The sequence below is a fragment of the Panthera tigris genome, chromosome A1 (genome assembly GCF_018350195.1).
Source record: "Panthera tigris isolate Pti1 chromosome A1, P.tigris_Pti1_mat1.1, whole genome shotgun sequence".
NCBI lineage: Eukaryota > Metazoa > Chordata > Mammalia > Carnivora > Felidae > Panthera > Panthera tigris.
The window spans coordinates 197,578,649-197,650,737 of NC_056660.1; the positions used below are offsets into that span (position 1 = coordinate 197,578,649).

At 42.5% G+C, this 72,089-nt stretch overlaps 1 protein-coding gene and 1 long non-coding RNA gene across 2 annotated transcripts; one reads left to right on the forward strand and one right to left on the reverse strand.

Annotated features, from left to right (window-relative positions):
• Positions 1–11,523: 11,523 nt before the first annotated feature.
• Positions 11,524–41,161, reverse strand: SNX18 (sorting nexin 18). Its single transcript, XM_007076657.2, has 2 exons — positions 39,469–41,161; positions 11,524–14,250 (listed from the first exon to the last, which is right to left on the reverse strand). Exons 1-2 carry the CDS (start codon positions 41,087–41,089, stop codon positions 13,997–13,999), a joined length of 1,875 nt encoding a protein of 624 aa, XP_007076719.2. The 5' UTR covers positions 41,090–41,161; the 3' UTR covers positions 11,524–13,996.
• A 320-nt stretch (positions 41,162–41,481) lies between these two features.
• On the forward strand, positions 41,482–55,575 carry LOC102954142. Its single transcript, XR_444181.3, has 3 exons — positions 41,482–41,789; positions 54,507–54,700; positions 55,410–55,575. It is a non-coding gene; the product is annotated as an uncharacterized LOC102954142 (long non-coding RNA).
• The last annotated feature ends 16,514 nt before the right edge of the window (positions 55,576–72,089 follow it).

Genomic DNA, 72,089 nt, shown 5'->3' on the forward strand with positions numbered 1-72,089 from the left:
TCTTTTCATCTTTCAAAACCGAAACGCTATACCCATTAAACATCTCCCATTTCCCCCTCTCCCCAGCCCCCTCCCATTCTATTTCCTTTGTGAATTTGACTACTCTAGGTACCACATATGAGTGGAATTTGCCTTTTTGTGACCAGCTTATTTCAGATAGTTTTTTTGATCACTTGTTTTGACCTGACAAATACTGACGCTCAGACAAAAGTTTTGGCAGCTGCATGTTATATTGCAATATTGCAAGATTGTCCAACTATTTAGGCAACACGTGACTTTTCAAAAATAAAGGTGATCCATTATGAGTTAGACCATGTAAGTTGCATGGGTGGATTTTACACTAGTATGGTCAATTCCCAAATCACCTGCTACCACTTGTGCCTTATCCCTTTAACTGCTTTGTAAATTTCTGGAGGTCAGGTGGTGCCTGGCATGTATTAAGAGTATGGTAGGGGCTCCGGGGAGGCTCAGTTGGTTGAGCGACCAGCTCTTGATTTCAGCTCAGGTCATGAACTCACGGTTCGTGAGTTTGAGCCCCGCATTAGGACTCTTTGCTGACAGTGTGGAGCCTGAGATTCTCTCTCTCTCTCCCTCTCTCTCTGCCCCTCCCCCAAGTGCATGAGCATGTACTCTGTCTCTCAAAATAAATAAATATTTTAAAAAAGAGTAATAATGGACTAATAATAAATCAATGGATTCAGGTCCAGTTTTATGAACTGTTAGCAAGAAAATGTCCATCATAGAGTATTTCCTTTACTACTGATTCTGTGCCACATCTTTACTCAACAACTGATGTTACTTACAGAATCCAGAAGAGATCAACTTTTGGATCATGGGCACTTCTGTGTCCCATCAGCTTCTTAATGTCAACACATGTCAGATTTGTTTAGTTTTCAAATTCTGTAGTACTAATTGATTTTTAACAGCAGGACTCGCAAAGATTTAAAACATTAAACTATTCAGAACTGGCTAGGGTGAAAAGAAATAGGGGCTCAAATACAGTGCTAGTAGACATGTAAGCCTTTAAGAGGGCAATTCAAAACTTTTTGTAACTCCCTCCCCTCCCCTTAACTCTGCAAGTTAATTTCTAGTTAGTTTATTCCACAGAGATGGTCGTACAAATGTTCACAGATATATGACTGCGGTAAACTGAACAATGGTCCCCGAGAAATGGCTACATCCTAATCCCCAGAACCTGAGAAATTGTGAATATGTCATGTTCATGACAGGGGGTAATAAACACTGCAGGTAGAAATAAGGTTGCTAATCAGCCGACCTTAATATAAGGCGCTGCTGGACTATACCAGGTGGTCCTAGTACTTAAATGTGTATTTAAATGTGGATGAAGAAGGCAGAAGAGTCCACGTAGGAGTGATTCAATGTTCGTGTGAAAAGACTCAGCCAACATTTGCTGGTCTTTAAGACAGAAGGGAGCCAGAGGCCAGAGGGGATATAGCAGCTTTTAGAAGCTAAAAAAGGCAAGAGAAAGGATTATCCCCAAGAGCCTCCAAAGACAAAGGCAGCCCAGCTAACACCTTGATCTTAGCTCAGTGAGATCAGCTTTGGATTTCTGACCTCCAGAACTGGAAGGCTATAAATTTGTGTCGCTTTAAGTCACCAGGTTTGCGATAATTTGTTACAGCAACAATGACCAATACAATGACTATAGATCTTCCGAGTAACATCATTGTGACAAAATTTGTAAGCAACCCAAAGCCCATCAATAAAATCCAAATAAAATATTGTGTCATTACTGTGGATGCCTTTTAGCAAAGAGACAACTACTTGAGGTAACCTCTCTCCCTGGTTTTGGCAAGTGCTTGCTAATCAGTTTAAAATAAAAGAGAGGGGAAATAGAGCAAAGAATTCAGTTAATAAATGGCCCTGCTTGTAAATGCACAGCAAATATAACACAACACTGAGATGATAGTACCTTTGGGTCACGCAGTCTTATCTCATCCTTACAATAAATCTATAAATATGCCAAGCACTGTGCTAACCATGGGAAAGTACAGAGAAAAGAAGCTGACTGAGTAGAGAAGGGGGAGAAGCAGGCAAGAGAATTCTATTAAATGCAAGAAATGCCAAGGCAGAGGAAAGTATGGGCACCTCGGGAGCACAGGGAGGCGTACCTAACTAAGTCAGGGTGGTAGGTGGGACAGGGAGAGCTGCCAGGAGGAGGAAATGCCTGAACCCAGTCCCATTGGACTGGGAGCGGGAGTCAGCCAGACAAAGAAGACTTGGAAGGCCTTACTGGCAGTGGAAACAGCTTACAAAAGGCTAGCTGGCATGATGTCCCGTGTGGTGTGTGGGTGGGGTGGCACAGGAGAAAACCAGTAAACTCGAAAACGCTACACAAAGACGTTTACAGAATTAGCTGTTTTGCATTCTCTGAACCTCAGTTTCCACGACTTCATAATGGAATCATAAAACCTTCCTTGCAGGAAAGGATTCAGGGATCTGCCCAGAGTCTTGGGGCCAGAATAGGAAGAGCTGGCTCGTGGGGGTCCCTGCCCCACACTCTTTCCTCCAGGCCACGGCTGCTCCCAGGACAAGTCCCTCTGCCCAGGCAGGCTGGAACCATTTCCGGTTCTCTAAAGCCTCAATGGATAAAAAAATGAAAGCCATTTTGTGGTATATTTTAATCATTTATATTTAACAGATCACTGCTCTTAACACATACAAAATACAATGAAATAAAATTGTGTTATTCAAATGGATGACAGACTAAAATTATACTAATTCATAGTTCATTGCAGGCCATGTGTTCTGGTAATGGAACATTTAAATTTATATAATGAATGTTTTCTTCTTTCAATCCCTTCACTGATTGTCTCTGACTCTCCATAAAACCTCATTTAGAGAGAATCTTTGAGCGCCTTGGAGAATGAGAAGCCTAAGCAGCCTGCCAGTGCTAGGCCCTGTTTATACTGCCTTTAGGAAAGAAAGTAAAATTGTGCATCAGAATTAATGGCGGGGGGGGGGGGGGGGGGGGGAAGGGTGCAAGATAGGGGGTGGCAGAGTGGAGGGCTTTTAAAATATACTAAAGCCTGTGCCCCACTCTCTAGATTCTGATTCAGTTGGTTTAGAGTGTGGCCCAGACACCTTTAATAGTTTTGGAAGTTCCCCAGGTGATGCTCATGTGAAGCCAGGGCGGAAAAATACCATAGCTGAATGTAGGTGAGACTGACAAAGGAATCCTTTAAAGTTTTATCAACTCATTTGCGGGTATTTGTTAAGAGATAAACAATGGGAAAAAAATAGATGAGCAAAAGGAAGTTTCAATAAAAAGTCTCATGGAGGACAGACAATGGTACAGGCAGAGGAACCCTGGCCAGCAGGCAGAACACAAGGCACAATGGAGGCCCAACCACAAAGAGCAATAGACCAGATGTTTGCACATTAAGAGAGTGAGAAGGAATCCAGAAGAACTGGGAAGTCTGTTAAAGTTTGCCCATTCAGTCTGCAGATGTCATGTGGCAGCATCGTGACCAGGTTGTGATGAGGTCCCCGGGGTGGATAGAGAGGCAACCACTGGGCCCTCAACCCCTGTGTTGGAGGTACCAGCGCTGGGCAGAAGGAGCCACTATGGCAACCAGGCAGACATAACTGCACTGAGAAAAGAAAAGATCCTCAGACCCTGACCAGGATGGCCAATCTACAGCTGAAATATGGGTAATGTGGCCCTAGAACCGTAGAAGTCAATTTTCTGTGTCAGACTTTTCTAGTCAGGCTACCATACCTCGGAGGCAGTGATGAGGTGGCCCCTAAGAACTTAAGAGTATTCTTAGAGCCGAGTTATAAAATTAATATTTAATAATCGGAAGAATCACTCTAAGGAGAACAAATGGCTCTTAAATCAGACCAAGATAGATCATTAAACTATAAAGTAGGAAGTTTTCCACCAAAAGGGCAGTCATCAGCCATGGAGGCACAGAAAACAAAAGAAGACACTGTTCTTAGGCTTGCTAAGTTCTACACTGGGCACACGGTTCCCTGGTCAAGGCACTCAATTCGACTGTCCTCAGTCTCCACTGCTTCCACTTTAGTGTGGGCCCCCATCATGTCTGGATTATCATGAAGTCTCCTAACTGGTCTTCCTGTTTCTGCTTTAGCTGCCTCCATAGATCATCCAAAGTGACCCTGTCACACATGAGGTAAATCATGGTTTTTTTCTGCTAAAACCCCCCAGGAGCTCCCCATCTCAGAAAAGAAGCCAGAGTCCTCACAACAGCCTCCATGTATAACCTTCTATGACCTGGATCCTCCCCACCTCTGGGATTCATCTCTTCCTGCTCAGCCCTGTACCCACCACCACCTCTCCCCTCTACCCCCATTCCACAGTACCTCCCTGATGGGCTTCTAACATGCCAGTTATGCTCTCCTGCCTCAGGTCCTTTGCACTTGCTGCTGGTGTTCCAGAATGTTCTTCCCCTAGGTATCCACATGGCTCAACTCTCGAGTCCTTCTGGTCTTTACCTCAGGTTAGAAGCCTATCCTGGCCACTTAAAATAATAAATTCTCCCACTGCTCACTACCCACACCTCCCCTCCCCACTTTATTTTTTCCCATGTCACTTATCACCACCTATATATTACATATTTCACTACTTTGATTATTATTGGATTTCCTTTACTGGAATGTAAATACATGAAGGCAGGGATCTGGGTTGGTTTTGTTCACTGCTGTATTCCTAGTGTCTAGACCAATGCCTGGAAATTAGGAATTCAATCGATATTTGTTGACAAATGAACAAGTTAATCGAGCCAAGTGTCTGGGGTATCTCTGCTGTGCCGGTGGCTTCATCAAGCTTTTGAAGCAAAACGACTCAAACGTGAGTTGATGTTGGGTAACTACCTTTTCCACAGCAACCTCTCGATGCTTTCCCATAAGGTAAGGCAGGAGAAAATATGCTGGTCAGAAGACATGGGGTCTGGTCCCACTCAAGGGTTCTGCACTGAAGGAGTAAGAGAACCAGCATGAAATTTATTAGTTTTTCGTCTCACTCAGGGCTTCAGGCTCCACAAACAGCTTTGATGGTGGTGAATCCCCGGTCTCGACCTGTAAGATGCCCCAGCCATCTGCTCAGAGGCCAGCTTTCCTCATGATTCGTGGGGCTCAGCTTGCGCTTTTCTTTCAACTCGCCCAGTTGTGTTGAGGGAGAGCAATCAGCAGTAACCTGGCATACAGGGATTTGACACTCAAAACAACAGTCCTTCACAACTGGCTGGGTAGGGCGTGATGTGCGGTCACGTGCCACGTCGCCGAGGCGCGGATTTGAGTCCGGCAGGCTGGGGCACCGAAGCAGGCCCACAGCTGAACAAAGCCGGCACTGTGGCCCGGCTGTTGTCTCCTCCTGTGGCCGACTCCTCTGGCCGCTGGAAGTGTAACAGAGGTCTGTCTGTGGAAAACTGCCCTCATGAGCAGCCCACCGCCGGTGCTGATGGTGCAAACGCGGAGGGCTAGCATTTTGGCATTTCGTTTCCTTCTTAAGATGTGGTCGGTGTCATTCAAAAACCTGGTGAGTCAAGAAGATCGTCTGTTCTCCAGACCATAGTTTTTCGGTCTTCTCGGCCTGTGCCTAGCACCTCCCAGGAAGGAGGAAGTCAGGAACAGGGCTTGTCTTCAAGGGGACTACCACACCGCCTCCTTGGTGCTCCAGCACGTCACCCTGTATTCTCAAGTAGGTTGTACAGTGGTTGATAACACACGTCGCGGAGTCAGGTGCCCCTGGAGTCAGGAGGCCCGGGTCCAAATCCCAGCTGTGCCCCTCTCTGGCTGTGTGACCATTCTGTAATGTCTATAAGCCTGTCTCCTTGTGGGTAAAGTGGTTTTGCAAGAGAGTTCCCTAGATCAAATAATGCAGGTAATGGCAGGTAACAGAACCAAACCTGGCACATGATGAACACTTAATGTCTAAGCGGTAGGAAGAAGAAGTAGATCTCAGCCCAGGACCTATGCGTACTTAGCTGCTACGTGCCAGCACCAAAGTGACAGGGGTGTAGACAGGGGATCAGACACTGGGGTTGGAACACGGTGGAAGGCTTCGCAGGACAGGGGGTGAGATGAGGGGCTCTGATCTCGAAAAGAACAGCCCGCCCCACGGACAACAACAGACTATGGTTTCCCAGACTATCTCTCCCTGTACAGTCTACACGTTCTCCTGAACAGCACACATCCTAACGCTGCGGCATTTCAACAGGGAATAACACAATGAAGACTGACTTGGCCGTAACTGTGGGTCCACTGCCCGTACAAGACTGATCCTTCTATGCTTGTACAATTTGCTTCCAGGTCTGCAGGCGTTTACAACTTTTTTTTTTTTTTTTTTTTGCTAATGCCTCTGTCAATTTTAAAATTTATCTTTAGTTATTTATAATCCAATTTTTATTTTTTAAATGGAAAATACATTCATTCAAATTCAAAAGATAACGAAGGTATACAAGAAAAATCTTCTGCCTACCTTTGTCCCCCAAACCATCTAGTTCCCAGATCTCAAAGCAAACAACATTACCTTGTTACCAACTGTTTCCATCTACTGACAGAAACAATCTATGAGTACATAAACAAATATATTTATTTTCTCTTTAAGTTTATTTATTTGAGAGAGAAAGAGTGCATGCAGGGGAGGGGCAGAGAGAGAGGGAACGAGGGAATCCCAAGCAGGCTCCATACCATCAGCACAGAGCCGGGCTCAAACTCACAAACTGTGAGATCATGACCTGAGCCCAAATCAAGAGTCGGACACAACCAACTGAGCCATCCAGGAGCCCCTATTTTCTCTTTTACTCAAGGTATAGCCTATAAAATATTGTTCTGCTTTTTTTTCTTGAAAAAATTCCATATTGGTATATAAAGAGCCTTCTTGTCTTTTTTTTTTAAACAACTGACACCTACAGCTTTTAATTCTTCAGATAACTATGCAATTTATCATGAAATCACCTGTCAGCATGAGTACCTAAAAGGCCAAATTTCCTTTTTCGTGGATCTCAGAATAGGAGCCATTAAAAAGCAACATTTTTCAAGAAAGCCCTATTTCTGGGATTACAGGTTTCACTCTCCCTGTAAATACTTTGGTTCAGATGAAGAACATAAGCCCGTGGACTTGTCAGCGTCCCCCAGGTGCAGCTGGGGGAAGATGTGGCTGGCCCCTGCTAACTCCAGTTGGCTCACAAAGCAGTTCACAAAGGGACCAGGTGATAAAGAATGATCAAAACTAGACTCGGGATGCCAACATATTACACTGAAACACCATCGGTTTTAGGCTGAATCTAATTTGCTACATCCTAACCTGTTCTCCTTTTTTTTTTTTTTTTCAAGATTTTTCTCCCCAAGGGAACCATTCTGAATCAAAAACAAAAATTGTATTTTCTAAAACTGCTAGGTTGAACAAAAGCAGAACCAAGTGGCCTGATCAAACTGGGTCTAGGCCAGTATTTTATTTGATTCAGGGCATGGTTACTTCAACAGCCACCCAGAGGCATTAAATTCAACTTCCCAGACTGAATGCATTGACCATCATTTAGAAATGTCTGTCAGGGGCATGAGGTCAGGGCTGAGATACTAAACACTGAGCATGCTGCCCTCAGAGTCCTAGGCGTAAAGTTCTTATTTTTAAGGTGTGAAAGCAGCAGGCGTCAGTATAATCGCGATTCATCTGGTGAACAAAAACAGAATTCTGAGCTGTCCCCGGCAGATATTTCTGGTAAGAGCTACAGGACAACTTTCTAAACCTACTGGTAGTTAGCTCTTTGGGACCAAGTGGACAGCGGTATTGAAAAGAGGTTCCCTCTGGAGAGCTGAGCTCCTCACCACCCTAACAGGAGGAATTTGAGGAGTCTGGAAATTGGTGAAGTAGGCTTCTAGGCGGAATATGCCAGGACGCTGTACGAGGGTTCTGGGAGCAGGAACCCGGAGAGGGGTCTGGACCTGGGGCCGGGCTGCATGGGGCAGAGCGAGCCAAAGCAGGTAGAAGGTGGAAGAGCTGTGCCGAAGGCAGGATCTCCTACCTGAGAGCCACGTGTGGATTCCTCAGTTCTCCACAGCAGAGCTGATATGGCTAATGGCTAAAATTCTAACGGCTAAAATCCATCTTACCCCTTCTCACATCCTCACGGAGGATCTTTATTGTTCTTACACTTGGCATGCCTTGGGCTCAGGGATTTTTATTTGTCACTCAATTCTCACAAGATTTCTGTGAAGGGGATACTATATCCCACTGCAGATAGAAAACGGTCACAGAGAGATTAAGTGACTAGCTCAAGGTCACACAGTGTCTGGGAACGTGGCTATCGTCATTAAGTACCTACTTGTAGAATTTTTGTCACTTCCCATGTTTGTTATTTAAAAAGGGAGTACTGAGAAGTGGTTGAGGACTTCACATACTTGTTAATCTGATACTCTCAATAATTTGATAAAGTCTAAGTAGGCCTATCCTACCCTTGAGGAAACTGAGGCTCAGAGGCGAGTTGGGTAAGCTGAGGTCTTTCAGAGTGGAGAAGCTAGGCTGTGACCCCTGGCATCGCCTCTCTTACTGTAATGCTGGGTCAACTTCCCCACTATGCTTGCAGATAAGTCCACTGACTCAGCAGTTATGAAGCCCTAAGAGACGTTTCCTGGAGCAACTGAAAAGTTAAACCTCTATTCAAATAAGGTCTGATGCATCGGGGCCCTCAAAGTTAGAGAGCATTTCCAGATAGGCTTATGGGGCTCACAGAAACAGAACACCATGTTTTCTAAGTCCTTTTGAAGGGAGCTTCACAATTGGAGCTCGGGACAATTGGCCTCGTCCTAGGCAGACTTCTGGCACAAATTCACCCGAGGAAGTTAAACTGTTCTCAACCCACGTAGGCCCCTATAGCAGTTTTGGAAGCTCCATCTCTGCCACAGGCATGATGGGATTGAGACATTCTGGGAATAAAGCCAAGCGGGGAACTTGTGATCCCTAGAAAGGCTGTAGACATGACCCAATCCCAGATTCACTGCCTCCCCCTCCCCCCCCCCCCCCCCCCCCCCCAAGCTCAGACGCCTGGGACAGAGGTAGATACTTGGCTGGTTTCTCCAGGTTTCCTGCTCCTAGGTCCCTAGCATAGCATCCTTCTGTACTCTGCCCAGAAGTCTATTCCATCACTTCCCAGGCCTTCCTGCATGCAGCATTCTGCTGCTGCTACTTGTGACCAAGCGGAACTTGCCACAGCTAACTGTGACCCTGACCAACTGGAACTAAACATTTGACATTAGTTCCTATGGTTCTGCCAAGGCCATTTTTATGGCAACTGAAACCTGTTTATGTTTGCACAGAGGTGGAGTTAGAGAGAGGGGAAACCATTGGGTTTTGGTTCCTTTTCTTCTCTCCCTTAATATCACTAGGGAAACATTAATACCTTGCCTGCTTCCCCCATTGAGACAGAGCAGAGCGGCGCATCGACAGCCAGGGACGCAGTGACAGGACCACAGACTCTCATCTTTCCCAACAGAAATGACTGCAAAAAGGAGACTTTCTAAGCCTCCCTTTGCGCCTTCGAGCCCGGGACACAAAGAGCAGAATCCCTGTCAGTCCAGCAGTGGGTGGGGACCTGGGAAAGTGTTGGGGTTCCTGAAAAGCAGGGAAATGGCATCCAATGTAATCCAGTTTAAATTAGCATTGGCTTAAGCCAGATCCCCATCTGACTCTCGGCTCCATCACTCAGTTGATGTAATCTTGGGCAAAAGATACGAGGTATCTCTGATCCTTTTCATTAATCTATGAACAGGAGATGGAATCTCCAGGTTTATTGTGAGGACTACCAGATGAAGTCCATATTGAGAGGTCCCAACCATTTCCTTTCTTCCCTCACACACACTTGCAGAGAACCCATCCCACCACCAATCCCACAGGTGATTTGTCCAGCTTGGGTCAGGTGTCCCCCACTGGCCTAAGGAACCCAAATAGATGTCTGGGCCATTTTAGACATACTGGAAGATACTGAGAAAGCCAAGCCACGGGAAGGGAAAAAAAGAATAAAACAGACTCATAAAGAAAAGAAGTTGACAGATTACAAACCCCGCATAGAATGCAAGCTTAGTTCCAGAGGGGACTTTGGCCTCATGTGGGATTCACCAGGTCCCTGTACTCATCCATGATCCTTTATATCTTGAATTAGGATGGTTTGAGCTGGCCTCTTTCTGGAAACCAACACAACAGACCCCAGGAGAGACTGTGTGAATTACTTTACTCACGCACTTATTAGGTATGTGTCAGACTCACAGTCACTATTATTTCAAAATGATTCACTCACCGTTTACTGCTATGTGCTTAATAGTTACATAAGATACTAACAGAAGCAGACCCAGTGGGACGACAGGGATGGCTTATGGTTTTAAACTAGTCAAACTAGCTAGTTTCACAAACATTTTCTATGACGGGCACAGATGGAAGCTTAAGACCATGAACACACTCTTCTATTTTTCTGTGTAAGTCTTTCACATTAAGTAAACGCCTCCTTAACTACTGGAGAAAAGATAATTATAATATTCCACTGAAGCTGAGAAATAAAGCAAACTTTGTTTATTTCATTAAAAGATAAGGACTGATCTGTACTAATCATAACATTTTGAAGGAAAAAAAATGTTCGACACTTTTAGTCTATAAATAACTAATACCCTAATTTTTACTTCTTCTGTTAGCCAAAGAGAAGGCTGCAAATGAGAAAACTGGATAATGCTTATTGATTTAAAAGTACCAGACATGGTAATTTGTTTCTGAGGAACTGAAGACCTAAGTGGAAAAAAAAAAAATGCCTATAGCAACGAGCTTGGTAAAGAATGACATTTAAAGGTTGACACATAAATTTTACATGCTTGACTTGACAGACTACATTTTTCAAGTCCTTAATTATGAGAACAGCAGCAAAACTTAAGACAATTAAAAACCAGCACTGACGAATCTGCTGTGTTGTTACAAATACACGTAGGACATCTGTGTCAGTGAAGCCCAAAAAACGAATCTATTCTCAATGACAGGAAAACCTCAGATTGCGAGTAACTCATTCTGCGAGTGTTTCACAAGACAAGCAAACATTCCTAATAAACTTTAACTTGATAAACGAGTGATGTCTTGCAATATGAGTAGTCCGTGATGCTGAACAACACATGCTCACCACTGAGTCAATGGTTCTTGAAATTTGCTTTGATATACAAGTGCTTTGGATTACAAGCATATTTCTGGAATGAATCCTGCTCGTAAACCAAGGTTTAACTGTACTGCTCTATTTAAGCCAAAGGGCATGGACTCTTGTTTCACTTTCAAACGTGTTCCCTCGTTCTGGGTTTACACTGTACCTTTAGGTACAACAGACTGGGCGAATAATGGGGGTTGTATATAATGCACGGCTGCAAAACCAGTCTCACTGGATGACAATTACAGCACATCAACAAGTCCGTCTGTGTTTAGAATAGCAAAACCAGCTCAGGCGGACACCCTCATGTCATAAATACATCACGTATCAAAATTATAAATTATAGAAATAAAGACAAATAATGGCATGAAGGGCATGATAGTTTATTTTTTAAAAAATTGTACCACACTGATCATAATGACCAGCATACACATTATGATGGCTTTTCTCTTGGGTATTAACATTGCAGTATTTTTGTATACTGAAATGTTTCAATAGGACCAAGAACGTTAGAGAAATAAAGATCTTAGATGAAAATGAACACTAATAACTCTGATGTCCTACCCCACAGAATTCATTTAAACCCCTTATAAATCAGTGGCATTATAATGTTATGTAGTTATGAAGAACAAAAGTTCTCTTCTAAGCAGGCAGCATGAACTTATACCTCCTTGTACTTTGATTTTTAGTTTTTATAATTTAAGCTATGTCCACCCTGGCTAAAGCACAATCATAACAAGACACCTCAGATAATTTCCATGCTACCACTGCACATCTTTAGTGATTTTACTTAAAAAAAAAAAAAAAAAAAAAAAAAAAAATCAAACCACCATCAAAATAAAGAGGCAAATAAAACTGATTTTCAAATAATTTGAAAAGCATAGTGCTTATCTGTCCGATACAGACTCAAATTTAAATTAAATGCTATAATTATAATCTCCAAACTTCTGCAATAAAATTAACATAGATATATGGGTTTTTTTTTTATAGAACTATATTTTGCAATCAACAAGATAAAGTTAACTTTTTAGAGAACGATATATTTGGTTACAATTCCACAATTCCACGTATCTGTAATAGAAACAAAGCCACATGATGTTAAATCTGGCTCTAAGTTACCTAAGGTATAAAAATTTGATCAAAATTACAACACTCTGATCTTAAAAATTCAACCCATATGAGATTTTTTTTTTAGAATAAGTGTGCTTTGAGTAATTATTTCAATAACCGTTTCTTTTTTGAGTGTCTGAAAACTGACCCTGTCTTTTTTAATCAGTGTGACTCACCAATATTTCAAATTGACCTCTTTACTTCTGTGTTACCATTTCAATATCCAGGGATTTGTGAGGCAGCATAAGTTTGACTTCATAAAAACAGTAGATACTTTGACCTTTCAGTGACACTTTTTCAATCTGTAAACTCAAGAATCACATTATTTATAGCTCAGCAACTATAAAAACATGGAGATTTTGGCATTTGAAGCCAGAATCTCTTTGTGCTTTTTAAATTAAGCTGCTTTTGAATCTTTTTGGTATTTATCAGCCATTCATATTTCCCTTATAATAATAGAAGAATATATTTAAAATAATTTTTAAGGTTAAATGTCCTGGGGGCTTACAATATGAAAAAAAAAAAAACAATTTTTTTTTTCCTTCAGCATTTGGAATAGTAGTAATTATTTCTGGTCCCTCCTTAGATCAACCAACGCTACTTTCAATCACGTATAACACTGAATTTTACAGACATCCCTGAAAAGTTTTTGATTAAGTAAACGAGTGAATCACAGTGGAGTCTCAATCAGTTAACAGTGTAGATCATTAAAAAAAATAATAACACACACACACACACACTGAATATTAAAATCTTCAAGATAAAAAAAAAAAAAAAGAAAGAAAAAGAAAAGAAAACCCTCTTAAGAATTAAACCAGGTATGTGTCATCACTGATTCTGTGCTTGTGTCCCCAACTGATTAGACTCCTCCTTCTCTGTGTTATAAGACATGTTGGTTTCGATCTCCACGCCAAGTTTCTAGGACACTTGCGTGAAGAGGCTATGCTACTACAGCATCTAAGGAACAGAGTGGCACCATTTTATTCCCTAATAGACTTCATATTCCAAGATGAGCATCAGGTCTCCCTCGGTTGCCCTCACCAGCGTGTGTCGGGAGACAAAACTTGCCAGGCAAACTGATGACAGCTGACCGCCCACCCCGCCCCCAGCGCCAATATGAGGTTACCAACAGGTTTGTCATTGTATGCACTGGCCTTTCACTCTTTCAATCAAGAAAAGTTGTGGTTACTTACCAAAAAAAAAAAAAAAAAAAAAAAAAAAAAAAAAAAAGGGAGGGGGTGGAGAAATGAAAAACCAAGAGTTTAAAGGCACAAAGTCGCATAGCTGCTCTAGTTGGAGTTTGTAAACAGAGAATAGGTTGAATTTAGGTAATCCCAATCTATGAGAGTAAAAAGGCATCCGCAGCAGGCTTGTATCCAGCCAGCTTCTTTGAGACCCTTCATGGGTTTTGAGGTCTACAAAGTATGCACTAAAATACCCATACTTCAAAAAGCAATAAGGCAAATAGTATAATCATTATTCCAAAAGTTACAATGGTAGTGTAGGCATACATAGTATAATTTAGTTACAATGTGTGGTACTGTTTCTATTATATAACCATATTAACTGTTTCTTTCCTACGTAATTATATATTCAGCAGAGCTTCAGTTGAACACAAAACCATCCTTGTACCACCACTGATAGTTGGCAATAGCTCTTTGATAGCAGTTTTTATTCTGCTGTAGAAATATCCTTGAACTGAAAAAAGTCCACAACCCAATGTCCAGTCATTAAACACTATCATATTTGTGAAGAGCTTCTTCCAACTTCTGTGTCACTTTTTGGAAAAATATTATTTGCTGTTGTAAGAAATGCTGCATCTGTGATTTAAAGTCTCTTACTCGAATTTGATGGAAGTGGTGAATTTCAGCCAAAGTGGCAAAAGAAATAGTGTTACAGCGATCTTGAATGCCATCAGCCTTTTGGACCTCCATCTTCCCTTCTTCCACGTGTCGCCTACTCTCCTTTACTTTGGTAAGAGCTCCTGTAGTTAAAAAAAAAAAAAAAAATTTAATTAAATATATATATATACACACACATACACATATCCTAACAACATAGCTACATAGCAAACAGACTCCTGCATTATAAATACTCGCCTACACTATTTCAAGCCTTTTGGAACTTAAAGGGATGAGTGTTATTACTTATTAAAAACAAAGGAACCCGATAGGGTTACTGAAAACACCACCGTTGCTGCAATTTCACTTCTCAAAACTAGCACCTGCCATTGACCAAGTACCTATAACAGGTTTCATCTCTTCCAGGGAGAGATACTATACGGAACAGATAATAAACTGCAAGTAATGGTCTCTAAAAATACAAACCAAGAAACTGCGATTTTCATTTAAGAGAAAGGGTGTGACACCATTGCACACAAATATATTAAGAAAGCTATCTATAAACACAATGCCCCACAGAAGATGCAAATCTGCTTCCTCAGAAAGTCTCACTGAAGAGATACCGTATAAGACCCTAGAACCACACTCTGAAACTTGTTAGTGCCAACTTGGGTTGTATTTTAGAAATTATTCATGTCATGAAGGGGACTTGGAAATGCGGACAGTGTACAACTGGAGGCCACCCTCACTGGGGCTGGCCAAACCTGTGTCTCATTGGCAATGAGGGGGCCATTCGGTGTTCTATCAGGAGACCCACACCTGGAGCATAAGGCCTGTGAAGTAAGAATTTGCCACCTTTTCTTCAGGACTGTAAGGACCAATGAGTTTTGAGTCTGCCCTAATGATGATCTGGGAATGAAGCCAGAGGTGTCATAGCCTCTTGTCAAGAAATGTCACCAGAGGAGCACCTGGGTGGCTCAGTCAGTTGAGCATCCGACTTTGGCTCAGGTCATGATCTCACCGTTAGTGAGTTCAAGCCCCGTACTGGGCTCTGTGCTGACAGCTCAGAGCCTGGAGCCTGCTTCAGATTCTGTGTCTCCCTCTCTCTCTGTCCCTCTGCCACTTGTGCTCTCTCTCTCTCTCAAAAATAAACATTAAAAAAATTAAAATTAAAAAAAAAAAAAAAAAAAAAAAAAAGGAAATGTCACCAGAGTATGTACAAGGGAGAAGGAAGGGGACGATCACTCTGGCAGGTGCCACGTGAAGACACAAAAAGCCAAGGATATTTAGGGGTAGGAAACAAAGGACTTTCATGGGTTCTTGGGAAAGAATGATGATCAAGTTCAAATCATTTGCTCATGGCCACCTCAGGAATTCAGCCTTCCTGGCTCCATCTAGCACTTATTCTACTAAACCATGACGAAGGATGAGAGAGAAACCTCTAGCACACCTGGCTGGGCAGTCTTCACCATGATGACACCAAGGGGACAAAAGAAGGGAGCCTGTTTAGGAGGAGGTGGGAAAGCTGAGGAATTCCGTTTCAGAAATATTCAGTTTTCGCTAAGGATGAAATACACAAGGGGAAGAGCCCTGTTTCTAAACTTCTTCAAATCTCCTAAATAATACAGAGTTAAACCTAGCATTACATAAAACCCTTGGAAGGTAAATAGTGTGTTTGTTTTGGGGGGAATTTTTTGACACAGCTCAAAGACCTGAGAAATTAAAACCCACCAACAAGTGTCACACATACATATGCAGGTATGTGTATACATTTTCATTTATTTATTTTACACAAGGTCTTTAAGTGAAAAGCAGTAGAGACCCCACTTAACCCCATGGCAGAGACGAGGGGTCTCCTCTGTAGAGAGAAGTCATGGGCATTAACACGGCTTCAATTCCACCTGACCAATTCCACCAGGAAGCCGTCCCTTTAAAGTGTGGCACTTTTCACTCTTCTGCCGTTGCCCCCTGGCAGGGGAGCAAAGCCATAAAATCCGCCTGCTTGTCATTTATATCAAAGAGAAAGACCTCCTCCCCATAAAAGAGAAAGAAATCATTTTTCATAGCAAATTTATCTTTCTTGTATGTGTCCATCTCTCACAAGTTACATACAAAAACTGAAGTTGAAAAGACCAGTAAAGCATAATGAGACAGAATTAAAGGAAACATTTTTTAACAAGACGACTGAGAATATGAAATTATAAAATGCATGTTTAAAATGGCAAAGAGAGAGAGAGAGAAAAAACAGGAAGTTAAGAGAAAAGTCTCAGGTAATTTGACTATTTTATGATGATTCCACTCGCAGGTGCCCAAGCCCACTGGGCACACACCAAGGACATGCAGCATCCTACCCTGTGCCTCTGTGACATGTCTGTGCACATGCTGCCACACTGGTAATATACTCCAAGGATCACTCGTTCTAGTCATCAGAGCCTGTAGAGTACAGCCCTGCATACGGGGGCTCCGAAGCCTGGCCCAGAGCTGGGTGAATGTCCAACTCTAAATGACAACCATATTCTTAGAAACTACCCCCATGATACGGCACTGCACATCATGCATCTCTAAAAACCAACTTAAAAGGGAATGAGTCTCAGGTGTTTGCAATTTATCACACGGGCATACATTTTCAAAATTCCTGGACCCAACAGCAAGTATTAAATCTTGCTGAGGCCTAAGGACCTTTTGCCATTTAACACCTTTAAGTGTTTTAAGTGTACATCCTGAAAGAGCCAACGGGAATTTAAGACTCATTTTTCTCCCAATTATCAGTTTAGTAAGTCACACAAATGTTCCTACCTTCAAGTCCCAAAAGGCTCAGCCCTGGGGCAAGGATTTGATTTAACAAATGTTTATGAAGGACCTGATGTCTACAGAGCACATTGCTAAAACAGAGAGATTCAAACATTTCAGCATCAAGTCCCTGCCCTCCCTCCCTTCCTTCTCAAGGAAGCCACCTGGCAAAGCCCACGGAGGACAGGCACACAACCAGGACATGAAGTGAAACAGGACCACAAAGTATGTAATTCTGCGTGGGAGTTAAATATGTCTTTCTCAAGATAACATGTGAAATCGTGTCACGAGGGAAAATGCTCAGAGGGCCTACTACATGCCAGGCACTGTGCTGAGGACAAGGTTGGGCATGGGAAGTTGGCAGGAAAACAGGTATATAAAAACAATAAATAGTAGCTTCCCAAACCAGTAAATAATATATGCTAAGCATTATTCTAAAATTTGTATGGAACCACAAAAGACTCCAAATAGCCAAAGCAATCTTGAAAAAGAAGAACAAAGCTGGATATATCACAATCCCAGATTTCAAGACATACTAAAGCTGTAGTAATCAAAAGAGTCTGGTACTGGCATAAAAATATTCACATAGGTCAAAAGAACAGAATAGAGTCCAGAAATAAACTCACATTTTTATGGCTAATTAATCTATCACAAAGGAGGCAAGAATTTACAATGGAAAAAAGACAATAGTGTTGGGAAAACTAGACACCAAAACAATGAAACTGGACCACTTTCTTATAGCATAAACAAAAATAAACTCAAAATGGATTAAAGACCTAAATGTGAGACATGAAACCATAAAATTCCTAGGGAAAAAAAAAAACACAGGCAGTAATTTCTTTGACATCTGTCGAAAAATTTTCTAGATATGTCTTCTCTAGCAAGGGAAACAAAAGCAAAATTAAACTGTGACTATACCAAAATAAAAAGTTTTTGCACAGCAAAGGAAACCATCAACACAAAAAAACAACCTCCTGAATGAGATAAAATACTTGCAAATGATATATCTGATAAGGGGTTAATATCCAAAATATATAAAGAACTTCTACAACTCAACACCAAAAAATTAAATAATCCAATTAAAAATGGGCAGAGGACCTAAACATTTTCCCAAAGAAGACATGTAGATGTCCAACAGACACATGAAAAGATGCTCAACATCACTAATCATCAGGGGAAATGCAAATTAAAATCACAATGAAATATCACTTTATCTGTCAGAATGGCTAAAACCAAAAACACAAGAAAAAACAAGTATTGGGAAGGATGTGATGAAAAGGGAACCCTTTTCTTGGTAGGAATGCAAGGTAGGAACCTTGGTGGAATGCAAATTGGTGTAGCTACTGTTGAAAATAGTATGGAGGCCCCTCAAAAAATTAAAAATAGAATTACCATATGAGCCAGTAATTCTACTACTGGGTATTTGCCCAAAGAAAATGAATACACTAATTTGAAAAGATATATGCACCCTTATGTTTACTGCAGTATTATTTACAATGGCCAAGATATGGAAGCAACCCAAGTGCCCTCAAGAGAAGAATGGATTAAAAAGATGTCTGTCTCTCTCTCTCTCTCTCTCTCTCTCTCTCTCTCTCTCACACACACACACACACACACACACAGAGGAATATTACTCAGCCATAAAAAAAATGAAATCTTGCCATCTGCAATAATATGGATGAAGAAGGTATAATGCTAAGTGAAATAAGTCAGAGAGACACAAATACCGTATGCCTTCACTCATACATGGAATTTAAGAAACAAAACAAAGGGAAAAAAGAGACAAACAAAACAGCCTCTCAAATACAAAGAACAAACTGATGGTTACCAGAGGGGAGGTGGATGGTGAGGATGGTGGAACAGGTGAAGGGGATCAAGAGTACACTTATCTTGATGAGCACTCAGTAATTGTAGTGATGAGCACTACAGAATTCTGAATCTCTACGTTGTACACCTGACACTAATGTAACACTGTATATTAATTTTATTTGTATAAAAAATATATATAGGGCATCTGAGTGGCTCAACTGGTTGAGCAACTATTAATTTCGGCTCAGGTCATAATCTCAGGTCTCGGGATCGAGCTCCCTGTGGGGCTCTGCACTGAGCATGAAGCCTGCTTGGGATTCTCTCTCTCTCTCCCTCTGCCCCTCTTCCCCTAGGCACTTCTCATATACTATCACTAACCCTACTGCAATTTTACAACAGACATTACTCTTATTTTCACAAGGAAACTGAAGAAGCTACTCCACCTCTTTGAGCATCAAATTTGCCAGGTAACCAGGTAAGATATGGAGATGGGATGTGAATGCACGATTGACTTCAAAGTAAACACTATTTAGAAATATTTAGAAAAGAAATTAAAGCCTGAATGGGCAAAAAAGCCAGGTGGACCTAGGTGAGCAGGGTGCTGGGGGATAAAAGCTGGGCAGGTGAGGATCAGGTATTTCTCCTTCTTCTCTCCACCCACTCCCCATCCCCCCACCCGTGGCTGAGGTTCCTGCACCATAAGCCACCTCCCTTATGAAGTCCCTGGCTTCTGTTTTGATATACAATTCAGAAGGCCTTGTGAATATGTAAAAGAACCATATAGGTTTTGAAAATTTCCTTCTGGAATCTTATTTAACCACATTCAATTCACTAATTGTGCCTGTAAAGCAATTTAATATTTATAAGATGTCTGATCTTCTTGTCTTGGTAACAACACTTAGGTGCCACAAAACATTGAAAAAGCAGCACATATTTCATGATTTTGAAAAATCTAAGCCCAAATATACATGGGCGGGGGTGGGGGGGAAGGCATCTCTTTCTCTCTCTTGTTCTCACTATCTGCCTAGATCGTATAGAAAGATTACATAAATTAAGAACTACAACCAAAAATAGTAACATACAATCCCTTTAAGGATATATAGGTTTTGCTTCTTTGCTCTGATGTAGTTAGTCATCCCAGAAAAAAATATTTATTTGGCAAACTAGGAAAGACAGAACAAATCATTGAGGAGAGTAAGTACCCAAAGGCCAATTCCACTTGGAATTCTGGTTTAACCCACTTAATGCAATTCAAATCCATTAGCATAATGTATCAGGATTACAGCAGCAAGATGACAGGAGATATAAGTGACTTTTTTTAAAAAAGAGACATAGTTCCTGTTTTAGGGAGCTCAAATTATTTTTTAAGGTGACTTATGTGCCTAAAACAATGAAGGACCTATACAAAATGGCATATATTAACTTCACAGAAGTACAAACAGGAACTGGTTTGTACACTCACTATACATAGTGAGTGCCATGTATAAGCAAGGAAGATTAGTCTCCACAAAATTGTACCATAAATTTACAGCAAATTTATTTTAAAAAATATTTTTAATGTTTATTTATTTTTGAGAGAGAGCGAGCACAAGCTGGGGAGGGGCAGAGAGAGAGAGAGAGAGAGGGAGGGAGGGAGGGAGGGAGGGAGACACAGAATCCAAAGCAGCTCCAAGTTCTGAGCCTTCAGCACAGAGCCCAACAGACACGGGGCTTGAACTCACTGAGCAGCGGGATCATGACCTAAGCCCAAGTCGGCCACTTAACTCACTGACCAGGCGCCTCTAGAACAAATTTTAAAACAACCTCTTTTAATTGAAATGTAGCTGACTTACTCCCAGATCTGCCTTCAGAAGAAAGAAGATTAACAGTAAAACAGGTTGACAGCAATATACTTTTTAAAAAATCATTAAGAGTTCCTGAATATATCCTGAGTTGAAGTGACAGCAGCCTAGTTCCTCCTCTGAGTATATAGCAGCTGGCTGTTAAAGTTCAGGATGAAAACAACATCCTAAACCAATTTTAAAAATAATAATAAAGTTACCTTTTGTAAAATATTTTGCAAAGTTTAAAAAATATATTATTTCTTTTAAGAAGAAAACCATTTTGGTCTTAAATATTCATCTCACAACCCTCCAGCTAGTTTTTCCATAGACATTTAACACACAGGAAGGGTTTAGTGTGATTTCTTTCTTACAAGAAAGATAAAGTCAAATTACTCAGTAAGCTAATTGTATAAGTTAACTGACGAGTTTATTGCCTGAGAATAAACAGGAGAAAAAAAAAAAGTAACATCTTAAACAGCTCAAGCTGTCCATGTGAACAAATTGCAAGGGTGTTTAAATTCTTGGGGACTGACAAACAGAACTGCTTTCTGAAGACCCCAGAAGCTTCCCTCTACCCTATCTCTACCCACTGTGCTTGTAAACCCTGGGTCCTGTCAAGATGAACACAGGAACATATTTTTCCAATAGAACTGATATTACAAATACTGGTTGGAGGTGAATGAAATAGTATTAATAGAACTAGAATTTGGGTTTTGTCATAAGTAGTTATGTTTCCACAGTTGATTTGACAATTCTCAAACTGGGAATTATCTGTACGTATTTCTACACTTCACATATTTTCATATTGAGAATTTTAAATATCACAAGAAAGGCAGAGATAGACAAATTTTGAATCAGGTGTAGCCCCTAAGGAGTGAAAGTTTGGAGAGAAAAAAATATCGGGACAGAGTTAGATCAGTACACACTTGCTACTTTTAGGATCGCTTTAAAAATTGGTTTGTCGCTGCTTAAGGAGCAAAAGCAGAGGTTCGCTGTAACCAGCTGCGAGCTGTAACGAGGCATTACTGCATCATGTAAGCATCCTCTCAGCTGTACTGGTTTTTACCAAACCCAAGAGGAGCGTAAATAAAAGCCAAAAGCGTTGCCCAGAATCTAAAGAACAAAGCGAACACACATTTTTATCATAGAATAAATATAAAAACAGGCAAAGGTTTTCAAAATCTCTACCTTTTAAGTGGCTGATTTAGGAGGAATCTGCCTCCTGCCAGCCCCCTCCCTCATAAACATCACACCGCCACACTGCTTTCAAAACAGAAAAAGGAAATGAAAGAATACAGCAGAGACATTACACAATAAAGTGTACAAAGTGGTCACTGCTGGATTAAACAGGAGACCTGGTAATATTCATGGTCAGGACAACAGTTTTAAAACAAAAGAAAATTTAAATAGGAGTGATCAGAGGGAAACACATTTTAAACTGGGGAATATAAGTACATCATTATGAAATTGTTTCTTGGGCTAATAGACATAGGTAGTTGCGTCTGGAATATGCTATGAACTGAGTAAGATTTTATTATGAAAAGAGAACATAGGCAAGTATTAAATTCTGAGATTAAATAAGAAGGGGCTGACCATACGGAGCAATGTGAGTACATTCTTCCCAGAAAATAGCCAGTAGAACGGTAACATAGAAGGAAATAAACTTGTGAGAAGGTAACACATGAAACAGTGTATGTTCTTCAAACGTATTTTTAGGATAGGAAAAAGTTATTACTGAAAGCAAGGCAACATATTTCAACCATTCCCCATTACTATGCTCCCAAATAGGCAAGGGTAAGCCAGCTGTGCTCCAGGACAGGGGCTGGGTCTAACACAGTTGTTTCTCTACCTCAGGGAGTGCTGTGGAAGGAGGCAGAAAGGAAAGCAGAGAAGCCTCCTCCCCAAAAGGCTTACAGGTTAAGAATGAACTTTCAATTGAGCACTCAATTATTAAATTAGCTGGGTGAAGTATTAGAATTTCTCCACAAAACGGAAAGTTCACTGAGGAACCAATAACCCTAAGACTTGATTGCAAAAGGGGGAGCAGGAACCCTGAGGACTTCCTTCTCCTCACTCCACCCCTGACAAGATACCCACTGGAGAAGTCAGTAGGGCTGAGTCTGAGGTGACAAGGGCAGAGCCGGTCCCCAGAGTTTGTGAGTGTGTGTGTGTGTGTGTGTGGGGGGGGGGGGGGGGGGGGGGGAGGCTGGCTTTGTTTTTATTGTTGTTGTTGAAGAGCTGAAAGGACCTTAGAAGAGTCTTTGGTACAATTTCTCTCAGTCTTACCAGTAAGTGGCTAAGTGGTTTGTCCAAAGTACCACAGCTAGCTCATGACAAAGAATCCCCAACCCCTACCTGCCAGCCAGTCCTGCCACTTTGCATTTAACATTCCCTGCAGGGCCTCTGCTGCACTCCAGTGAAGAGGGTCCCTCCCTTTCCACACTGGGAGTGATAAAAGGAAAACTAAACCAGTATTTTTTCACTTTGCTTCGGGACCTGTTATTAACAAAATCTCCTGGACTTCTTTGGCTTGTTATCTGCCTCTGCACATGCAAAATTCCCAACAGATTCATGCTTATACTTACTGCAATTGCCCAGGCTCAAAGAGAGGCACTCTGCCCCCTTCCCCATCGCCAAAGTTCTGCAGAACTCAGGTCCTAAATTCAATCCCACCCCTCTCTGACCATTTTCTTTGAATCTTACCAGTCTGAGCCATCTTGCACAGTTTTAAGGCACGCTCAGGCTGGAAAGAGCGAAGCATGAAATAACTACATCCTGGTTCATAATCCATATGTACTCAATTTCCAAGGGATTACATTATGCATGTTTCTAAAGAATACAAAATAATTACAACTAAAGAACTTAATCATATGACAGGGCTCATTAATATTATAACTCTAAAGGACTCCAACTCAAACAAATTTCATTTTATAGATTAATTATGATCCAGGAAGTCAGCACTATTTTCAAAAGCATCATATTATTTACATAGCATTAAATTATTTCCATCAGCAAAAACTGCTTAAGGAGCATTTCTGTGTCATTTTGGTGTTTGTAAGAGAGCAGTGAAGGTCTGGTGTCATCCAGCCAATGAGCACGAATCAAGGGCCCACTGCAGGCTGAACTAAGCCACCAGCAAATGTAGTCAGTCATAGTACACTACACTGTATTATTTCCTTCTGATTTCCAGAGAGACATCACTTTCCCGGCAACTTCTGACCCAGCAAAGTGAGATGGGCGTGTGGGGTGGGGAGCCTCTCAAACACTTTCCTGCTTCAGGCATTTTAACCTGGGAGAGCCCTCAACTCAGTGGTAGAAGTTGTGTGGCCTCCTTTCAGCTTCCCTCTCTGTGTCCCTCTCTTCCACCTCCTGGGCCCTTCGGAGCTTGCTGGCTGCCCCAGCTGCCCCCCACCTCCAGCTGGGGCCAGTGTCAGCACCTGAACTTTGCCTTCCTTTCCTCAACCAAATCTCTTACACTCAGTATGTTTTGTCCCTCCTAAGACCAATTATACAAAAGGCCTAGTCACTAAGCAACAGGGATCCAAAGGCTACATTTTCTCCCTTTTAAAAAAACAAGAGGAGGAGGAAAAAAGAAGCCAGGACTTTATTTAATTTTGAAATCATGAATGTGGCAAAAACATTAACTAGATTTTCTGTCTTCCCAGGGCCTTGCCCCAGAAAACCAAAGCCACGGTGTGGGGGACAGAACAGGAGGCGGGCTGAAAGGCAACACAGCAAAGTAGAAGTTGCCCAAGACTGGACTAGGCCTGTTTTTCTTCATTCCCTCCAACACATAAAACTTTGAAAGAAAATGCTAATTTGGTCAACGTGGCCAATTTGCTCTTATTCTCTCATCACTGGTCCCCACACCCTCTCATCCCTGCTAACTCCCCATTAGCTTCTGCCCCACCCCCTTCCTTCCTCCCTTTCGGTCTCCACCCACCCACTGGTTGATTACTCTCTCCCCTTTCTGCTCCAATATTTACTTTTTGGTATTTTTTTTTAATAAAACATCTCAAAAAATAAAGGCCAATATGCACTTAACAGAGAGAGGCAGAATGGCTGTCCATCCAGGCAAAATAGTCTGTGAATCATACCACTGTGCAAATCTGTGCTCTGCACTTTGCATATTGCATATCTCTTTTCCTTCTATTTAACCCCGAAAGAAAAGCAATTATCACTCCCATTTTCAGAGGTGGAAAGTGAAATTCAGGAAAAGTAAATAACTTTACTGAAAGTATCGGGCTGCATGTGACCTGGGTCTGCCCAGCTTCTCAACTCAAGTAGTTAGTTCCCAACTGAGACTGTCCCACCCATGACCTCAAAGACCCTCAGAGGAGCCCCAACCCAATGCACAAGAGTAGCTCAGCGACAGGCCCCTCAGAAGCCACATCTCAGGGATAAGCAACCCACGAACCATCTCTGGGTTCTCAAAACTCGATTCCTGAGTCAAATCATCCCCAGTGGGCTCCTGGTTTAGAGGACAATAATAACCTCCAGGGGGTGCCAATAGTAACACTGAACTTAAGTCAGTGAAAGCAATTTTTTGAAGGGACTAAAGATCCCTACAGCTGAGAACTATCAAAATCCAAAGGTAAAATTAATATAAAATTCACTTTCAATTCATAAATATAATAAATGGCAAAGAGAACTTTTCAGTAATTTTAAAAATGAGGCTTCGAAGAGAGTCAGACACAAGGGTAATGAACTGCAAAAAGAAAAAAAAAAAAAAACCTGGCTGCCAGATGATGTAAAAATCAATCATTTAAAGAATCTAGGCCTCTGAGTTTGGTCTGGTCCTGAGACAGTTTGTTCTAGGGAAAAGCCTTGTGCCATGCCGACGAAGAGGCCCCTTCAGCTCAGCTCCATGCAGCAGTCAGCAAACGTGGGAGGGCAGGAATATGGCAGGAGCAATGGGAGCACTCACTTGAGTGTACCTTACATCCGAGGACTGCTACTAAGCACATACCCCTGCCGTGCACCCTGCTCCAAAACTGAAGAGGGGAACCACACGATTATACCTCTTGTGGCTTACTTGACAGGACAGATGGCTCTTTGCGAGAAAATTTTATATAAAGCTTCTTGTGTTTCAGCTTATATAGAATATCAAATATGTGACAAAGTTACCAGGGTTGTAGATTCAAGAGAATTCTGTAAACATGGTATGTTTTTACTTCAGAAGAGTCTGCATACAACAGTGAAAATGCTGACTTGCCTCTAGCCATGCAAATATAAATAAAGACTTTAAAATGTGAGAATAGGAAAAGAAAAGCATGTATCGTTTCTTTTTTTTTAAAGATTTTATACCCATAGAATCCTCACAGATAGAAAGGGCAGGCTTGATAATTATGAGCATACAATAAAACTTTTTAAAACAACCGATTTTGTAAAACAAAATCCATATGATGGTTTAAATTCAGAGAACACAATCGATGCCTACGGGCTGCAGCTCATAATCCCTAATTTCCTAATTCTTTTGTTACCTGATACACATACATGGATGTATAAATAGGGCAGCATTAGGTATGTTTGCAAGCTGCCAGCACTTTGGGTTTAGATGGCCTTTGACCTATGATAAAACATACCTGAACCAGGGAGAGTGAACTCTGGAAACTACCTTTAATAGTTGTGTTTTTTTTCTAGGAAGATAAAGGGAGACATAAGCTAAAATATCTAAGAGAAGCTCCTAAACAGACAAGCTGCTCTGCACAGGGCAGAACGGCGGTGAAATGGCATCAGCTCTTTACAGACACTGAGGAAGCGTGAGCCCCAAACCCAAAGCCAGGTCCTCGACCCGATGAGTGCCTCTGAGAGTGCCACAGTTAACACTGTACTTGGAAGGGTAATTCTAAAGAACTGATTTCTTGCTTTCAAGTATTCTTCCCAAATAACGTCTCATTTTTAACTTTAGAATTCTAACTGTAAGCCACAGTGTTACAAACTGCCACTTAGCTATGGTGGCACTAACTGGTGAGGTCCTTAGTGCCATCCACTGTGGCCACTATGACTGTGTGAAATGGGGTCACTTATGTCAAGGGGTTTTAAGGTGGAGCCAGGAAGCCATTAAGGAGAAGGGCCTTCTGCACGTCCTCCCGCCCTCACTGGGTGGAGCCATGAACTTGCGAACTGGGCCAAAGGGCCTGCGTTCCAAGGACTCAGCCCAAACACCTGTGGCATGCTCCAGTGAGGCTCTGCTGGGTGACAGCCTTAGCAACCAATTATATTCAACCCAGATTTAGTTTTCTGCCACCAACACCAATAGAAATTCTTTGTAAGCCACATTTATAAGCATTCCTTTTTGATTTAAAAACCCTTGATTTTGTTCTCTGGGAGGCACTGTTTGGGTTGCTGCCCAAATCTGTGTTCATGGAACTGTAATTCTGGGACCCCAAACAAATACTTTTGTTTTTATTTCAGCTCAGCCTCTTTCTTCAGCTGACATCTAGCAGTTCACATCGCTTTATGATCACTGAGCTTTGGGGACCAATTCCTAAATCAGCTGTTTCAAACTTAAAAACACCTCTGACCCTGGAGTTTTCCTGCTTCCTCATGCTGGCAGGGATCAGGTTTCCAGGGGTGACAAGTCTTCACTTGGTCTGTATCTGGGCTCCCTTGAACTAGACCATAAATAACCATCTGAAGACAAAACAAAGCACTCAGAAATACATCATTTTTAAAAAGACCTGAAACACAAGTCATAAAATATGAAAACTTACAGAGGACCCATGCTGACACCCATGTATTTAAAGATATCTCACTGCAGACAACAGGTAGCTTTTGTGATTTTCACAAATGTCAATATACCTAAATACAATAAAGGCCCAGAAAATAGGATTTAAGACTCCCTTCAGCCCTGTTCCTTCTCTTTCCTTGTAATCCTGCTCATCTTCTTCATCTGCCTATTTCTCTTCCTGGCATCACTCCTGTCTGTCACCAAACTTAAAACGTGGAAGGTAAGAGTACATTCCTCAGGAAAGCCACTCCTCACCAAGTCTGGCCACTCTACTTGGCAGGTATCTCAAACTCACCTGCTACTTTCCAAAACCACCCGCATGCCTGGTCTGCCTCGACTACTCCAACAGCCCTCTCTCATCTCCGCACTCAGCCAACAGGAGGATCTTCCGGACGGCCTGGCCTGGGGCCAGGCTGCACAGCGGTGAGGGACACTTCTAAGAGCTAACAGTTAAATTTTGTGGCTCATCTCCTGTCTGCAAAATGGGGATAATGAGGGTATTTACCTCAAGATCTCCTATGAGGTTTATATGGATACAACGGACATAAACATGAAGCATAATGCCTGGCACATGGTAAGCCCTCAAAATATGTTTTCTTTTTCTTTTTCTTTTTTTAATTTTTTATCATGATTCAGACTTCATTTTTCAGTTTCAAACCTTTAGTGGCCGTTGCCTGTCTACAGAATACAAAATGTTCTAGCAGGCATGCTAGTTACTGCAGCATAAAGAACACTAGTTTTCAATCAAGGCAAAAAATGAACTCAAATTCTGGCTCTGCTATTAGCTGTGCAATCCTGAAATTCACTTAACTTTCCGGAGCCTTAGTTTTCAAAGGTCTCACATGGGGATAACACCCCTTTGGGGAAGATAATAGCTGTACTGGGTTGAACAGTATCCCATCACCACCACCCAAATGCACATCCACCTACGGCCTGTGACCTTACCTGGAAATCGCCTTTGCACATATAATTAGTTTAGGTGAGGTCATCCTGGATTAGGGTAGGCCCTAAATCCAGTGTGACTAGTGTCCTTAAAAGGAGAGGAGACAAAGAGACAGGCACACAGGGAGAACATCAGGTAAAGACGGAGTCGTGGAAACTGGAGTGGTGGGTACAAAGGCCAAAGAACAGCAACGATGGCGTAGGATTTCCCCCAGAGCCTTTACAGGGCACGTGGCCATGCCAACACCTTCGTTTGGAAGGTTGTCTTTTTAGCCATGTTACAGCAGCCCTAGGAATCTAATACAATAGCTAGTAATTCACGCATAGAAGTATTTGGCATGCAAAATGATGACTCCATGTTATACACGAGGAAACTGCAACCAGTTACACAGTGAAGCTGGTGGGAACTCAACTCCACCTGTTTGCAGGATGCACGCAGTCAGACCCGCTCCTACATGGAATTAGACACAGTGTATGTAAACTGCCCAGAATACTGCTACTCCCACAGTAAGTACTCAAAAGATGGTAGCAACTACTATTACTACTCATACCCCAGCTCCCTAACCTGCCTGACCTCCCAGTTAAGGGTAAACAAACATTTTCCTTAAGGGTCAGATAGTAAATATTTGAAGTTTTGTATGTTAAGGCAAAACCGAGGCTTTTATACCCATTAAAAATGGAATCATTTAGAAATGTAAACACCACCCTTAGCTGAAGTGCTGTAAACAGGGTACATGGGTAGGTGTGCCCACAGGCTGTAGTGCAGACCCCTGCTCCAAGTATCTCTGTTGGTAGCTCCAGTCCCTTGTCTGCAGGTCATTTTATACCCCTCCCTGTCCCTTACCCTCACTCCTGCAGGCACACAGCCCCTTCTCTCTCCTCCTCCCCAACCCCACACACACGGCCCCAGTTGAGGATTTCATCATGTTTTGCCTAAATCACTAAGAGCCTCCCATCTCACCTCACCCACATGCCACCCTTTACACCTGTCACTAGGACCTGTCCATCTAAAGTGCAGGCCTGAGCGTGTCAATACCCTATTTGATCTTTCCATGACTCTCCCCTCTATCCCCTCCAGCATGAGCTGTAAACCGAGTGGCACATTAAAATCCCACGGGGAGCTCTTTAAAGAACACCACCACTGTCTAGGCCACAGGTCCCTAACATTCTGATTCATTAGATCCAGGGTGGGGCAGCTGTAATCACTCAGGGCAGAATCTGAGAGGCAGCCAGGATCTAGTCCCTGATTTTTGTACATGATTGATTCCCTCTGCCCAGAATGCCTTCCTGCCTCTGACTGCTAGGCAAACTTCCAATTTATTTTCAAAAAACTTCTTACAGTGAGACTGGAAAAAGCCACCCCTGAACTCTATCCTCTCCCCATAGTTGATTACACCATCCTCTGTCCTATTTCACACCATGGCACATGCCCACGACTGCACATGCGTCATACTGTATGGTGACAGCTACTCAACCTGTCAGCTGGCCTCACTGACCTGAGCACTGGGCATGCAGCGTATCAGCTATTATATGCTTATCCTAAAGCATGTCCAAGATCAAGAATGAACTTTCTGACTATTTTCCTCTGCAAGTCCAAATATGACCATCTACTGAAGCGTACGGGTGGCTCAGTCAGTTAACTTTCTGACTCTTTTTGATTTCCACTTAGGTCATTATCTCATGGTCATGAGATCAAGCCTCAAGTTGGGCTCTGTGCTGACAGCGTGGAGCCTGCTTGGGATTCTCTCTCTCCGCCCCTCCCCCACTCGCATGTGTTCTCTCTCAAAAATAAACAAACGTTAAAAAAATATATACCACCTTGATGGGCACTGAGGAGGGCCCTTGTTGGGATGAGCACTGGGTGTTGTATGTAAGCAATGAACCATGGTAATCTACCCCCAAAACCAAGAGCATACTTTACACACTGTATGTTAGCCAATTTGACAATAAATTATATTTTAAAAATACATGTATATATATTATATACATACATATATATATCCCACCATCTTTCAGAGGACGAAACCAAATGCTACCCACCTAAGCTCCTAACACAGTTGACAATGATTCATCCTCGGGACTCCTGTGCACTCTTACGATAGGCACTAAGTTAAGTCGACCTCCTGTCTCCCAGTTCTCTGCACACACATCCTATTTCCATTAGGGAACTGCACCTTCCATGAGGGCAGGCACCTACTGCTCAACATCTAAGTTCAGTGCTTTGTGAATCCAAGTCATTCAACGAGATGAATGTATGCTCTAGATCTTGTGCTTGGAACTATGCAAAAAAGGGACCCCGATAAATGTGTTAAAATGAAAGCTTACCAAAGAGGAAAAAATGTATACATATAAGTTTAAACATCAAGAATCAATACAAAGTGAAATCATGAGGTACATAATATTAATTTTTCTGGCACATAAAATAAAGCATTTTAAAACTTCCTCTCTTCTCAATAAGTTTAGGAAAGTTACTTCATAGATACTAAAGTTGAAGACTTTTTGTCTTCTTCATTTATTTATTTTTCAGAGAGAGAGAGAGAGAAAAAGAGTGAGCATGTGGGAGGGGCTGAGAGAGAGGGAGAGAGAATCCCAAGCAGGCTCTGCACTGACACAGAGCTCGATCTCAGGACTGTGAGTTCATGACCTGAGCCAAAATCGAGTTGGATGCCCAACCGACTGAGCACCTCAGGCACCCTGGGTGCCTACTTTTTTAATTAAACAAGCATTTAATAAGCACTTATTATTATGCATGTAAAAAATAGTGGAGCTACATACTAGAGGAACATAAAAACATGACCCCAACACACTACCCCACAACTAAGTAATGTATAGTCTTTGGCATACCAGTTAGCATTCTCCCAGCCACGCCTACTCAGAAAGGACTGGGCTCCAAGTAGGAAACTCCAAGGAGGAAACTAGATTTAAGGCTTGCCTGTCCATGCATGTATTGGAGTGGGGAGATGTCAACAGAATGTAGGAGCCCATCAACCTAAAAGGGTTAAATTCTAGTCCTGATTCCCATCCTCACCCCTGTTCCACTCATAGCCTTCTTCATTTCAGTGGCTGGAAACTCCATTCTATTGTTGGTCAGACCAAAAACTGCAGTTACCCTTGATGATTCCTTTAGCTCTCACATGCCCCTTCTGATCCCTTAGGAAAACCTGTTGGTTCTAATTTCAAATTATATCCAACGTGGTATATATCTCCTCGCCATCTCCATTGTCTGCACCCTGGTCCCCACGTCCATTGTCTCTCACCTGGATTACTGGAGTGGTTTCCTACTGGCTCTCTGCTCCTACCTTTGACACCCTACCTTCTCTCCATTCTACTGTCAACCAGCAACTGGAATAAGTCTGTTAACAGGTCCAGGTGGATGTCATTCCTTGGCTCAGAGTCCTGCAATGGCTCCTATCTCACTAGGGCTTTTACTCCAAGCCCTGACAATGACGTACAAAGCCCTAGTAATTGAACGTTGCAAGACTTCATTTCCTACCCAGATCCTCTTAGCTCCATCACCTGGCCTCCTACTGCCTGATGGCACATACCCACCCTAACACCTCTGCTCTAGATGTACCCTTTGCTCTAGCTGTACCCTTTGCCTGAAAGGCTCTCCCCCCAGATACCTGTTTGGCTAACTCCCTCACCTCCTCCAGGCTTCCATTTAAACCTCACCTTCTCTTGGGATGAGCACTGGGTGTTGTATGGAAACCAATCTGACAACAAATTTCATATTTTAAATAAATAAATAAATAAAAGCAAAAAAATAAAAAATAAAAAAAATAAACCTCACCTTCTCAGTGAGGCCTACTTTGATCATCCTTCTTCATTCATTCATCCTTTTTCATTTATACTTCATTCTGCCCCCCCATGCATACTCGCTCTGCTCCACTTTTATGTTTTCCCCTACCACACACATTATAATGTACTTACTGTGCTGGTTTTTCACTGTGTCTCCACCCTGCCAGAATTAGAATGTAAGCTCCAAAAGGGTGGTGATCTTTGTTTTGGCCAATGAGGCAATTCTAGCATCTTTAATAGTGCCTGACCTATGATGGGCACTTGCACATTTGTTGAATAAAATCAGGTTTATCTCTGAGAGGATACTCTGAATAAATCTAAGATCTTGGCTCCCCTCCCTAACTGCTATCTCGCTACCTGGCAAATAACACATAAAATTTCCTTGTCAGGAGAGGAAAGTCCAATCACAGTGACAGATAAAAAAATTCTACGGAAAGGAGTAGAAATGACAAATGAACTAACACTCATTCACGCTAAAGTTTAATCAAGCCACAAATACAAGACCAACAATACAAGATTGTTTCCACTTTTGGAGAGGAGATAGTATTTTGAACTCAAAGTGAAGTACATTTTACAGCAGGAAAAACCCACCACAATTTCTCTCTCTGGTGGCCCTACTAATTCCATCCCTTGTTCTCCAGCTGTCCATGACACCTCAGCCTCCAAACACCTGGGAGCTCTCGCCAGCAGGTAGACCAGGTATTTATCACTTTCACATTCCCAGCACCTGGTAGGCTAAGCCCTCTCAATCTATGCTTGTTGATCTGAACTAGAAGTGCACAAATTTTCTTTCACATCAGCTGATAAAGAATTTTCATGCTCGCAGGTTACAAAGTAACATAAGCAGATAGAATGCTATTGAAACTCGTCTGAAACAATGCCTACATGTTCATCATATATTTTCTAAATATCTTCTTTTCAGTGTACGGATGTTACTTTTTTTTTAAGTCAATTAAGCAACACCTAGGAGATCATGAATCTCATACTGACAGATGAGGGAACAGAAGCTCAGAAACGTCAAAGTGATCTGTGCAAGGACACAAGTAATTTAGAAGAAGGGAGTGGCTACTGACAGGAAACGATTTACACAAACTCTTTAAAGTGAACCACAAACCACTGACTCCAAGTAACACTGGCCTTCATTTCTGTTACCATTTCTTCTAGGGTGCAATGCAGGACAGCCATGTTAAAATGCAATACTTAACTGCTATACCAATGACTTTTTATAGTTTTTATACTTTTGCCTGCAATTCTGGGGGCAGGAGGCTACCAGAGGGAAGAGAAGATTACTGGAACTATCTTTTAAAGAAGAGTGTTTCCCATTTGAAAAGTCCTTTCTATTTTTCAAATTAAGCATTTAGTAATAACTACTGAGAACCATAACATTTCATCCTTATGACCTTAGGAGGGAGCGTTCCCAGTTTACCAATGAGAAAACTGAGACATAGAGGTAAAAATCATTGTCCAAAGCTCCCCTCACATCCACACGCTAGCCCCCCAGATTCCATACTGGCCCACAGTGAGGAGACTCCGAACATGGGCTCTTGCCTTGACATGGGCACCCTTTGTTTGTGGGGCTAAGCTCCCCTGACAGACTCGGGCCAGCCCCGTCTCTTCTGCATTGCCTTGGAGGGCTCTGGGTAACCCAGCACATTACCTCTCTGCCACCAGTCAAAGAACGCAGTGAGGATCTAAGTCTCATCTGTCCTTCCTGCAGATGTGACTCTAGTCTGTGCTCTATAAATAGTGACAAATGGTACAGGTCCTTGGAGTACAGTCTCTCTAAACAAGAGCTAAGCATTACTGTGCCATTTTATTTGTGACAATCATTTAGTTGGTGGTATCACAAAGTTTCAGAAATAGATGGCAAATTAAATCTAACTTGGTATTAAACTTTGGTTTTAAAATGCTTTGGGACAATATGGCAGGAAATTTTTATTCAGCCTGAAGAAAAAGATCATCATTTAAAAGAAGTGTCATGTTCATAAGGGAATTGACACCTTCTCCCAGAACTTCTTCCTAGTTTGGGTTCTGATCTTCATGTTTGGAAACCCTAAGATGACCAGACAGGAAACTGTGCGGATGACATTTCCTAATTAAGAGGGAAGTCCAACGAACTCCAAGAGTTATCCGAGGAACATGAGTGGGAGTGCAAGTTCCTGCCTCTTTTTGATTCTGCCGTCATCAGCCTTAACAGACTGGGATTCCCCAGTGTAATTTCAAGGATTCATGCCTCAAAAAGAAGTCTGAGAAACCAATGACAGGGTGATCTGAGCAGTATCCCTATCTAGCTTCATGACCAAGACCATCTGTGGCCAGTCACGTTGTCATTTTAACCAAAGAACTCAGGCATCTATTTCAAAAGCCCCAAAGGTAACCAACCTCATTTTTATTAAGAAAATACAGACAGGGACAAAGGTTATGGCTAGAACTGAAGTCTCCTTAAAAAAATAGCTGGAGGTGTAAGTAGGGGAGAGGAGAAATGGGTTCAATTAAGAAGACGGGGCTAAAACAAAACAAAACAAAACAAAATGAATGACCTCAATTTCCAGCCCAGAAGTTTCAAAACAAGGATGCATTTGTAAACAGCCCGCTTATTAGACCTTTTCTCTATATTCCTGGCACCACCCTCTCAGTTCTATTTTTAGCCACAGGAGAATGGGGAGCAGACAGGGAAGGGCTAACTGTGGCCCAGCCTTACCTTGGGTGCCCTGCCAGGACTCTAGCTATCTTTAATTAATGTCTGAGGGACATAAGACGGACCCTACGCGTGGTGAAAGGAAGCACAATGGTGAAACTCTACCCCACAAGACTGATAAGGCCCACTACTGGTGTACCATTCCTGAGGTCCTGGGGCTATTTTTTGTTGAAAAGAAGGCGCCATCTGGAACATTTACAGAGAGCAATGTGGACCCTGCATATTTAATTTGAGAGTACAGAAAACAGGACTGCCTGCCTGTTTGTTACCTAGCTCAGCCACCCTGCTTCGCAGACTCACACGACATTTTACCAACAAATCACTTTTACGTGACATATCTTTTCTCAGGAATCAAGAAATTTCTCTTCAAGTGCTTCCCTCCCAGTACCTAGTCCATATTCATAAATAAAGATGAAGCCCACACTTTTCACCACACTTTCCCTTTCACAGTATTCCCCAGGAGATAAGCCTAAAGCTTTTAAAACCACAGCAACTCACTGCCATCCAGAGAAAGCTTTATTAAACATTAGGGATTAATCATATCTTTGGAAACAGAACAGAATAAGCTAAGAAACTGACAGTGAAGAGACTCTCTGTACCACCCAACTCACCAACATCAGCATTATAAAAGCATACTATGGCAGGGAGGATAAAGAGAAGATAAAATGCTACCATTTCAAAAAAAGAAAATCAGACCACAGGGTTACAAAGCTGGGCAGTGACAGACATGTGACTAGCCAGGAATCAATGAGCGGCCTATGAACAAAGAATTTAAGGGACTCCTGTTAAGACAGAGCAAAATATGAGCAACATTCAAACATATTCTGAATTCCCATCTACTGTACTTCAGACTACAGCAAACTGCCTTCTTCCTATGCTTGACTCCATTAACCAAAATTGTCTGTTTACCTAAGACTCCGTTAGTTGATGAAAAAACATTAGAATTCTAGAATTCTCTTTTAGCTAAAGAAACCATATGGCTTTCTTCGCTTTTGCAGGAAGTGCTTACACTAAAACCATTATTAAGTTTAAGCAATGGTTTCAGTACTAAGTATAGTCAGAAAAATGCCAGTCCACCACATTTAAGAGTATCTGAGTTTTCCACCCTCGTTCTGGAGCTGGTTCCTCCCTAGTCTCAGACGTCCACTCTGATACCAGTTATATTTTCTGAATGGGAGATGAAGGCAGGATGCAGAGCAGATGAACATCCTCACACCACAGAAATATTACTCACTGACTGAGTGCCTGGGAAGTTCCGTAGAGAGGGGTCTAGCAGGGCCTGCTTCCCCTCCCAGTTTTTATTACTTAACATGGAAAGGACGGGATGCCAAGTAAAAAGAAAACTATCTGAAGAGTATGTGCAAAGATCATCAGCTTACTGGAGAAATTTAAAAGGACTGGCAGTTAAACCACGGCCCACTGTTTAGCACAACACTGTCTAATAGAACCTTCAGCAGTGATGAAAATGGCCTGTTCTGTATCTGTTGTCTAATGTGCAGGCCACTAGCTACAAAGCACATGAACCAGAGCTAGTGTGATTAAGGAACTGAATTATACTATTTTATTTTATTTTCATTAAATTTAAATAGCCATATGTGGCTCACAGACCCAGCATCGAATACCACAGGTTTGGAACACTGGAAAAGCTGACCACAGCAGTCTCCCGGATAAGAAAAAAGCTCAGAGGAGACTAATGTTCCTGTCCTTTCCCCCCAGGAATTAAGGGGGAAAAAAACTTAACTCCCCTTCTTAACTGTGTTAGTAATTAAAAAAGCACTTTCTAATCATTTCTGTCTCATCTGAATGTGGACCTAATATGATTAGAACGTGTAAAATGTAGAAGAACTGAAACTGCTTTTCTCTTCCTGTAAACAATGAGGGCTTAAGTGTTGAAATAATTATTTTGAATTTTTAAGGTTCTCCCTAGGTTGAACTATGAACTTAGAACCACATACTTAAAACAAAAGACTATTTAAACTGCTTAAAGATTTTTATCATTTTTTTTCTTCTTTTGGTTCTCCTCTCAAAAGTTACAGTAAAATCTTTGATGTGATTATACTCTGAGACCTTAGAGGGGGAAAAAAGAAAACCAACCTGTAAACAAAGTCCCCAAGTGCTCAGACTAAAAAAGACTCATTCCAACAGCAACTGTGTAGTTAAGGGGGGGGGGGGGGGGGCGCGGTGGAGGAGAGGGTTGAGCTGCTTTTTACAGCCACAAGTTCTGAACATCCAGAACATGTTCAAAAAGCTTTAACATGACTTACGAAATTTGTCTCATCTGTATTCCTAAAAATTGCCAACACTAGCATCCTTGATACACAAGCATCCTTGATACACAAGCATCCTTGATAAAAACTGGTCGTAAGCAAATGCTTTTTAGCCTCCTGCATCGCACACTATAGCTTTAAATAGCAGTACATTCTAAAGACCTGCCACCTAGGGACACACATTCCCTGTACGTTACACACGAAGGCTACAGCAGAAACAAACTATACTTACTAATATTAACTGATTTTCTTTCTGAACTTCCTAAGGATTATGTTTAGTGCCCTTGAATCTGTTTAGACAACATAAAATGGTACTGGTTTTAATGAAAAAAGTTTCTCAAATCCCCAGAAATAGATTACAGTTTTAATTCTAGGATTTGAAAAAAGTAAACTATAGTTTGATAAACTACAAAAACTACTGCTGTAAACTCATAATAGACCTCAGAACAAATACCATACCTTTTCTAATAGTTTCAACAGCAGGGCGTTTGACAAGGCTGTGTGTGGTCTGAAGGACAGTAAAGCCAGTGAATGCCACCCTGTAGCAGCCAGTCACCTGCGTCCGCCTGCAGATGACTGTACCTGCCTCCACCCTTTCAACTATTTACCAACAATTTGCATAAACTCACAAAATATGTAAAAAGGCAGCATGGGTCCAGGTTGATATAACACAATGGTATTTAAATATAAGGTCTTGCACGAAAGGCTCAAAGAGTCAGTCCCACCAGCACCAGCCAGAAAGTCAAGGATTCACAGCAATTTACACACAAAAAAAGGCATAAGGAATATAGATGCAGGTCCAATATGGTTGTTCAAATAGCTACCTCAATCTTAGATTGCATTTACAAAATGTAAATTGCCAAGAAAGCTACTATTCTCTACCAAAATCAGTACTGCAGATGTTTCAGAATACTGCATTTTAGCAGGACCAAGGACAAATTCAAGGATTTGGAAGGATCCCCTCCTTGGTGGGTGAGAAGACTAGTCACACACTTGGAAGGCGGCGGAGGGAAGAACAGCACAGGGAAGGGAAGGAAGCAAGACTTCTGTCTCCAAAAGTGTAAAGGGCCAATATGTTGAGGAATAGAACAACTTTCTGTGGGTCTAGGGAACACAAAGACAAACAAGAGAGGCAAATTTTAGTTCAATGTAAGGAAGAATATGTCAAAGATCAGGGCTGTTCATAATTGGACTGGTGCACCTGGAAAGGCGGTAAGCACCTCCTTACTGAAGGCCAGACCTCACGACCCAAGGAGGTTTCCAACATCACAGGAAGTCAGATTAGGTAACTCCCTCCCCGCCACAAATGCCACACTGAACAGAAGATATTTACCCGCAAGACCACCTCCCTAACTCCCAACACCTCCCCATTTTCTCCAAGCTTGACGGTTCTAATTTATTTGCTAAGAAAATAATCTGCAAAGGTTAGTGCTTTAACAAAAATTAGGGACACTAACAACTAACAATAATGAAACAAGCTCTGAGAGTTGGGCAGCTAACTCACTGGGAAACCAGGAACACCGCCCTCAGACGTGATACTCAGATGCTGTGCATTCTTTGTAGTTTCCCTACATCGTTTTCCTAGATGATACTCTTTTACCTTCAGTCGGTTAATAGACTCTGAATTCAAAATGACTGAGTTTAAAGAGATTTTCGTAAAACTTCCTGAAATTAGGGGCACCTGGGTGGCTCAGTAGGTTAAATGTCCGACTTTGCCTCAGGTCATGATCTCATGGTTTCATGGGTTCGAGCCCCACATCGGGCTCTGTGTTGACAGCTCAGAGCCTGGAGCCTGCTTCGGATTCTGTGTCTCTGGCTCTGGGCTCTCTGTGCCCCTCCCCCACTCACACTCTGGCTCTCAACAATGACTAAATGTTAGAGAGAAAAAACTTCCTGAAATTAGAGTGAGGCTTTTTTTTAAACCTCATTCTACAAAGGTTGCAAGAAGCCTAGGCAAGACATTCTTAAACTGCCCCAGCTAGAACCCTCAGAGAATTGATTATAATTCCTCCGCCAAACTAGGGATTGAGAGGTGTGGAAGGAAGATACGGGGCTTACTTTATTTGCAGATATCCGTTCTTCCCCCATTATCTCCATGCTTCCTGAAACCCATCACTAAGTAAGTGACCCTGCAGTGTTCAAATGGATGCCTAACATGGTTTGGGTCCTCTTCTAATTCTACCCTAGGTACAAGATTACAGATCCCAGAAGCTCATTACCCAACCATTCAACTCGAAAATGATAGCACTGTCATAAAAAGTACTCTCAGAACTTTCTCTGAAGAGTACCCACTCCCTGTCTGGAATTTCTTTAAGGAGGCAGCTACCTGCCCACAATCCATCATACACTCAGAAAAACAGGCCAGCTGTCCACATCTCTTCTTGATTCCCAACCCATAGAACACCAGTCTGAAACAGAGACTGGTGTTTCTGTCCAAATCAGAGGCCCTTTCAGCCTCAACAACACATTCCAGACCATCTGCTCTAACGGCCAGGCTTTACCTTTCTGAACGTGGATGATGTCGGGGAAGTTGGCCAGGTGCCCCTGATACAGCGCTAACAGGTCCATGACGGGGTCCAGGTCCTGCCTGGGCTGCTCGGCAAAGAGCTCGCCGATGGCGTCGTAGGCATCTCCGGTGAAGGCGATGGCCTGGTTCAGGCCGGCGGAGAAGGCCTGCTGGTCCAGCTCAAAGGCCTGGCTGAGGCCGCGGAAGGACTGGCCCACCTTCTGATACTCCTTCTTGAAGCCCGTCACCTGCTTGCGGGCGAACTCGTTGGCCGTGTGGTTGAGCTGCAGCGCGCTGTCGTCCATCTTCTTGGTGAAGCACTTGAAGCCATCAATCTTGCTCTCCACCTCCTGCAGGTCGAGGGCGGCGGCGGGGGGCGTGCTCAGGGTCAGGAAGAAGTTGGCGCCCACCATCTCATCCTTCTCGGCCTTCCTCTTGCCCTGTTTCCAGGCCTTCTCATCCGTGCTGCTGGGGCACGTCAGGAAGTGCTGGAAGACGTCGCACTGCGCCAGCACCGGGTGGCTGGCCATGTGGTTCATCCACCAGATCAGGCCCTTCCTGCGCTTGGAGATGAAGTCCTCCTCAAAGCGGCCCGTGGCCTGCTTCTCAGGCAGGTGGGGCACCGAGATGACAGGGAACTTCTCCGCCAGACGCGCGTACAGCCAGTCGAAGTGCTTGTAGCGCCGGTGCACCGGCACCTGCGTGTGCGTGGGCACCAGCTTGTAGGAGATGTAGCTCTTCATGCCCTTGAACTTGGTCTGTTTGGTGGGGTCGTCGATGGTGCACTGGAAGGGGTAAGGGTTCTCCTGCCACTCTGGGCCGTAGGGCCCCAGCACCACGCACAGCTTGTCCCCGTCCTTCACGAAGCCCGATGCTTCGCCCAGCACGAAGGCCTCACCGCCCGACTTGACGAACGTGGAAAAGCGGTTGAGGTTGCGGCTTACAGTAGCCGAGCTCTTGGCCCCCGACGGGTGGTGCTGCGGAGGTGCCGGGCCGCCGCGGGAGCCCAGCGACAGGTCGGAGCGCGTAGACAGGCGGTAGCGGCCGGCCGCGCCGCCCGCGGACGACGAGCCGTCGAGGTCCGGGTACGCGCCGCTGCCCAGCGCGCCGGGCTCGTCGGCCACCGTGGAGCTGTCGTCCCACTCGTCGTCCCAGTCATCGTCGCTGCCCTGGCTGGCCTGGTAGCCGCCGCCGTAGAGCTGCTGAGGCGACGGCTGCAGGGCGCCCCCGCCGTACGGAAAGCCCGCAGCCGGCGGCTGGAAGGTGCTCGGCGGTGGCGCCTGCTGCGGTTGCAGCAGCGGCTGGAAGGCGTCGGGCGGCGGCTTGAAGGAGGCGGGCGGCGCGGCGGGCAGGGGCTCGAAGCCGCCGGGCGGCACGTTGGCGTAGCGAGCTGGAGCTCCCGGACCCCCGTCGCCCGCCGGGCCGGGCTCAGGGGCGCGGATCACCTGCACGTACGAGGCCGGGAAGAGGCCACGGTCGCCGCGGCTGTTGACCCCCTCGAGCCAGCCCTCGATGTCCTGTTCGCTGCACAGGCTCAGCACCTCGTGTTCCCGCAGCGAGATCTCGCCTGGGTTCTCCGACCTAAAGTCATACAGCGCCCGGGCGCGCAGCGCCATGGTCCCGGCGTCCCGGCGGGCGGCCGCCGACTCCCGGCGCCACGAGCCCGGGGCCGGCCGAAGGGACCCGCGGTGTCGCCCGCGCCCCGGCGCGCGAAGTGGAGGCCAAAAGATAGCGCGCAGCTCCGCGCCCCGGCCCGCCGGTCGCGCCCTCCGCGTCGCTCGGCTCGCAGCGCCGACTGCCGCGCTGGGCCGCCGCCGCCGCCGCCGGCCGGGGGCGGGGCCCGCGGCCTCCCACGTCCCCAGCTGCGCTAATCCACGGCCGAGAGCCGCGCGCCAGGCGAGAGCAAGCGATAGCCGAGCCGCCGCGCCTGCCGGCGGAGCCCACTCGGCGGCCGCCACTGCCCCCTTCAGGCGGGCCCTGAGTCGTGAGGCGCAGGGCGAAGATTTCCACTCAGAAAGAAGTGAATTGTCTGAGATGTTTAGGCTCTTAGGTAAAAAAAAAAAAAAAAACAAAAAAAAAAACCGTATCCTAGAAAGTAAATTAATATTTGCGTTCCTGACGAACGTTCCCACTCTGAGCGCTCAGTGAATGCTTCTAGAATAACTGAACCACACATCTAATAAAGGAGTTTCAGTGAATATTAGCGACGGCACTAAGAGGAAAACAAGATGCCTGTGCCGGGGGCTGTCCGCTCCCTTTCGTCTTCCACTCGCTGGAACCTTCTGGCAAGAAGGGGAGAAGAATGACAAGAGCAAAGTAAGGAAGGTGTTGTGCCTGACAAATGAAGAGGCTAAGGGTGGTGTGGGAAGAGAGGCATCAGGGCGGGAGAGTTTCCGGTAAAATACGTCTGCAGGGAGAGCTGGCATTTTGCATATGTCCCTTCTGCTCCCTGAGCCTCACGTAGTGCGGGGAATGAGAGTTTACACTTCCGAGTCAGGCTACTGGGTTCGAATTCGCTTTCTGACACTACCTAGTTTATGACCTTGAGCAAGTCACTCACTGAACCTCCCTCCCTCCTAAGTTGTTGTGGGGATTCGATAATCATGTAATCCCTACTTTACAGATGGGGAACATGAAACAGAGGGATTAATATATGGCGAGTACTATACATGGGGAGCACAGTCAGGTGTTTGTTGCTGCTGTTGCTAATGTTAACTGCTGTTTGGGAAAGCAAAAGCCCCGTTCTCCTTCATAAAGAGAATGGGGTCCTAAAACCACAATCCCAGGGCATAGCACCAGAAAGGACCCTCATGTTCACACCCCTACTCCTAATCTGAGATCAGCGACCATCTGTGTCCATTCATCTCTGTCTCACTGTATTTATATTATCTTTAAGATACGTAGATTCAAAAAAGAAAACTCACTTCCCGAGATACTAATCAGCTCCCATCTCCGAAGTTGCCTTGTTTCACATCTTCTTTTCCTTCAGTGTATAATTTGCCCCAAGTTTTTTCTTCTCATAGTCCCCTTTTATTAAGTCTAGCCTAATGATTCCTTTAAAGACACCTCTAACTGGGATTCAGCATTCATATGTCATTAATTTCAGCCTGTCCTCTGACCCTTTTCAAGCAAATCTGGGAAACGGGCCAGAAGAGTTTACAAGTATTGTGAGGAAGGGCTGTGGTATTCTAAGCATCTTGCGCAAAACCACCAACCCAGTATACCAGAAGTACTCCCACAGTGTTTATCCCTAATGCAAAAACCTTTATTCAATTCTGTAAGCAAATTCTGAATTACGACATTTTTAGTTGAAAACTCTGAGTTAGGATCCTTCTTGCAGTAAGCAAGAGAGGTCATTGAATTTCATCGTCAACAATGTATGTGGTCAGAAACATGAAGTCGACATTTACGGAACATCTACAATACAATTGATTTTGTTAACTGTGAGAAGCTAACCTACCATATTTAGGATAAGTATGTGTAATTTCACCCTTACCATTCATCTGGTAGTTACTTTTTTAGGTTAAAGCGTTCGCTAAAGTAACACGAAACTTGCAATGCTTCAGGTTTTGAGACAGAGAGACTAAAAATCTATGTCAGGTGTGAAAATTCCAGGACTTCGAGGTGATGGCTTTTAAAGACTGGTTGGGCTGCTCCTTAGAAACAGTAGTTGAGGAACTACTGGATGTCAGAGGTTGTTTGCAGTTCCAGAACAAACAAGCATTCCGTTGGCAGGAGTCCGATGGGAGGCCAGGCATCAGGCTTGGTGAAGGAGAGAAACGGGCTATCCATGGTGCCTGGCTCTGTGGCTCCTGGGTGACAGGAAAAGTTCCTTAGGGTCTTGGATATTTAGAAAATGTGCTCAAGTGTTAGAAAATTATAACTCTGCACTCAGGGAAGTAGATACAGCAACACATTTTTAAAAGAGTTCTCTGGAAAATGGAGACTATTCATAATTTAGTTGACACAATCATTTTTATAACCATCAACTGTTTCTATTTCCTTATGCGTTTGTAGAAACACATCATTCCGGGACACTAAATAGGTCCACACGACCGTATCTTCACACTTCTTCCTTTGGCCTGTGAGGCCTTATGTGGTGGCCTGGCCCTTGCTTCTCTTTCCATTCCTCTCTTCAACTAGAGTGAAACCACAGTGGTTTCTTTGCTATTTCTGGAACAAGCCAAGCACATTTGTGCCTCAGATTTATTTCTTTAGAGCAGTTTTAGGTTCATAGCAAAATTGAGCAGAAGGCACAAGAGATTTTCCATATAGCCCCTCCTCACTGTCAACATCGCCAATCAGAGAGGTGCATTGGTTTCCATCGATAAACCCACACTACCACACCTTTATCCCTCAAAGCCCATAGTTTACATTAGGATTCACTCTCGGTGTTGTATATTTTATGGGCTTGGACAAATGTATAATGACATGTATCTACATCTATGATTGTAGTAGCGTACAGAGTAGTTTCACTGCCCTAAAAATCCTCTGTGCTCTGCCTGTTCATCTCTGCTTCCCTCCTAACCCCTGGCAAACACTGATCCTTTTAATGTCTCCATGGTTTTGCCTTTTCCAGGGTGTTATATAGTTGGAATCATACAGTATGCAGCCTTTGTAGATGGGCTTCTTTCACTTGGTAATATGCATTTAAGCCTCCTCCATGTATTTTCCTAGCTTGATAGCTCATTTATTCTTAGCCCTAATAATATTCCATTGTCTGTATGTATCACAGTTTATTTATTATTTGTCTAACTGAACAATATCTTGGTTGTTCCTAGAATGGGGCAATTATGAATAAGCTGTTATAAACACTCCAGTGCAGGTTTTTGTGTGGATATAAGTTTTAAACTCCTTTGGGTAAATGTCAAGGAATACAATTACTGGATTGCACGGTAAGAGTATGTTTAGTTTTGTAAGGAACTGCCAACTTCCAAAGTGACTGTACCATTTTGCATCATCACCAGCAATGGATCAGAATGCCTTGTCAGCATTCGGTATTGTCAGTGTTCTGGATTTTGGCTATTCTGATAAGCGGGTAGTGGCACCTCATTTTAATTTGCATTTCCCTGATGACATATGATATAGGACATCTTATTTGCCATCCGTATATCTTTTTTATGATTAATTTTTTTAATTTTAGATAGAGTGTGTGTGTGTGAATGGGGGAGGGGAGCAGAGGGAGAGAGAGAGAGAGAGAGAGAGAGAGAGAGAGAGAGAATCTTAAACAGGTTCCACGTTCAGCACGGAACCAGATGCGGGGCTTGATCTCCCTACCATGAGATCACGACCTGAGCTAAAATCAAGAGTCAGTCACTAAACTGACTGAGCCACCCAGGTGTCCCTGTATGTCTTCCTCAGTGAGGTAGTCTGTTAAGATTTTTGGCCCATTTTTAAATTGAGTTGTTTGCTTCCTTATTATTGACTTTTAAGAATATTTTGTACATTTTGGAAAAAAAAGAAATTGTGTACATTTTGGAAAATAATCCTTTATCAGATGTCTTTTGTAAATATTGCTGTCAGTCTGTGACTTGTCTTCTCATTCTCTTGATGTTGTCTTTTACAAAGCAGAAGTTTTTAATTTTAATGTAGTCCAGCTTATCAATTATTTATTTCATGGATAGTGCTTTGGAATTATAACTAAAAAGTCATTGCCATACCCAACATCATTTAGGTTTTCTTGTTATCTTCTAGGAGTTTTATAGTTTTGCATTTCATATTGAAGTCTCTGATCCATTTTGAGTTAATTTTTGTGGAAGGTATAAGGTCTGTGTCTAGACTGATTGATTTTTGCATGCAGATGCCCAGCTGCTCCAGCACCATTTGTCAAAAAGACTATCTGTGCCTCTTTGTGTTGCCTTTCCTCCTTTGTCAAAGATCAGTTGACTATATTTGTGTGAATCTATTTCTGGGCTCTATATTCTGTCCCATTGATCCCTCTCTTTTTCCACCGGTACCACACTGTCTTGATTACTTCAGCGTTAGAGTTAAGACTTACAGGTGCCTGGGTGGCTCAGTCGGTTAAGCGTCCGGCTCTTGGTTTTGGCTCAGATCATGATCTCACATTTTGGAAGTTCAAGCCCCATATCAGGCTCCGAGCTGACAGTGTGGAGACTGCTTGGGATTCTCTCTCTCCCTCTCTTTCTGTCCCTCCCCTGCTCACTCTCTGTCTGTCTCAGAATGAATAAATTTTTTAAAAATTATAGAGTAAAACTTAAAATTGAGTAGTGTCAGCCCTCTTTGTTCTTCTACTTCAGTATTGTCTTGGCCATTCTGAGTCTCTTGCCTCTCCAGGTAAACTTTATAATCAGTTTGTTGATAGCTACAAAATAATGCTGGGATTTTGATTGGGATCACATTGAATCTACAGATCAAGTTGGAAGGAGCTGACATCTTGAATCTTCCTATCCAAATACTTGGAATATCTCTCCTTTTACTTAGTGCTTTGATTTCTTTCGTCAGAGTTTTGGTTTCTCCTCATATAGATCTTTCACATATTTTGTCAGATTTATACCGAAGTGTTTCATTTTCAGAGGGTGCTAAGGTGAGTGGTATTGTGCTTTTAATTCCACTTGTTCATTGCTAGTATGTGTAGGAAAACAATTGGCTTCTGTATATTAACTGTGCATCCTGCAACCTTGCTGTAATCACTTTTGAGCTCTAGGGGTGGGAGGAGGGTTTAGTTGATTCTCTTGGGGATTTCTACATAGCCAATCATGTCATCTGCACACAAAGAGAGTTTTATTTCTTCCCAATGTGTATGCCTTTTATTTCTTGGTTTTCTTTATTGCATTAGCTAGGACTTCCAATATAATGTCGAAAAGCATTGATTCCATTTCCTCTGCTTTCTTACATATCAGTTAAACTTCTTTTTTAGTAGTTGGCCTAGAGTTTGCAATACGCATTACAAGTATCCAAGTCTGCTTTCAGTTAACACTATACTGCTTCACAGGTAGTGTGAGTACCCTCTGATGACAAAATAATACAAATTCTTCTGGCCCCTTGTCGCATTGATATCATTTATTTTATGTATAAAATATGTATAAGCACACATAAGTGTGTGTGTGTATATATATACATATATACATATTTATTTATATCATTTATTTTATGTATGTATAAGCACACATAAGTGTGTGTGTATATATATACATACACACACACACACACATATATACACACTCATAAACATACATAGTTGAATAAAGCACTGCTGTTACTATTTTGAGCAGTTATTTGTTAGATCAATTAAGAAAAATAGGAGATTTTATTTTACCTTTACTTATTCCTTCTCCAGTGTTCTCCCTTTCTTTAAGTAGATCTGAGTTTCTAATCTATTAACCATTTTCCCTCTCCCTGAAGGACTCCTAACATTTCTTGCAAAGCAAATCTACTGGCAACAAATTCTTTCCATTTTTATTTGTCTAAGAAAGTCTTAATTTCTCATGGCACAGAATTCTAAATTGGTAGCTCTTTTTCTCAACACTTTACATATTTGACTCCACTCTCCTCTTCCTTGCATCGTTTCTGAGGAGAAGTGAGATATAGTTCTGATTTTTGCTCCTCTATAGGTAAGATATTTTTTCCTTTGATTTCTTTTAGGATTTTTTTCTTACTCTTTCATTTTCTGTAGTTTAAAATTATGTGCCTAGGCGTAGGGTTTTGTTTGTTTGTTTTTTTTTTTGGTATTTGTCTTGTCTGGTGTTCTTTGAACTTCCTGGATATATAGTTTGGTATCTGACATTAATTTGAAGAAATTCTCATTTGTTGTTTTAAATAATTCTTCTGTTTTCTTCTTTCTACTCTCCTGTTATTCCTATTACATGTATGTTACATTTTTTGTAGTTGTCCCAAAGTTCTTGGATATTCTATGCTGGTTATCTTTTTTTAGCCTTTTTTTTTTTTCCGTATACTTTTCAGTTTTGGAGGTTTCTATTGATATATCCTCAATCTCAGAGATTCTTTCCTCAGTCATGTCCATCTACTACAAGCCCATCGAAACATGCTTCATTTCTGTTACAGTGATCTCTAGCATTTCTTTTTGGGTCTTAGAATTTCCACCTCTCTGTTTACATTCCATTTATTCTTGCATGTTGTCTACTTTATTCATTAGAGCCCTTAGCATATTAATCACAGTTGCTTTAAATTCCTGATCTGGTAATTCCAACATCCCTGGCATATATGAATCTGGTTGTGATACTTGCTCTCTCTTCCAACTGTGTCTTTGGGGTTGGTTGGTTTGTTTGTTTTGTTGTTGTTTGTTTGACTTTATTTTTTGGCCTTTTAGTATGCCTTGTAATATTTTCCTCATAGCCAGGCATATTTTGCTAGGTAAGAGGAATTTTGGAAATAGGCCTTTTATTATGTGTGGTAAGGTACAGTGGGCAGGGAAGCATTTTATGGTGATTGTTGGGCCTTTAGTGAGCCTCTGCCTCTGGCCTGTGAACTTCACGTGTACTTTTCAGGGCTTTTTTTTTTTCTTTCCTCTTCCATTAAGTGGGACAGGGTGGTTAGAGTGTGCTGGAGTTGGAGATTTCCTTTCCTCTAGATCAGTTAGGCCCTACTAAAATCCCAGCAGGTTAGGCTCAGGTTAAATAGTTTCTCCTGAGGTCGCACCTTGTTAGAAGAACACAATGCTCTAGCATGTTTAAAAATGGTTTCTTTTCCCCTTCCCCTGCCAAAAGCAGTAGAGGATTTTTCTCCAGTATTCACTGTGAGGACCTGGTAGAGATCCAGGAGGTAAAACTCACAAAAATGTGGGGTCTCTCTAATGGCTGGGTCTCCCCGGAGTTTTTAACTCTGAGTTGTCCGCACGGGTCCTCCAGCAATTCATCAATTACAATTCAGATGTTCCCACCCCAACACTGTTTCCTACAGAGGCTTCTGCTCTGCCAAGGTGTGATTCTCTATATTCATCTGTTGGTCTCTCCAATATGGATGTAGTGGTTTGTGCTGCAACTTCATTTCTCTTATGAATCTAAGAATATTTGATTTTTTTCAGTTTGTTCATCTTTTTACTCCTCCTGAGAATGGAGTAACAACTTCTAAGCTTCTTACATGTCAGACCAGACACCAGAACTTGCCTCAGGTTTTGTACTTGATGTTTTTTGTTTGTTTGCTTGCTTTTTTTGTCTGGAATCTTCTTCCCCCTGAGATCCACCACGCTGCATTTTCACTTTATTCAGAATCAGTGTAGCTCCTCTATCCCTCCTTTCTTCTTCTGCCTTGGAGAACCCAGAAGTAAGGTGGAGACGGCCTAGGTCCCTGAGTCACCGACACCAATCAGACTTTATGAGAAGAGAAACCTTTGTTGGTTCAGCCACTGAGATTGCATGATTTGTTTATTGATGCAGCTGGCTTTAATTATCCTAACTAATACTTGCTCTCTCCCTTCCACCCCCCCACCATCATTCAGTGCTTCTTTTCTGTGTAGCACTTACTACCTACCATAAACACATCTATATAGTAATTGTCTCCCTTGTTGGAATGCAAACATTTTCAGAGCAGGAAGTTTGTCCCAGGCACTGACAATACGGCAATGAATAAAACAGACATGGTAGGCAATTAACAAATACTTCTTCAGTGACCTTCCTCCCTGGAGGTCAGCTCTTCTCAGTAACTCTTCATGTATCTGGGTCTGTTTGCCTCTGCCCCTCTGTGTCCAGCTATAAGGAAATGCTTCTAAGGCAATTAAATGACACTTCTCGTTACATTAGCAATCTTAAAGCTAACTCAACAATCCAGAACAATACTCCAGATTTTCTGAAATTGCTGGGAATTTCACCATTGGTTGATTTATGTTTGCATTTGGCTATTTGTATAGTATTACAAATTGCACTGTATTTATATTTACTTGAAAGTTTTTTGTATAATATACCAAGCATTATACAAATATATACATAGGATTTCATAAGAACTTTCACCTCTTAAAATCTTATTTCCTGCTGTATTTTCACTGCAACTCTTCCATGGACAGATCAGGTATTATCATCTCTAGTGTCACAGGGCAGGACCACAGGGCAGGAAATCCAACTGCAGAGGGAGCTCAGCTGAGATCACGTGGCTGGGAAGCAGGCCAGTGACTACTTAGCTGTCCTGAGAACTTTCATTGTCTGAGTCATAGGTCTGCCCCCTGCTGGCTCTGTAAAACTGTTATTATTAAAGAGTATTGGCTGCTTGCTGGAAGCTTTGTAGCTGAGAATTAATAGAAGGCCTGGATTCAAAGAAAGCGCCATGTCTGATAGGAAGGCTACTTACTGTACTTCTGTGTCTACTTGGTTTCACAAGGATTAAAACTCTTTGAGGACAGGGATTTTGTCTTCTTTGTGTAGTACTGTATGCCCAGCATAGTAAATCAAATAAATGTTAGGGGCACCTGGGTGGCTCAGTTGGTTAAGGGTCTGACTCTTGATTTTCACTCAGGTCACGATCTTATGGTCCATGAGATCTATCCCGGAGTTGGGTCCTGTGCTGGCAGCACAGAGCCTGGTTGGGATTCTCTCTCTCTCCCTTGCTCTCTACCCCTCCTCCACTCAGGCTCATGCCCTCTCTCTCTCTCCCTCTCTCTCCCAAAGTAAACATTAAAAAATGTTTTAAATCCAATAAATATTTGTCAACTGAATGAATAAATGAGTGAACAAATGAAACTTTCTCAACCTTAGTTTCTTAGTCTGAAAAATGGGAGTAAAAAAAATCACTTCATGTGATCTTAACTGGATTTAATGAAATAAGTCCATATTATGTTCATAAGTTCACACAATGCTCATGGTATAAAATTAATTTTAATATAATTTAAAGTATTGTCTAATGATTAAAATTAATTTATTAAATGGTGTGATTCATTGTTGAGGTGAGTTGGACATATTTTCACATTTGGATTTTATGATGTTCATTTATGTAGTGATATGTATAGCTGAGACTGTACCCCAAGTCTCTAAAAATTTATCTACTACTATTAAAGAAATCCCTCATTTTTCAATACTGGACCTCTTTCACAGAGCTCATTCCTACTCCAAAATCAGACTAAGGACCTGATCCAATATTCATTACTTGACAGCCCTCTTTATAAATTGTCCTCTTTCCTCAAATATGTTTCCTAGATTAACTCAGCTAGTGGCTAATGAGCATGTTCTTGTAGATCTTTTCTGTCCCCCTTTTGAATTGTGGCCTGTTTTTCTTCCCATCATCAATATATATGCAGTGTCATAGTTTGTAAGTCTGCTTTTCTTAATGTTTTATACCAGGAGTCACAAATTGCCAAGCCACTGCCTGAATATGCCCCACTGTTTAGTTTAAAATGTGGGGGACTTCTCACTCATTAAAAAATAGGGATTTCTGGCTCCTTTTGGAGAAAAAAGTCAGAAGATCTGGCTACACTGGGCCAGTACTTCTGCATAGCAGCTATAGCTTATCCCCTTTCGACATGGCTGTTATTGCTAATTCATCACAGTCCCCACTCTCTTTGCTGTCTCATACCCAGGACTGTCTCCCATCTCAGCCCCTATACACCTAGAAGAGTTTGTCCCTCACACATTTTCCAGAGTGAGAATGATCACCCCAGTGGCATCACCATGGATAATTCAGATCTCTGTCTGCCATAGCCCTCTTGTAAGCTCCATACTCATTTCCAAATATGTTCTGAACATTTCCTACAGAATATCTGCCAGTCTGTTCTTCCTTCTTTGCTAGCTTCCTTCCATCAAGCAAATAGGCACCAGGGTATAAAGAAGATCCTGCTTTATCCCTCATGGATCTGGTTGGTGAAATTGGCGCTCATGGAGACTACATGCTGTGTGCTATGATTAGGGTATATACAGGAAATTATGGAACTTAGCAGACCAGGGAGGTGGGGTAGTAGTCAGGGAAGGCTTTCTGAAGCAAATGGAAACTAATTTGATTAACTGAAGCTGAAGTGGGATGGGAGAAAGGTAGAGGATGACATTTTTTCCCAGGAGGGTTGACAGAAACCAGACACATAAGAGCCCATTCTGCCTCATTCATTTACTGTACCAATATTTGAGTGCTATGTGTGAGCCACTCACTGTGTTAGTGGTAACCAAGACTGAAATGGTCGCATGGAACTTAGACTTGAGAGGAGTCAGAAACCAAGTAGATGGAGGGCCATTGGCTGAGATGAGACATCCATGAGAGCCAGGGAAGATGAGAGCAGTTTTGGATGTTGAGTTTGAAGTGCCTGTGCCCTGATGGAAATGTCCTAGGCAGTTGCACAAAAGTCTGGAACCCAGAGAAAGATTGAGGCAGACATGGAGTTAGAAGTTAGTCCATAGGTGGTAATTGAGGGGCTGTGAAATAGAAAATTACCAGAGTGAAAGAGCATAGACATGAGATACGAACAATGAGCTGACAACAGATAGCCTCCCTCAGTCATTCCTTTTCCTCTGCAAGCCTGAGAAGGAAGGATCACATAGGTAAAAAGGAATGTAGGAAGGCGATGTATTAGAAAATAAGAGAAAAGCATTTCAAGGAAGAGAGGGAAAAAGTCATATCAGAAAAAAAAATGAAGACCATCCATTTGGATTTCACCAAAGAGATCATTCATCAGACTCCTAGTGTCCCAGCCCTGCTGGCTGACCCCAGATGTGCTGCCTCTTGTGTTTTTCCCTCTAATATTGTTAGCGTGCAGAGATGCTCCCACAGAGGAAACTTCAGTTGCCCCTGACTGCTACCGTTCCTTCATCTTCCACCTGTACCCTGAATTTAGCCCCCCTTCATCCATTCTACTACCACCCAAGTTTCAGCTGCATTTCTTACTGTAATGGATTGTTGCAAACGTCCTCTGAAATGCTCTGGTATTACTATTCACTTTAGCCATACTAGCTTTCCCATCATTTCCTCAACAGGCTACATGTGCATCGAGATTTGGGCCTTTCACATAGGCTCTTTCCTCTGCCTGGAGTACCCACTTTTCTTCCTGTTTGGGCAAAACTAGTCATCCTTCAAACTCCTGTTCCTCTTCTCCCAAGAAGCTTCTCCTGGCAGAATAACTTATCCCTTCCCTTGAGTTCACAGAGCATTCTGTTCATACCTGTTTTGTGGCATCTGTACCAGTGTGTTACTTATTCATTACCAATCTGTCCATCTGCCCCATTTACATGAGTTTCAGGGTGAGCACTCCAAGAGTTTGAGGTGGTGGTTTTCACAGACTGGCATTATCCTGGGTTCATAACTATTTCCCTGTGGCTGTCCTAATGGCAGGAATACAGGAGATACTCAAATATTTCATGTTGGAAGTAATAAGATGTGTAGTAGCTGTAGGAAATATAAACATGAACAGTAGCCAACTTTAGGAGAAGAATTGAAGGATGTGTTTCCAGATAAACATGGTAATTTTTAGTTCCTAGATGTGGCAGTGGAAAGAATCTGCTGGGGTTTTTTTCCTTTAGTTAAAAAAAAAAAAAGTCATTTGTAAAGTTAAAATGTAGGAGATTAGGAAGAGGGGCGGGAAGGGAAGCATTCTGTTACTCCAGGGAAAGAACCTAGTGCTCTGAGAGAACCCTTACTTCCCTTATTGCTGATAATGCTGGCTCTCTCTGCAGCCTCTCTCTGTGCCTGTCTTTCTCTGATTAATTCTAATGAGACCTTTATCTCATTAACATATCAGAACTCCATTCATTCACCATGCCTGGAGGTCAGAGATTACAGCAGAATCTAAAATTCAAAGAAGTGGGGGCACCTGGGTGGCTCCATCAGTTAAGCCTCCAACGTAGGCTCCGGTCATGATCTCAAGGTTCTCAAGCCCCGCGTTGGGCTCTGTGCCGAAAGCTTTCAGAGCCTGGAGCCTGTTTCTGATTCTGTGTTTCCCTCACTCTCTGCCCCTCCCCTTCCCTCTCTCTCAAAAATGAATAAAAATATTTTAAAAATAAGTCATTAAAAATAAAATAAAATTCAAAGAAGTAAATCAACAAGCAAACCTAAAAGAATAACAAAAAAAACCTAAGTGAAATTTTACTAAATACTGATTTTCACAATATAGTGACAACTCCTCAAAGACACCTATCAAAACATACTAGTGTCTAAGACAGGGAGTGACTTGGAAGAGAAACAATATGTACATAATAGAACATTTATCACACTAAGAACTTAATCAACATAGCAATTTAGGAGAGTATTGCTAATTACAAATTAGATTTCTGTAAGGATAATCTAGCAATCTAATCTACATGGGCTGGGTAGAAAGCAGACCTATTATTTAAACATGAGAGAGGGGTACCTGGGTGACTCAGTGGGTTAGGTGTCCAATTCTTTTTTTTTTTTTAATTTTTTAATGTTTATTTATTTTTGAGAGAGAGAGAATATGGGAGAGGAGCAGAGAGAGAGGGTGGCACAGAATCTGAAGCAGGCTCCAGGCTCTGAGCTGTCAGAACAGAGCCCAATGCGGGGCTCAAACCCACGAACCGTGAGACCATGACCCGAGCCGAAGGTGGATGCCCAACCGACTAAGCCACCCAGGTACCCCAGATGTCCAACTCTTAATTTCCTATCAGGTCATGATCTAACTGTTCGGTTCGTGAGCTCAAGACCTGTGTGGGGCTCTGAGCTGACAGCATGGAGCCTGCTTGGGATTCTCTCTCTCCCTCTCTCCCTCTACCCCCACCCCACTTGTACACACTCTCTCAAAAATAAATAAACATTAAAAAAGTAAACATAAGAGATCGATGCTTTAATATGAGCTATAGATAACATTTTAAGTAAGAAGTCATCAATTCAAATGCCTGCATGGGACAGGCAAGTCATGTAAACAGGCCTAGTGGAGGGGTCCGGAGGGGTCCAGAGGGGTGGGGAGTCAGGGGCCTGTAGTGACCTGAGGAGAGTGCACCTCATCTAAAGAGGACAAAGACTGGGCCCCTGCCCCTTGGTGACATGCCAGAATACAGGCCCTATATTACCATATGGCTTGATTTTTCTAAGAAACAACTAATCTTCATTTGTATGTAAAAATGTCCTGATTTTTAAAATATTGTGTGAGTCAAATGACATGTGTCTGAAGGCAACATTTGCACTATTGGCTTCCAGTTTGCAACACTGATTTTGAAAGTCCAAGTTACTTCTTATCTGCCTTAATCCTTGCTGGAGAAAACAACTGAGCCCTGAGAAGTGATGCTGCGTTGCATGAACTGTATTTCTCCTGGAAATGCTTTAAGATCTTCAAGGAGGTCAGACCACAGCACAACGGACATCTGGAGGAGAAATGCCCATTTCCATTCAAGGTAGTATAATTGATTTTCCCCAGAGAAGCTTTGGACCAGCTCCTCCTTTGGAGAAAAACTCTGCTCCCTTAAAATGACAAATGTCATTTAAATGTCCCCTGTCATAATAAGAGAAGGCAGGCTGCTTAGCACTAAAGATTTTCCCCATCCCATTCTATGCATATTGACCCAGCTGAGAGAACATGTTTATAAAAATCGGTGGGGGGGGGGGAGGGTGTAGCAGAATGGATCAGATGGCTTTTCAGTGGCAGAGACAATATTGACATCAACAAATTTGCTTAAAGATCTATAGAGCCACTAAATGCCATTATGTCTAACCTGACTCAGAACTACACCTAGAGAAGAATTTTAAAAGGAAAAAGCATATATTAGATTCATTTAATCTAGGGTACTACACACGTACACTTACTTCAAAGATACTGGTTTTATAGCGGATAAATAAAAAAAAAATAAGATTCAGGTAAATAAAATATTTTAAGTGAACAAGGACAGTTTTCTTTTTAGGAAATCTTGTGAGTGAATTCTATAGGAAAGAGTCCTTTTAATATATGAAATAGGATATGTAGAGGGTCTTTATAAATTTATATTCATATATAAATTTATACAAATTCTATAAATTCATGTTTCTATATTAAATATCTGGAGATGAGTCTGGTGGCTAAATCAGACATGCAGAAAAATTGCCAACCTGAAATATTTTTTTAAACAGCATTGTTATCCTGGGAAGCACATAAGAGGCTTAAGCTTCATGCCTTGATGCAACGAGGCAGGACGGGTTGGGAGCCGGCAGAAGACATAACACCGTGTCATTTCTGTGTCTAGAAGGAAAGGATATTTGCACTGCCAGGTGGACTATTAAAGCTGAACTCTCAGGAGCAAGAGACTAGCCCCAGTGAGCTAGTCAGGCTTTCCTGTACCCCAGCGGACTCTCAGGGGACCCAGCTTCAATGGTAAGCCAAACTCCTACTGGGAGGAAAAGGGGGGCACAGACCTGCCTAACTAAACTGCAGTTTTTCTTTGTAGAGGAATCCAAAGAATTCCTGTTTGTGCATTGCCTGTTTGTGCTGTTTATTGAAATCTGGGCTTCTATAAATTTTAAGCCAAGGGGATCAGCGAATTGAAGTGTGGTCTGGATCTGAAGTTTTTTAAGTGTCTTGGAGGAGCTGCTTGCTGGGGGGAGCACTGAGAAGGGCAACTCAGGCACAGCATTTGTCCTTCATTCAACCCTCAACTGGTTCTAATGAGAACCTATGATAGAAAAGAATCTCCATCTCTGGCTCCGACTGGTCTATAAATACTTTTCTGGTCTTCATGGAGGGGCAAGGTATAGGGAGAGAAGAAAGTTGCAATAATACCAACCTTAGCGGTTAGTATGACTTGACTGAAAATTTTCAGGATATTTCTGTTGATTTTTTTCCCTGTGTTCAGAGAGTCTTAAGAACTGGCCACGCTTAGTTCACCAACAATTTAACAAATATTTCTTGATCACTTAAATGTGCCTGTACCAGAGATAAAAATATTAATAAATCATAGAAGCCTATGGGGATGGGGACAAGGAGAGTTGATGTGGAGAGAAATAGACACAAACAGATCATTTGATCATTTCAGTACAGTGTGTTAGTCAAATGCACATATGTGTAGATATATATGCAAGTGCATATGTTAATCTAGACAAATATATATGTGTATACTTATATGTGTGTGTGTGTGTGTGTGTGTATACATATAAAATACCAGGTGCTGATTTTATGTAAGTCACTGTGTTAGTTATATTACAAACATTATCATACTTAATATTCACTCAGAAAGGTTGTTTTGAGAATTGTCATTCCCAAATTATAAAGGAGGAGAATGATTTTCCCAAGGTCAAAAAGCTGGTAAGTGCAGGTCGGCCTGGTGCCAAGTCTCGGTTTCTGGCCACCACTCTGGGCTTCCTCTCATCTGAAGGAGACAGAAGAGTAGAGGTGATGGCTGAGGTTTTGTTTTTTCTTTTGTTTTTGTTGTATGTCTTTTGCATAGGTATCAAATTCATAGGACTCAAAACTGAACAACATAGAGTATACAGTATGTCTTGCTCCCATACCGACTCTCCCATAGTCTCTACTCCCAACCCTCTTCACTATCCCTATCCAAAAACAAAAACTTTTGTAGTACCTTGCTGTTATTCAAGAGTTCCCTTACACAAACATGTTTATCCCTCCTCCTTCATTACACAGATAGGCACACTATACACATTGCTCTGCCCCTTGTTTTTTAAATTTAATGATGTATCTTAGAACTACTTCCGTGTCAGAGTTTAGTATCCTCATTCTTTCTTACAGCACCATAACATCACATTATATGGATGTACTGTAATTTATTGAAATGTCCCATTCCCCATTTGATAGACGTTCCTGGGTACAATCTTGACCATGCTACCTTATGGAACTGTCGTACTGCTGGTAGTAATTTTTCTGTTGTTTCTTTTGGGTTTTCCTGGATGACAATATCCTTTCCAATATTATACTTCTGATTTCCTTTTCTTGTATCATGTCCTTGTCTATTACAAGACCTGAGTTTTTAAAGGAAAAGGGCTTAGTCAAAGAGAGGATTAGTATTTGAGGCAGAGAAAGCATCAGAAGCACAAAGATATAAAACACCATGGTGGGTGCTGAGAAATACAGGAAATCAGGAATGTTTTATGTAAAATAATACAAGGTGAGGTGTAGGAGGAGTGAAGGGGAACACCTGCTATAAGGAAACCGTGCTGTATGAGGATGGGAGGCGTTTGCAATGAGGGACATGAAAGGATCAGTCAATATAAGACAGATCCATTGAAAGTGGCAAGCCTGAGGGAACTATTGAATGATTCCACGTGAAACATGATTAAGGTAAACAATGTCTGCAGGGAGAGAAAAGGGTGAAGAGAATAATACTTAGTAGATAAAACTGGCAAGCCTTGGTGACACCGAGGCATGAAGATGGAGAATCTGGATGGATAGACAGTGTCTATAAGTGAAATAAAGAGAGCAGAGGGATAAGGAGAAATTTGACTTTCAAAATGGCAATCTTGAAGTGTAACTCACTAAACAAACGGGAGGTACTATGGTATCCCACCTTTACTACCTGAGTGGCCTGATGGGTGTGTTGGTCTCTTGACAAGTGGTAAACTTTGGACCTAAACACAGATTTGTTAATGCTAAAATCAGCAATCATTCCACTGTGTGTGCTGCTTTCTAAATAAGCAGAGCATATGAAAGAACATAATTGAAAACAAGCACAACTGATTAAAATGAGGAGAAAAGCTTCAGGAGAGAATAGTAGAGTAAGTGAGCTAGATAGACAGACTGGGACCACATAGCAGAATCCAAACAGTTGGGGCTTTGACCCAGTCTGGGTGACCCAAATTTAGAGAATACGACAGAAAATAATAGTTTTTTTTAGATTATGCACATTTTAGGTAATCCCCCTCCACCAGCTCTGTCGGAAAGGTAATCTACCGTGAGCCCTGGACATCCCTGCACATACTTGCTTGGTATGTCAAGAAACCAAGGCCTTAAGGCCCTGGCCACACTTTATCTAGGCCATTTGTCAGGATGTGTTTGCAGAGAGCAACCTTGAGGCATGAGGTAAGGTCTCCCTCTGGGACAAAGGGGAGGCTGTTTACTGCTGGCTATAAAACAATGGGTTACCCAAGCTCAGTGTCCTCTGCTGTAATGAAGTTCACTGCATGTGCAGGTGGCCATCTGGGCCCTGCTGGATTGCCCCTGTGGGATTTGGTGGAGGTGGGGAACAAGAGGAACCAATGCAAATGTGCTGGTGGTGATGCTGTTTGCTGTGCCCTGAGTATTAAAGTCTTTTCTCTCTGAAGTATAAGTAGATGTCTTCTGCCAGCATTCATGAAACAGTAACAGGCTAATTTATTAGCTTAGAAATAAGATGAAGTCATATCCTAGATCCTGAACATCTCTGCCCCTGACACTGTTGAGTCATGGTATTCAGTTTGCCCTTATCAGCTTCTGGGAGACCCGTTAGCAGCCAAGAGATAGATATATCAAGAAAAACAAGGCCAGGGAGCCCACTGGTCCAGGCCCTTTTGTGCCCGAGTGGGGCCCCCCTGAAGCCTTCTCTTCATCCTCATTGTTTCTTCATGATATGAGAGAACATCATAGTTTATGACACTGTCGTTATGAATTTTGTTTTTGTAAGCTGAGAGAGTAAGGCTAGACTGTTCAGGGCCTTTCTAAAAGCTCACCACTGAATTTCCACTCAACCATTTTTTTTTTAACATTTATTCATTTTTGAGAGACAGAGACAGAGCATGAGTGGGGGAGGGACAAAGAGTGAGGGAGACACAGAATCTGAAGCAAGCTCCAGGCTCTGAGCTGTCAGCACAGAGCCCGATGTGGGACTCGAACCCATGGACTGCGAGATCATGACCTGAGCTGAAGTCGGACACTTAAACCAACTGAGCCACACAGGTGTCCCTTTTTTTAATGTTTGTTTATTTTTGAGAGAGACAGAGTGCAAGCAGAGGAGGGGCAGAAGGGCGGGGGGGAGACGCAGAATCTGAAGCAGGCTCCAGACTCTGAGCTGTCAGCACAGAGCCCAACGCAGGGCTTGAACTCACACACCGAACCATGAGATCATGACTTGAGGCAAAGTCAGACGCTTAACCGACTGAGCCACCCAGGTGCCCCTCCATTCAACCATTTCTATACTCCTGTCTCTCCAGTTTACTGACTGTGCTCCCCACCCTGACCTTTTGCCATGCCACCGGCATCAATCAGTAGCCCAGAATCACCATTACTGATAGGAGCAGAGAGAGATCTGAGAGAGGAAATACAGAATCAACTCAGGAATTCATAGCAATCCGTTAATTGCTCTCTCATTATTTTTATAACACTTTCTCCATGGTAAGTAATCCTTTGCTTTAGCCTGAGACCCAAAAGGCCTCCCACAGCCATAGGAGAAAGTGTAAATCAGAAATAAACCAGCTCATACAAGGCTTGGCTTATCATCATCTGGTGGTTCACAAAACCTCAAGGCTTGAACTTAAGTTATGATGATCCCAGATACCCAGCACCGCTCAGAAGCAAACATTTCTGAGGATGATTCATAGAAGTCTCAGCTTCAAAATATTTCTATAAACTATTTTCAAGTACAACCCCAACATTCAATGATAGCCAGAAATATGAGGAGACAAGACCATGAATAAGAACAAACAGAAGCACTAGACAACAGTAGACAAGGAATCTATGGGTTGGAATCATTAGACACAGCCTGTATGATGATGATTTCCATATCCTCGCAATAGATTTCCATGCTTGGCTGATGTAATCTGGAATGGCACATAAACTTTCCCCTAATCAGTCACTTGTTCTCTCCCCTCCAGTCATTCCCATCTTCTCCTAAAACTTCCCCCTTTCGTTCTACCCTTTCCAGAAGCTTCTCTGTCTCTTTTCCCTCAGACATCTTCTCTTCTGCTTTCTAAGGTACTCAGATTCCCCTGTGTTGGTTAATTATGCAGGCTCTGGAGAAACCCTGCCTGAATTCAAATCCTGGCTCTATAGTTTCTCTAGGGTAAGTTGCTTAACCTTTAAGCCTCCTTTCCATATCTGTCATGTGCACCTACCTCAGACGGTTGTTATTAGGATTAAAGTAATTAATACAGGCAAAGTGTTTATAATGGTACATGGCATTGGACAGTGCTCAGTAACTACTAGCTATGAAACCCACAAACCACTAAGCTTTAGTGTTAGGGTTATATAGTCAGGGCACATAACCAGCTACTTCCAGAGGGAGCTTCTCTTCTGGATGTCATTTTATTCTTGGGCTTCTGTCATGTCAGTCTTCCCACCAACACTGGCCCCAGGCACCTATTGCCTCTCTAGAGCTATGGCACAAGTTTGGACGGAAATCCACCACCCACCCCACTCATCATGAATCTCCTTAACACCAGCGCCACATGAGGAGGTCCAAGTGTCTTTTTACTTTACCACAATAGTGAAAGAAAACACAAGAGAAGGCAAATGAAACAAACCCTTCAGCTTGCGAGGTGCAGGTCCCTGTTCCTACCATAACTCTTAAGCCTCCAGCACCCCAGGTTGGGTGCCATTCTCCTGCCTGTCTCAGAGCAGAGCAACTCCCTCACAGCTTCTGAAGGCAGGGGATGGGAGGTTCTCATGGGCTTTTCTCCATCACCCTTCACTCTAGCTCTAGAGGCCTCTTAACATGCAGAAGAAACTATGTGCCTACCATGAGAACCACCATTGCACAACTTGACTGTTCTATAACTGAGGCTGAAGAATGAGTCTAATTGGATTCTGGTAGGGGAAGACGGGTGACAGGACTCTGGTGACTGTCCAGAGGAACAGTGACTTCACCCGGGTGGGCGTTAGCTCCTCTGTATGAGGAGATCATCCCCACGTCAGACCAAACATTACAAGAGCACCATGCAGGTCCGGGACATGTTTGTCCTCATGTGCCCTCTTGCCAGGCTCCCTGCTTTGCTCTGTATCCTGGGGCCTGACCTCTGATGGCTGCATTTCCCTGGCTCCCCAGTCAGCTAATGTCCAACGGGGCTTGGCCACTGGATGTGGCAGAGGGAGACTGTTGAGTGGGAAGAAGAGAAAAACCAGAGTATCTCCCCATCTCTGTTCACCTGCTGCTCTTCATCATCCAGCTCTCCACCCCAACAAGCCCACCATTACCAAGGTCTGTGGGTAAAACTGGCCTCTGACTTCTAGCAACACTGCCTCTTCCTCTTGACCCTCTAGACTTGGAATAGAAGTGGCTTCCTAATCTCTGGGTTGCAGCCTTGGTGGTTCAGTGGTAGAATTCTCGCCTGCCTAATCTCTGGGTTGCCTCACTGGCCCCTGTTTGTCCTCCTCTCCTCCATCATCTGCATTAAATATTGCACGCATTAAATCACCTGTTTCAAGTGGTCATCATGGTTTCTGCTTTCCTGGGGAGGACTGGACTGATCAAATATCTTCTCAATAATATAACCATGCCCTTCATATAGGAAAGAGTATACGCATATGATAACATGGGCTAACATTAACCAGACATCCTTCTCTTTACCTGATGCAACAGTGTTGTAAGGGAAGAAGCCAAGCTTCATTTCCTCTCTTCATTGTTTTCAAGCTCACTGTTAAATTTCCTGGCTTTGTACCACCTCTTTGAACCAGCTGACCAGAACTTCTTTAATTGTGTTACCATTCACAGCACTGTGTTGCCCACGTTCCCTCTTCCATCAATATTTCTTTTACGTACTTGTCATCTTTTTGTCAGGAAGCTTCACATCTCATGGTTTCAGCTCTTAGGTATATGTATAAAATCTCAGATTCATACCTCCAGCCTTGAATGTTTTCTAGGCAGGCCCTTGGAAAGAAAGGATGAGAACACGTGTTGCCGTGACCTGCCCATCCGTGGCCCAGCCAAGGCATAAAGGATCAAGCTGTTTTTTCATTCTCCCATCTCCTCATATTCACACAGTGTCCATTCCCCCAAACTGAAACCCTTGAAATCTTTGCACTTCATACAATGAGCAATATAGAATTGTCCTTGAGCAGGAGGATGATAGGATTAATCTTTTCTTTTAGTCTCCACCTCCAAACCTCTGTGCCTGGCTTTTCAAAACCCCCGTTTACCAGCCCCACCTACCTCTAAGCTCAGCTTACAGCCTCCAAAATCCCAACCTTCACTCTGATCAGGCTGGTCTCTTCTCTGAGCCCCTTCACAAGGAAGGACCACCACAACCCTGTCTCTTGGACTGAGAAATCACAAAGCAGAATGATGTGACAGCATGAAGTCCAGGATCAGACTGCCTGGTTTCAAACCCCTGTTCTAGCTCTTACAGATCTTGGACAAATTGCCCCTCTCTATGCTTTGGTATCCTCAGCTGGGAGAAATAATACTATCTCTATCATAGGGTTGTTGTAAAGAGTAAGCGTCCTAACACGTGTACTTAGAACATTCCTGACAGGTCACATGTGATTGGAAAACTAGGTGGCGAGGAACTTCTTTGCCATAGCTTGGCTGTGTCACCATGTAGTTATCAAGCAGAAATACGACTTTCCGATTTTACCCAATATTTTATGTCTTATTCCAATTGCACAGAAGTACAGACTCCTGTTAAGTCTGAGAAAAGAACTGCTCTGTTTATAGGATTCTTTTACCTCCCTCCCCTCATCCAAATTCAGTCCCATCCTCTGAGAGCCAGCCTGAGTCCCACTTCTGTGAAAGTCTCTCCCATTGCTCCAGCCTACTCCAAACTCTCCTTTCTGAAAACATTTGTATGGTAGGTCCACACCATACAAATTAGCAGTGAATTGTTTTTGTGAGTCAGTGTGTTCTGTTGGGGTTTCCAGGGGTTCCCTCAATAAATAGGTCTCTGCTTTTCAAACTGAGTTCTCAATAAATGAAGAACTATACCAAGAGGTTTGCAGGTAGAGCCCACATTATCACCTTTATTTTTGGCTGAGCTGAATTGTAGGATATACTATTGAGTGATGGTCCAGTGGGCCTCTGACTGCATAGGGAAATGTATCTTTTCCTCATGTAGTTGCCCCCAAAGCTACTCCACTCCAGGGAAATCAGCCCACCTCTACCACAGACGACAAGCGTGTGAGTGCCAAGGGTGTATTTAAGGAAAAGTCCTCCTCCTACAAACCAAGAAGTGGGATAAAACACCCCCTACCACCAATCCCGCAAGGACTTTTGATGCAAACTGTTAAACTCTTTGAGGGCAGGACCTATATCTTAAGCCTCTCATGCAATCTCTGTACTACTGAGAAAGATGTGCACATAACAGCTATTCACTAATAATAAGTTCAGGCTGTGTTCTAATCACTTTCCATATATGAACTTAATCAGTCCTTATAACAACCCTACAAAGTAGCTGGTATTAACACTCATGTTTCATAGATGAAGAAACTGAGGCATAGAGTTCACAGTGTCAATAAGTGGTAAATCTGGAATTTAGACCAGTTGGGCTTCAGAATTCATGCTTTTAATCACTATCTGATACTGCTGTGATTGAATTTCAAGGGCAATAGTGTTGGTAGAAATGGGGATTGTGAGAGATCAGAGCTGGTTGGGAACAGCTCTGATAATAGCAAGTTAAGGGATGGTGACTGACATCTAATACTTAGAATCACTGGAGAAGGTTCTATGGCACATTTACTTTTTTCTAAACTATCAGAAATCCTGTGAAATAACCAAATTATGTACTACTACATGAAATTGGAAGGAACTCTGTGAATTCATTCCACTGAACTACTGACATAATTTCTTTATGTAATACTTGATCAGAAGTGCAAAAATGAATCAAAGAGGCTCACACTTGATTGAAAAAGAAATAGTTTCTGGCTCTATGACTTTATTGCTCATATGATTAAACTATAATTTGTATTTTAATAGACAAGGAGGTTTTTCTTTATTGTGGTACAGGATGATGTGAAAGTTAAAATCCTTTCCAAATATTAATTATATTTCACCTTATAGCTTTACATTGTATTTCCATGATCAATTGCAGTCTGAATCCAAAGAAAGAAAGAAAGAAAGAAAGAAAGAAAGAAAGAAAGAAAGAAAGAAAGAAAGGATAGAAAATAGCCTTCATGTATTTTGCCTGTGTACCACTAGAGGACACTATCTAGTCTTGTATCCCTAAGTGTTTTGCTTTGTTTCCTGTGTGTTTAAGGAGGCGAGGCGTGAAAGGAACTAACATTCTGTTGCAGGTTTATTATCGTGAAGTCATCTAAAGTAGAAATAAATTTCAAATCAAACCTGCTGACATGCTTTATTTGATGGTGACCACTGTTCCTTCAGTGCCTACTACAGGCACCATTCTGTGCCAGGTGCTTTAGGTATATTACCTGTGAATTACACAGCATTAGCCTTATTTCACAGGTGAGGTAATTGGAGATCAGGAAAGTCATATACCTTCCCCATGGTCACACAGTTGCACAACAAGGACTTAATTTAAGCTGTGAACCCAGACTAGGATTAAATAAAATAAAGAAAATTTCCATAATGCCAGTAACTGATATCCTGACCAGAGGCCCAAAGAAGTTATTCCATCTAATAGAGCATTTGGCAGTTCAGTTTGATGATGGGACATTATAAAGAGTGTAGGATAAATACCAGCAACAACTCTGAATGTCATTTACAGCTAAATAGAGTCCAACAAAACAGCTAGCTAGATTGCTTTTTTTAAATTCCACTTAATCTGATTAGTCCCCACCCTGTTTGCTTAAATGTGGTGTAATAATTTAAGGGCCAGATATAACAAGATGGTTTAGATCATAAAGGAACTATATTTATACCTTAGGCCTGTGGGTGACTGTCATCAACTAATTTTTTTGGGTGATCCTGACATAAGTGTTTATGCCTAGGAAAGGGGCCATTTTTACATGTAACATCGATGGATCTTGATAGTATTATTTCTGGTATGAAATTGTGCTATAATTCATTTTTCCACAAACATGGCTATATTTAGCAGTGATTTGCATTAAATTTATCCCATATACTAAATAATGACTCCATAGAAATCGATCAGGCCTGCACTCTATGCTATCGGGGTTAATATCAGTTCCAGTATTGTCCTGAGTCTTCACCTGTTAATTAAGATCATAATGAGCTTAGAATTATTCATTATAATACCCGTACATTTCCTGGTCTAGGATCTGTTTAATAAGCAGCTTCTATTATTTTCATATGAGGAAATGGAAAATTTCAGTCCTGATGGTACCAATTATATATAGAAAAAGGCATCCAGATTCATCCTGTATGAAACACATCCCCAAGATGAAACTACTTAAACCTTAATCTTCAAGGATATGAATAAAGAGCACATACTATCTATCTGTGAGATACAGGACTAAGACTTATGTTTGTTCTGTAACCTTAGCCTACCAAGCCTTTCTATATTAAGTTTGTTCAATGGAAAGTCATAGAGCTAAAAAAAATCTAGAAAAAAAAATACAAGGAAACTTGGAAACTTTATATTAATTTCACATATATTCCAAACACTCATTTCAATTGAGTTAGACATCGGGCAACTTTCAGCAAAGAAATATCTTAGACTTGCATCAGATTTTTAATTCCCCTTCTCCTCTGGAATCTTGGAGCAGCTGTCCTCCCCAAATGAGTTAATGTAGGTTTGTTTTTTAAATCACCCCCTATTCCAGTGATAAATAAGCTAGTTAATTCCATTAACTAAAAGCCTCTGAAAGAGAATGACAGCATCTAAGGATTTTTAAATCTGTCTGTAGAAGCACAGCCTGCCATGCAGAGCAGGGGTATCACAGTATTGGTGGAAGAAGTAGACTCAGGCACGCACAGGAGACAGACCCAACTATAGTCTGTTTTGTTTCCCAACTTTCCAAGGCCTTGGGCCTCTCTCTTGGGCCTGAGATTTATCCTTTCTTATTCAAGGCAACAGAAGTCATGTTTGGCAGAAGCAAGATCCAGGTCATAGCAGATCAGGTGACTGGAAGTTCCAGGATCTGTCAGGATTTCCCATGAGGTCGTAGGCAAGCTATCCACTAGGGCCATGGTCCTCTGAGGTGCCTGGAGCATCCACTTCGCTATTGGTAGAAGGCTTCAGTTTCTCACTACCTAAGCTGTTCCATAAGGTTGTTCATGCCATGGCAATAACTGCTGTGTCAAAATCCCCTCTTCCGTAGAATGTGGACTTCCTTAATGATTTTAGCCCAATGCTATAACTTTTCAGTCACTCTCAGTTTTTAGAAGAGTTACTGATGGCTGTTAAAACAATGACTTTCTATCTTCAAGATCCAGTGATTTGTTTCAAACCTCTACTTTCATATGCAGTTAATGGCTGTCTTCTGTCTCACCTCCTGTCCTAATCCCTACAGCAAAATGGGGGTGTGGATGTGGTCCAGCTCACACACACCTACCAGTGTTATTCCATCACATACCTTACAGATAATGGCTAGGGAGGAGGGATAAGAAAGGGAGTAGTGCCTTGTGGGACCCAGCTCATTGTCCTTGTGCTCAGTGTGGACAGATGGAGACTGACAATGTCATCTGACAAGTGATTTGCTCCCAAGAAGCATCTCAAGGTGCTAGGGGTCCCTTATGAAAGGGATTCATTCTCAATTTCAGGCCCAGCTCCCGAGCTGGCAGCCCGGTGTCCTATTCCTCTGATATGTACCCCTTTTCACCCAATACTGTGCTTTCCCAAATAAAACCAGAGCTCTAAATATGATCTACTCACCCCAGCCAACTCCTAGGTCTTCAGGATTATGTATGATCCATCTTCCAAATCTCTTGGGCTTTGAGTGGGGACAGTCTTGCCCCTGCAGTCCCCCCTCTATGCCATCTCTTCCAATATCCTTATCCTCTTATCCTCTACCCTGGTAGCACAGGAACTGGACAGTGAGCCTAGCACCCCATAACTATCCAGACAGGGACTGAAACCCCCAAACCTATGAGCAGTCCTGTTGATAGCTCCCTCCCTTGACTTCGAGGAGGAGAAGCAACCCAGACCCACCCCTGCCCTTGTTTGGGGAATAAACAGTTCTACATGAGTGGTGCACTTCCACAAAAGGCAACAGCCTTCTCCCTTTCGACCTCATAGTAGGGTATGAGATGGTGGTGCTGGTTCTGCTTCCTGGTTCCTCTTAGGCCCTGTTGAGGGATAGAAGGCTCAACAGCTGTCTTCCTAGCAATTTAGAATGTGGGGTCTTTAGTCCACTTGATCCTCAGCTGTGAGCTTTAGGTCTGTGTTAGTCACCAATACTCAGCAGCTGTTACCCGTGTTTAACATTAATCATCTTTCCCCCCAGCTGCACTCTGATCCTTCACTGCCTATCTTGGATGGTGATGTTTCCCTGTAGGGTGATCAGTTCCCCAGGGATAAGGGACCTGTTTCAGTATAAAACCATGATACTCCTTGGCAAATGGGAAAGTTTGGTCACTCTATCTCCTAATTTCCATGACTCCAACCACAACCTGTGAGTAATTCAATTCCTTCTCTATCTTCATTGCTTCTGCTCTGTTAACTAATTATGCTTCCTCTACATCTAACAGCCGTGTATCTATGCCCCCCTTTTTTCATTCTGCAACTATCTAAACTTCCGCTAGTGATTCTGAACCTTGGTTTCTCATTGGAATCACCAGGACAATTTAGAAACCTCTGACATCTGGATCCCATCTCCAGAGATTCTGATTCAAATGGTTTGGGGTTGGCCCTGAAAGTTTACCAGGCGATTATCCTGTCTATTGTCCCACGTGAACTACTACCACTAATGATGATCTTCCCAGCTTAAGTCATCCTTTTCTTATCCGTCCTTCACACTGCAGCCAGAGTTCTCTTTCTAAAACACCAGGCTAATTATGTCACAGCCCTGCTTAAGACTCCCCTGTGGGCCCCCACTGCCTTCAGGCTAAAGCTCAAACTCCTCAGCAAGACAGAAGGGGAGCAGCGCATGGGAGACACAGCAGGAGAGGCAGGCAGGATCCCAATCATGTAGGACCTCGAACCCTTGGGCTAAACTGCTTACACTGCTTCACACCCCCCATGCTCTATGGCAACACCATCTGTTGTTCATTTAAAAACTACTTACTGAGCACCTACTATATGCAAGGCATTAGAGATACACAGGTCATAAAACAATCCTCATCCTTATCCTCCAGAGCTAGTAGACTAGATCATAAAGTGACCACAGCCACACCCCTCAGCCCAGGTAGAACTGACCATGCCCTTCTTTGTACCTACCTTGTAACCTGAATATGCTTCTACACTAATATCTGTAACCCTTATTAAAGCTCTTTGTTCATATGTATGTGACTTTTAAAAAACCTTTGTGTAAGTGCCTTGAGGTCAATAATTCTAGTGCTTCCATTGTTGTGTCTGCAACACCGAATATAGTGCCCAGTACGTAGCAAATGTTCAATCAGCAGTTTCCCAAATGAAAGCCAGGAAGGATGGTGTAGTCTGACTTCCCACATAACTGTGTTAGAGTCCTGAATTCCACTTCCTTCATCCGTTAATAATCCCACAGTTCTATGCTTTCCACAAGAATGAATGAATTCTAAAAGAATTAATCATGTATTCAGAATGGTCTAAGTTAATTTGTCAAACAGGCATTGTGTGTGCCTGGAAGCAGGACTCCTCTCTCACAGGGGAAGTGAAGGGATGACCAACTTATTCTTCATATGGCTCCTAAAAATAAAATAATACCTCAAGTCATCAGTTAAAATCTTAGCAGAGATTAGCTGCATTTTAGTATGGCCTTCTACCAGGATACTGGCACAATCGAACACAATCTGAAGATAAAAAAGGAACAGTACCTTAAATAGTAGAAAGATGTGGTGAAGCTTGTTTTGGTCAGGAGTTGTAGCCCCTTACTTGTGTAATTAGGAGGACTAGAAGGAGCCACAGAAAATCTTACGGCTCTGCTAAGCCCTAATGGAACTTGCACTGGGAATTCCCAGACCCTGCAATCCAGACTGGTGGGACTCAGCCTTGACAATGCTTCCCAGGAGCAGGGAGAGCCATGCTGTTGCCCTCGTAGCCTCTCCTCCTGAGTTGTCAGTTACTCTGGAATACACTTCATTGTCAGTACCATAGTTTTTATTCAATTCAAACTCCTCAGTGCAAAGAGTGTCCTATTTTCTCCAGGAGTAGGGCATAGAGTACTCTGGGCTGTATACAAACCTCACAGCCTGTAGCTCTAAAGACCCAACTGAGTCTCTCACACGATCTCCAAAGTCTCCTTGACTCACATACTTGTCTCTGGTCCTTCGGGTCATCTGAATCTCGCCAATAATTGGTTAACACCTTTATATGTTTTATTCGCATTTGCATTTTCTCCCAACACTTGATAATTTAAAAACTGCAGCCACACAGTTGGGTACTACCTAGTGTAGTTACTCCTCCCCTAAACTTAGTACCAATATATTCTTTCCCCAGGTTACTGGTTAAGTAGAGAGATCAACTATCCTGGTCGTCCTGGGCCTGAGTGGGTTTTGTACAGAGAACTGAGACGGTTGGTCATCCTGTACCAGGCGTCTGGCCTGTAAGAGCCAAGGAGTAATTCAGCGACTCTAGGTGAAAAACTGGGAGGGAGTAAATGCTACAGAGAAAATGAAAGAAAGGGAAGCAGATGGGCAGAAAGTAAACACAGGGGGGAAATTAAGGCATTTATGGAAGAGGAGAATACAAGAAGAAAAACAAAATAAGATAGAACCCAAGGCAAATGAAACCTCACCGATATAGGAACTAGTTAAAAACATCTGGGAACCACCATAGAGAGAGTAGAGATAGAAACTAAGGACAAGCACTGTGCATGCCATGTTGATGAGCAGTGAAGAGAAAGGAAATGAAGAATAAGACTTGTTAAAACGTATCTTTCCATACATAGTTATTTCTTTTCTTTTAGCATGTCCATTCTGGAAAGAACAGTGTACGTCTTTCCCTAGTGTTATATTTAAAACATAGCATTGTGTAACCTTTGAAGAAAATAATAGCAGGACTAAATCACTTAAAATAATTGCCTGCATGGAAGCAGTTCTCCCTTATTCTCTCAAAGAGGGTGTTATCTGCTGGAAAATGACCAGATCAGCCTATATTCAGTCTAGCTCCTTAGGATATCTATATTGTTAAGTTAACAAACATTAATCAAGTGTCTAAGTGATCTATAGAGTTCCATTTAAAATTCTAAGCAATGTTATCCTGTTTTCAGTGTTTTACTTTTGTGTGTTGTGTGTGTTGGCTCGAGCACTGGGTGATATTTAGTGTCCTTGGCTCCAGGGCACTAAATGCTGAGAGGCACCCAGGCATAGGTGGAGAGCCATTTCCAGTTTGCCCCATCATAAACATCTCTGGGGACAGCAACCAATTACAGATTCAAGGGCACCTCACCCTCCACCTGACTCAGAATCTCTATTGGAGAGACCTGGAAATCCATATAAGAGTGTCGGGTGATTTCTTAAAGCCAGACAAATTTAGAAAACAGTGACTAGGCCCTGCATCCCTTTTCCTTAATTTGTCAATGTGACCCCAACTGCTTTTGGTCAGCCAGAATTTGGTTACAGTCTGGGGACACCTGATAAGCGCCCCCCACTCCCACCTCACCCCACCCCCCAGTCTCTGCAATGCCAGTGAATAAGAACAAAAGAAATTTGTCACTGAATAAGGTTGACAGGTAAGAGAGACAAAGAACTATGCTCAGTCTCCCATCTTAACTAGAAATGTTCCAGATGGGAATATTGTCTCCAAAAACTTATATGCCTTAAATGACTTTTTATTCATTGTACTCAAAAGATTATTCTACAGTTCATTTCTTATAATGACAAAGCTTTTTATCTTGCCATAGGTGTACCTTTGGAAAAATACACTTTTGCATACTAATTCACAGTGCAATGTGAAGTTTTTTTAAGATTTGGCTTCATAAGCAAAAAAATAGACTTGTAGAATTTTAGGAATAACCAAGCAGACCTTAGAAATGGGCAGTGATACTGAGCCACTGATGAAACTTTTTATTGTTTTAATTGTATGTTTTAGTTTCTTTATAAAAGATAAAGTCAGGATGTGTCCAATTAACCTGCGTAGGAAACATGTCCATGGGAATGTTCTCAAAGATACTTATAATACATGAAATAATGGCTCTCATTTACTGATGCCAGGCATTGTGAAAGTACCTGACATTTTATAGGGTGACCAACCATCCCAAGCTGCTCAGAATGTCCCAAACTTAGCACTCAAAATCTTGCATCCCAAGAAACTCCCCGGGCCTGGGCAAACCAGGCCTACTGGTCACCCTTACATCTTCATCTCACTTAATCTTCAAAACAACCCTATGTGGTAGGTACTAGAATTATCCCCATTTCACAGACGAGGAAACTGAGGCATTAGGGTGTTTTGCAAACTAACCCAAATTACCAGCCTAGAAAGCTGCAGAATTGGTACTCAAACCCCTGTTTTTTGCTACATTTATTTGCTTTCAGAGTCTACTTTGCTAATTAGTCGGGGTTGTTTGTTTTTTTTTTTTGCCAGGAAGCTACAATCCTTAGAGGTTCAGTTATTTCTTCCTTGTCCCGGGGATAAAGTTTATTTATGGACTTAGCACCAAAAGAGCTTATTTAGAATTTCGTGGCAAATTAAAAATCAGTTTTATTCCACAAGAAATTAATTGTATCCCATTCAACAGCAACAGAGAATTAAAGCCACACTGAGTTCTCTAAGACGTTGAATGGTGCTTGGAGATCTGGGCTTGAGGAGACAAAACAAGGGCACAGGGAAATTCCACCCTCTTGAAGGGCAGTGTTTCAGGAGAATGGTATGTGCCTGACAGCTGCTTTGAGGAGCATAGCAATGCCAGTGTAGCATTTCACAGAGGGAAGTGATGGTGGCTGTCTCATCCAGTGGAGTCCA

Coding starts and splice junctions, on each gene's coding strand:
- SNX18 (XM_007076657.2), bottom strand. CDS start 41,089: ATGGCGCTGCGCGCCCGGGCGCTGTATGACTTTAGGTCGGAGAACCCA. Junction 14,251..39,468: donor CATCATCCACGTTCAGAAAG/GTAAAGCCTGGC, acceptor TTTTAACTACAG/GAGCTCTTACCAAAGTAAAG.